The sequence below is a fragment of the Hemicordylus capensis genome, chromosome 16 (assembly GCF_027244095.1).
Source record: "Hemicordylus capensis ecotype Gifberg chromosome 16, rHemCap1.1.pri, whole genome shotgun sequence".
Classification (NCBI taxonomy): Eukaryota; Metazoa; Chordata; class Lepidosauria; order Squamata; family Cordylidae; genus Hemicordylus; species Hemicordylus capensis.
In genome coordinates, this window is record NC_069672.1 from 5,382,629 (window position 1) to 5,453,359 (window position 70,731).

Consider the following 70,731-nt stretch of genomic DNA (forward strand, 5'->3'; position numbering starts at 1 on the left):
ATCCTACCTTAAGATAGAGTTTCTATTTAGCCTACTTTCTAGTAGGCTTATGAGATCACCCGGCATTCTGTGTGTGTGTGTGTCCGTGTATCCCCACCCCCATCAACTTTGCAACACCTGGACCACTATGAACCAAATCGGGTACAGTTGTAGGGACACATAGGGACACCTCAACGGTGTAATTTGTGATGCTGTCATCCACCCCCATCCAAGATGGCGGATGCGTAAACCTTTGAGGCGCAAGTGGGTGAAACATACTTGCCAATTTACATAACCAATTAGAACCAAATTTGCTACAGCTGCAGGGACACATAGGGATGCCCAAACAGTGTAGTGAGTGATGATGTCATCCACTCCAAGTGAAGATGGCGGCCACATGAACATCTGAGGCACAAATGGGCTAATTTGTGGACTGCCTAACCAATTTTAACCAAATTACGTAAAGTGGCAGTGGGTGAAACATAGCGACACCTCAATGGCATAGTTTGTGATGATGTCATCTACGCCAATCCAAGATGGTGGGTGGTTCAGTATTATCTTCACAGACTGGCAGCAGCTTCTCCAGGGTTGCAGGCAGGAATCTCTCTCAACCCTATCTTGGAGAAGCCAGGGAAGGAACTTGGAACCTTCTGCTCTTCCCAGAGCGGCTTCATCCCCTGAGGGGAATATCTTTCAGTGCTCACACTTCTAGTCTCCCATTCATATGCAACCAGGGTGGACCCTGCTTAGCTAGGGGGACAAGTCATGCTTGCTACCACAAGACCAGCTCTCCTCTCCTGTCATTTCCTTTGTACAAGCCTCACAACTCCTAGGCATACAGTTTTAAGCACCCTGATCCTGGAGAGGGAGTTCTAAGCGCCCTGATCCTCCATCTGCCAGGGAGAGGGAATGCCTTTCCTTGCTCCTCCCATACAGGCAGCCCATACAGGCTGGTCTGCTCATGGCCCAGTTGGGTGAGTGCCCCACCCCACTGGGCATTGTGGGAGAGCCCCGAGATGCAGGACTTGCTTTTGCTTGTAAAGGGAAGGCCTCACTGGATTCCCCTTTACAAATATAGTCCTTTGAACTGGGTCAAACCATATCGAAACCGTTTGACCTGTTTGATTGAAAAGACTGCACCACCAGCCGTTTTGACTGAACCAGTTTGTGGACTGGAGTTTGGTTCGAATTAGATTCGAATTTGAACCAAGCCACCAAAAATGGTTCGGTGCACACCCCTAGCCACAGCTACTATTTTTTCCCCTCCTTCTCCATTTATGTTCTCCACTGTGCTACAGTGTCTTGGATTTCTGTGCCGGTGTAAAGAGTTTTGACTTATAGTGCTACTCTCCCTTCCTTTCTGTTGCATCTGTCCTCCTTTTTTAAAAACATCCTTTAATTGCTACATTCTGATCCGGAGAGTCATCCTATCAAGTCTCAGCTCATCAGATCATCTTTATCTTCCTGTACTAGGAATTCATACCCTTCTTTTTAAAATTTGCCATACTCTGTCTATAGATCACAAGCCATGGATATTGTGCTCGGATGACTCCCCTGATATTTTGTTAGGTAATCCCACAATTCCCCCAGTTGCTACCACCCCAGGAGTCATAGGGTAATAAAGATGCTACATATCTAATCTGGGTGAAAGGACCACAGCTTTTATTGGCCATGGGTGTGGAGAACAACCTCCCTTTAGCCCTGTGATTGGAGTCTTCGTTTTGAGTTTTACTCTCCATTTTCTGAAAGACTTCAAGTCAACTACAGCCTGTATTTTTCACACCTAACCAGTTGGGATTATGGTCATCCTGGGAAGCATTAAGAGTCATGGGTCCCTTCCTTTGGTCTGCATATTGTTGTAATGAATAAAGGATGGTCTAGGCTCTCTCCCCCACCCTCAAGAGAACTTCAGGCCATCAGTAATTCTGTTAGGAATGAATTGAATTCCAAACAAGCAGCTTCTCTGGTTCAGCTACATTTGCGTATGAAAGGGTTCCTGCCAGCTAGGGATGTGCAAACCGGTTCAAATTTGAACCGGTTCAGTTCGGAGGTTCGAACTCAGACCAAACAGGGCATTGCATTGGCAATGCTGGTCTGAGTTCAAACCAATCGAGCCAGGTTCAATTTGAACCTGTTCAAACTGGTCTGAAGGATCTGGAGGTCATTTTAGATATTGTCCTCCGTTTTCTGTGACTTGTATTGCTTGATTTCATTCGCTGAGCTCTTCCTTCCCTGATTGGCCAGACTGAGTCTGGCTCTCTGGCAGGCTCTGCACTGTGCCAGTCCTTGAGAACTGGCACCCTATTGGCCAGGGGGGAGGGCAAAGGTGGGAGGGAGTTTCAAATCCAATTTAAAGGCAAGCCTCTGGCCTAGCAAAATCACTCTGGCTGCAGTTGCTGCTTGGCTCCCTTCTGGCCTTCTGTTTCTGTTGCTGCTGGTTTAGTGAGAGTCTGCTTGGCAGTCTGTTGTGTTTTTGTTCCCAAGACCCTATTCCCTTCTGCCTGTTTCTCTCTGCCCCCCACCTTCTCTCCCGTGCTTGAAACCGCTTCCCCCCTGCTGTGTGTTTGTTCTGTTGCTTTTATTCCCCCTCCCCCCCAGTAGGTGAGTGAGTGAGTGTCTATCTGTCTCTCTCCCCCTTCTCCTCTGGGCCAGGGGGGCCCAGGCCCTCTGGCCTGGGGCTGCTGTAGTCAGACCATTGGTCTATCTAGCCCAATATTGTCTTCACAGACTGGCAGCAGCTTCTCCAAGGTTGCAGGCTGGTCTCTCTCAGCCCTATCTTGGGAGATGCTGCCAGGGAGGGAACTGGGAAACTAGATCCATCAGTGACTCCATCCCCTCCAGAGTGACTCCATCCCCTAAGGGCTCACACTTCTAGTCTCCCATTCAAATGCAGCCAGGGCAGACCCTGCTTAGCTAAGGGAACAAGTCATGCTTGCTACCACAAGACCAGCTCTCCTCTCCCATGTTGATTAACAACCTAAGGAATGTTTATACAGTAGTTGTAAAGACACTTGACTTACTTAACACTACTACTGCTACTACTGCTATTGATATGCCACTTTTCAACAGAAGTTATCAAAGCAGTTTACAGAGAAAAAAATAAAGTAAATAAATAAAGATGGCTCCCTGTCCCAAAAAGGAAACATAAGGTAGAACCAGCAAACAGCCACTGGAGGGATGGCGTGCTGGGGGTGGGGAGGGCCAATTGCTTTCCCCATGCAAAATACAAGAGAATCAACACTTAAGGCACTTCTTTGCTCAGTTAATGGGATATCACTAGATACAGTGAAGCTCTTCTCATGATCTGTGAGAAGAGCTTCTGTTGGTCTTGCAGGGAGAGCGGGCTTAGAGCGGTCTTGCAGGGAGAGCGGGCATCACGGAACCAGTGGGGGCTGAGGGGATTGGGGGCTGTGCAGCCCCCCGAAGTTCTAGGATGCCCCGCGCAAGTGCGGTGGGCATCCTAGAGAGACCCCCGAGCCCAGGAGTCTATTTGTGTGTCGCTGTGCACCATGGCGACACACAAGCAGAAGAATGAGAAGCACTCACTCCGTTAACCACATTTAAGGGAAAGGGGGATTAGGCGGGCCAGCTGCCTTGGGAGCACCGGGCCCACCTCTGAGCCCGGTGGTTCCCACGATCCCTGGCAAGCGGGCTAAGCTCCCTTAGCCTGCTTTCCAGGGATCGTGGGAATAGCCTCAATGACACAAAGATAGCATATCACTTGAACAGGAATATGTCTCTTTTCTCCGAGGACATCCAAGGCAGGCTACAACATATCTTAAAGTGCACACCTTTAAAGATATGTTGTGGCCTGCCTCGGATGTCCTCGGTAATAAATAGGAAGAAAATCTTGCTGCTTTCTGTTCTCTATCTCTTCCACTTTCACTTTGTCTTTCCCTTCTGTCCTTTGCTTCCTTTCTCTCCTTCCCTTCTCCCTTTGTCTCTTAACTGCTGCCGACCTCTCTTCTTCCAATGAGCATGCTGCACATTTATTTGTTTGGTTGAAGACCCGGCCTTCTGTTTTTCTTTTCTTTTCCCCAAGCCTAAAGAAGCCAAGCATCCTGGCTACCGAAGTATCACAGACAACATCTGTTAGAGGCAGGGTGTCAAGGCCTCCTTGCTTCACAACCCTGCTGCTGGTGAAATCTCTTTCAAAACTGACTCTTGCAAGCTTTGAAAATGTTGCACAGGAAAATGTTGCACAGCTGTCACCTCCTCTCTCCTCATCCCCCTTGCAGGTTTTTCAAGAAAGGTGAGGAAAGGAGCTCCTTGCAAAACTTTCAAAGATCAGAGCTGTAGAATCTCAAGGAAAGAGTTGTGGTAGGCAAGGACAAGACCATGGAGTTGAATCAGGAATATCAACAGTAGGGTTGTGCAAAGCCATCCGAACCTGAATGTATTCTACTCGAATCTGCGTGATTTAAATGATTAGAATTTGTATCTAATCACCCCTTAAAAGGGCAAATTGATTTGGATTTGAATCAGATTTTTAAAATTTGATTCAAATTTGTTTTGAGAGCTATTTGATACCTTTTAAAAACCATTCAGGCACCCTGGTTGGTTAAAAAGGGTACCAAAGCTGAGTTGAATCCATTCAAATTCATTCCTCTTCCACCTGAGCTGTGAGGGAGGTATAGCCTATCTACATCACTGCGGGAGTGCAGAGCATGATTGATGGTCATGATTTTCCTGGTCTTACGATCTAGTGTCTCTAGCTCTGCCTGGGTCCAGTCTATTATTCCTGCAGTGTATCTGATAACAGGTATAGCCCAGGTGTTTATGGCTTGTATGGTGTTCCCGCCATTGAGTTTGGACTTGAGGATTTTTCTAACTCTCCTGATGTATTCACTTCCAATTTTTCTTTTAACTTCAGTATGTGCAATGTTATCAGCCTGGAAAATGCCCGAGTATTTGTAATGTTCTTTCTCTTCCAGGTTCTTGATGTTGCTTCCATTGGACAGTTCTATTCCTTCTGTTATAGTTATTTTTCCTCTGTTCATTATTAATGTTGTTATTAATTGTTGTTGTTGTTGTTGTTATAAGGAGAGTGATAGGAATTGGTGGCTCCTTAGTGAGACGAACAAAGGTCATTGTGTACTGACAACAAATGGGGTCCTTGCTCAGTAGAAGAGCATCTGTTTTGCATGCAGACAGAGGTGCACCTAGGAAATTTTGGAGCCTGGACCTAAAGACCTTTGGAGCCCCCCCCCCCAGTTAAACATCATCCCCCTACACACACACACACCATGACACATACAGTATTATTAACACACGGGTTCTTGGGGGCACAAACAGAAATTGAACACGAGAACGTAAGCATATAAAGTAGGTCTATTTATGCAAACAGTCATGCTCAGCTGCCCAGCGTAGCACAGGCCGGTGGCATGTGACTATACCACCTGCACAGACTAAAGAGGATTGGGGGTGGGCCCAGGTGGTGTGTAGGCCCAGAAGTCCAGGGATAATAGTGCCTCTGCATGCAGATAGTCCCAGGTTCAATCTCTGGCAGCATCTCCTGGTAGGGATGTGTGAACAGATTTGACCCTGATCCTGTTCGACATTGAACCGGTTCGGTTCAATGGTTCGGGGTCAAACCGAACCCCCCCAGTTCAGTCCGAACTCGGACCGAATCCACCCCCAACAGTGTCATGGCGTCCTGTCTGCCAGAAATTAGCTGAGTTCTCTCAGCAATTAGCTGAGTTCTACCTCTCAAGCCTAAAATCAGCCTTGCAATGGACTGATTCAGAAGTGGAGAGCTGGTCTCTGATTTATGAGGGAAGCTTGGGACTCTTTGATCTTCCATGGGGGAGATTTTTGGACTTCTGAGCCAACTTATTCTTGGACTCTTCTCCGGCAAAAACATCTGCCTGAAGTCTAAACCTGAGGGAATAGCTGTATTGAAAACAATGGTTTTAAGGTCTGCTACATCCTTTCTTTTAGTTTAGTTTATCTTCTCCTTGGTCTCTTGAAATCTCTGGTTATTCTTTTTATTATATTTTGAACTCCTTTTATCTTAATATTAGTTTTTCAGGGCTCTTTGTTTTGTTTTGTTTTAATTTCCATTCGGATTTTTCATTTTCCTCTGGATTTAAATGGAGCCCGTGGTGATTTCCTAAGCTATTCTTAGGCTATTTTATCTCCATTCCCACCATCTGGACAGATTTATGACTTTTTAATGATTGACATTTAACTTTGTAATACTCATTGGGTTGTCACGCCCTCGATCTCAGACAGCGAGGAGGAAGGAGAAGCTGTCAACTTTTCAGCCGATGCCGGCGTTTCTGAGGGGTTTCCAAGAAACGGCTGAGGCAGATGATTCAGAGCAGGCACAACAACCTGAGACAACAGAAACCATGATGGACCAATCAGAAGAGGAGCTATGCAAGCAACCTCCACTGACTCCACAACAGAGGCGGATCACAAGGCGAAGAACTCAGCTTGAAACTATCAGGAGGAGTAAATGCCTCTTGCAGAGGGCTGATGAGCCTTGAATTCCTGCCAGCTGGGAGCTCTCGGCTTGTACTATAAATTACATCACCAGCTTTCTATTCGCTGCTGGAAAGCAACGTTTGTCAGCTTTCGTGTCAACAGCTTACAGCCAAGCCTGATAAAGTAGAACTGTGTCCAAGCCGTATCTTGTTTCTGCAGCTCCGTACTGTGAACTTCCCTTCCAGGTGGCCAGATACTGACATGGGTTTCCACCTAAGATTTATGAATCCTGGCTGGATATACTGCTTGTGTCTGCTCTATAATTGGGTGACAAGAAGCCTTTGTTGTGGATTTGGCAAGAGGATTAAGACCTGTTGGATTTAATTGCTGTTTTATAAACGAAGATACTAATACTCTTTATCCCTTTGAGATTATATTATTATTATTTCCTCTATCTTCTCATATATAACCTATTAAGAATGACTGGATGTACGTGGCAAGCCCTCGCCTCTTGGATTAAATGCTGTTCCTTCTCCCCACCCTCCTCATCCCATCTTTTTGGATTATTCCTCACCTTGGATGTTTGGAATGGGAAATTGTTTTTAAAGTGTATGTAATTTTTCATAAATATTATCTGAATTACTTGAACATTATTTCAATTTCTAGGTTTTATTGGTAAAGTAGACCTTGGATTCTCATGAACAAACATTGGCTGTTGCTGTTATCTGTGACCTTGGACAGTTTTGTTAAAGACAGTCTCTGCGGTTTCTGTTCCAACATAAATAATTCATGTTTTTGTGCTCCAGCTCCAATATCAACTCATGGTTTGCCACAAGATGGAGCTACTAAAGACTTCAAATTGAATACCATTGTTGAACAAGGGACTCTTTGGGAAAGTATTTAATTTTATTTGTAACCCTTGAGACTTATGTTTGGGGAGGTATATAAATGTATTAAATTAAATAAACCTGCAACTGTTATACTTACCTTATTTTATCTTAACATCTGAGGACTATCAGATAGATTTAAATATTTCTTTTTTTCATTTTATACATTTTATATATTTTATAAATATTGCATACATATTTCACATACTTAATTTTATATATATAGACATATATATTAATGCTATTAGTTTCTGGTTGCTCTGTTGCTGCCCTGAGGCTTTGGAATGCGCTCCCTAGTGAAATAAGAGCCTCCCCATCTCTGACAACTTTTTAAAATTCTTGAAAGACGTATCTGTTCATCCAGGCTTTAAATTAATATGGTTTTGATTGTTTTAATGTTGTATTTAGAATATTGTTTTAAAATTTTAAATTAAACACAATTTAAAATTTCTTGCTTTTAATTTTTTTGTTTTTAATTAATGTTTTACTTTTTAATCTTCTTGTAAAATGCCCAGAGACGAATGTTTTGGGCGGTATAAAAATATGTTGAATGAATGAATGAATGAATGAATAAATAAATAAATAAAATATATCTTTGATTACACACTTCTGATTATTGTTATACTTCTGCCTGGGTGACTTTATTGAATAATTATTGACTAATAGTTATTTGAAGAGGTTTATTGATATTTTTAAAGGTATTTCCATGCTAGTTGTTCATTAAGTTGGTTATACCGTTATATAGAAGGTATTGGCATATATTGATGGGGTTGTTTTTTTGAGTATTATTCTTTGATCTTTGCTTAATATTATTTATTGTTTACACAGTCAGACAGGTGTTATCGACTGGTTTATTTTGTCCAGACATTGAGTCCTTCCCAAGGACCTGGGATGGCTGAATTTTATCATCAATACTGTTGGTTATTATAGACATCGTCGCAAAATATAGGCTGTTCCCAGTAAAGCTGCTTTTTGTAATTGGCTGATGGTGATTTCTGTGGCCCCGATGGTGTTGAGGGGCTCTTCAAGTTGTTTTGGAATTGCACCCAGGGCGCCAATTACCACTGGGATTATTTTGGTCTTTTTCTGCCACAGCCTTGCAATTTCAATTTGTAGATCTTTGTATTTTGTTATTTTTTCTATTTCTTTTTCTTCTATTCTGCTATCCCCTGGTATTGCTATGTCGATTATTTTAACTTGTTGATTATTTAACTTATCGACTACAGTGATATCTGGTGTATTGTGAGGCTGATGTTTGTCTGTTTGTAGTCGGAAGTCCCATAATATTTTTACATCTTCATTTTCTACAACTTTGTCAATTGTATGGTCCCACCAATTTTGGGCTACAGGTAGCTTGTATTTTTTGCAGATGTTCCAGTGTATCATCCCTGCTACCTTGTCATGCCTTTGTTTGTAGTCAGTCTGTGCGATCTTTTTACAACAGCTGATTAGGTGGTCCACTGTTTCATCTGCTCCTTTACAAAGGCGGCACTTGCTGTTTGTTGTTGACTTTTCTACTTTTGCTCTTATTGCATTTGTTCTTAGTGCCTGTTCTTGTGCAGCCAGTATTAAACCCTCTGTTTCTTTCTTCAAGTTGCCATTCTTAAGCCATTGCCAGGTCTTGGTGATGTCTGATTTTCCACTTATATTGTGCAAATATTGACCATGCAGTGGCTTATTTTTTCCATTTTTCTGCTCAGTTCTTGAGTTGTTCTTTCTTGTAGGCCTGCTTTGTTTCATTGGTGTTTAATAGCTTCTCATTATTGACCATTTCAAGTGCATCTTCTTTACTGTCCTTGATATATTCTGCAAGGCCTCTTTTCTCCTCCTCTACTGTTTGATGGACTTGCAGCATTCCTCTTCCACCTGAGCTGCGAGGGAGGTAGAGCCTATCTACATCACTGCGGGGGTGCAGAGCATGATTGATGGTCATGATTTTCCTGGTCTTACGATCTAGCGTCTCTAGCTTTGCCTGGGTCCAATCTATTATTCCTGCAGTGTATCTGATAACAGATATAGCCCAGGTGTTTATGGCATTGTTGTTGTTGTTGTTTGTTGTTGTTGTTGTTATTTCTGTAAGGTGCTGAATCTTACATTGGATTCCTAATATTATTAATTGTGTGGTTTATTTGCATTAGTTTAGGGAGTTGTATACACCTTTTTACATAGTAATAGAGTTTTTAAAAGTTTTTAAAACTTTCCTACTTTAGATTCCCAATAATTTTAAATGCACTCATTTTCCTGTATTATACAGGGAATTCAATTACTATATACACCTTTCTAAATTTTCTCTCTTTTTTTCTGATCCCTAATTCTCTTTGCCAGGCTCACAAGGGACAGGGTGACTATGGACGGCTCAGCCCCGCAAGCTCCAAAGGAAGGAGGAATCCCAATCACAGCAACTGCACCATAAAGCATCACATACTGAGAGAGAGTCATCGAACAACATACACAAACAAGCACTTGCCTTTAACAACAGAACGGTTCGAACTGACCAAGACAATTCTATGTAGCAGGGGGAGAGAAAGTGACCTTATCCACTCCCAGCACAACATCTCTCCAGTGTCTGTTGCTGCTGCCTCCCTTGTGAGGCTTGTTAGATTGTGGATCCCTTTGGGGCAGGGGACCACTTGATTGCTTGTGCTGTGTAAAGAGCCTCCTTTGAGAAAGAGTTTTTGTTGAAAAGTATTGTCCACCCAGGACAATGGGCTCTGAGGTCAGCCTGTCGAGAGCCTGCAGCCTTCCCAGCAAGGGTTCAGAGACAAAGGAGGGGGGTAGCACTTAGCAGCACCCTTTGTGGATACCTCTCTGGGCTTCTTCAAGGAAGCACAGGCTGTACATGCAAAAGTAAATAAATCTATATACGCCACAGGAAAAGCAACAACCAGCTAAAGAAGTGGAGAACAGATGCTTTCTGAAGTTACAAGAGGAGCTCTGCACATGTAAACAATAGGAAAAATACAGGGTTTCCCATGATGCTTGCTGCTGCTGTGAACTATCTCCTGTAACTTGTAGGGCACCATGGGAAGCATAGATGGATGGGGATAATGTCTACTTCCTCCGTGACTTCTGTCTACCTTTGTGAATCCTTGTGCTGACTTCTCTCCAGAAGACCCAACCACTCCCTGGAGCTATCCTCACGACCAGGAGAAATCCGGCTAAGGGAGACTAGCCTGATTTCTCCTGATCATCTGCTTCCACAGGAGCCGCATGGCTCCTGGCAGCAAACTACCAAAATTACCCCTCCCCTTAAACGAGGTTAGCGGAGCGAGTGCTCCACTAACCCTGTTTGGTTGATTATGTGCTGGTGTGGTGTGGCTCTGCAGCACGGCAACACATGAGGAGACCCCCGCTGGGAGGCTAAAGGAAGCCTCTCGGCCCTGAGGTCTCTCCAAGAGACCTCTCTCTTCCAGGAGGTGGCTGGCCCCCGATCCCCGGCACCCTGCAATCGTGTGGGCGGCCGATCTGGCCACCCAGGGATGGCTCCCTGCCCGTGTACTCTAACCCTAATGGCGCTTTACACCCATCATGTGAACCATCTCCCTGACTCCAGCTGGTCCTCATCATCGGCCTTATCTTCTTGAAAGGCAAGTTGCTGAGCAGACATCTGAACCTCACCACCGACTACTCCAGGTGTTTTATTAACCCATCAGAGTCCTCCCATTGAAGGACTGCTGTTTTCTTTCTCAGGTCATCCTGGCCCCATAACTCCCCTCCCCACTAACAATGCACCACAATGGCTGGAGAAGGGAAACTCTCCTGAAACCACAGCTGCTTTCTGATAGGCCAAAAGGGGGAAGGAGGTGGGGCAAGCCACTTTCAAGCCATTTCAAGCAAGTGGCTCATTCATGGATCACAGCCCCTCCAACCACAGTATTCCTGCTCTTCACTAACCTGGATTAAGATTGGGGGCAAGAAGTAAGGCTACCCAGATTCAGACTGCTACCCTGGATTTAGAAGCAGAAATCCCAGGTTTAGGTACTTGTATAGAGAGGCTTAATGCTGTCTACAGCTCTCCAGTATTTCAGGCAGGCCTACCTGAAGATGCCGACAGGGATGGAACCTGAGACCTTCTGCATGAAAATCAGCTGTTTCTACCCCATCCCTAAAAGATATCATTACACAATCAAAACTGAGCATACAATTATCAGGATGTATCAGTCAGAGGCGGGATAGAAGGCCTGCACATATCAGAAGATGTCATGATTGCCTTGGCTCATACATTCATTCATGCTTTCTTTACAGTGCCCCCTCTGCCCACCATGACAGACCAATTTCAAAGCAGCCTCGGTTAGAAGAATATACTTACCAGCCTAAGGTTCATGAAGATTCCGTGCTCTACCAGTCTGGCAATGATCCACTGACAAATTTGAAATGGGAATTCAGATCTGAAGAAGTAATGAGGGTACTTCAATACTAGCAGGCTACAAAGAAGAACTGCCACAATGGCCATCCACAGCAGGACCCACAGAAAGTCCATTGTCTCCAGAGCAAGAGGCTAAGTGGAGAGACAGTCGGTGACTCTGCTTTCTCCAAGGACTGGCCATATGTAGTGTACATTTATAGAGTCAGGACCCAAGAACACACCTTTCCCTTAACAGAGCATGCTGCAACACTAGTAAAGAGTTTGTTAATTAGGCTCCTATGGGTGAAAGAATTAATTAAGTCAGAACCTCCCTTGGGATTTGATTGGGATATCTTCCTTCGGAAGTGGCAGAATTCTTCACACCTTGGACTAGAAGATTTCCAAATGCCTTTCTCCAACTCTGAGATTCTCTGATTCTAAGGAAAGATGTATTTATTGTAACAAAAAGCAGTACTGTGAATACTGCACTGAATGGTAGGGATGTGCACAAGATTGGCCAGTCCGGTTCAGTTTTGGCACCGGCCAAACCGACTGAACAAGCCTGAACCAGTGAGGATTCCCCTTTACCTAAAACTAGAGGGGGCAAGAAGAGAGTAATTTAGTACTTAGTGTGCGTCGCAGCTGTGCTAAAGGAGGGCAGCAGGGGGCCCTCCACCCTGCTGGCCTCCCCCAGAGTAACCCTGGCTGTCAGAAGCCCAGCTCAGGCCTTATTCAGCCTGGTTAGGCTTCTCTGCACATGTGCGGGAGCATTTTAGTGAGCTAATGCGTAGAGGCCATTTGTGTGACCACATGGCCATGCTTCTCTCTGCCTTTTGAAAAGACTGGGGGCGGGGAATGAAGGGGCAGGAAGTGTGGTCTCCTCTTTGTGCTGCTCCGTTCCGCATCCCCTGTCTTTTGAAAGGCAGGGAAATCAGGACAAGATTCCCAGCGGGAAGGAGGAGGAAGTGTCAAAACAGCAGCAGACCCAAGACCTCTAGCGGACCACTAATACACTGTGTTAAAGAGTCACTCAACATGTACACAGGCAGAGAACTGTACACACAGGTACAGTCATTCACACAAACACATGTACATCTGTACACTCGTTCAGCATAACACCAGAGTTGGACTTAGATAAGGAGACAAGGCCAGGAGAAGGGGGAACATGGAGAGAATGGTGGAGTGAAGAGCAGGAAATTGGTACACATTACACAGCTAGAGGTGGAGGGAAAGGGAAACACTGGAATGCAAGTCCTATGGCAGTTGAAGGAGCTGGATATGTTTAGCTTGGAGAAGACGAAGGGGAGATGTGACTGCCCCCTGAAGAGCTACACAAAAGGAGAAGCAGGCTTGTTCTAATTGAACTGCCGGTTCGTGTACACCATTGAACCAAACTTATTTCTGTTCCCACAGTTCTGCTCAGTACATTTCACTGCAGTCCTTCATTGCTCCTGAAATGTCAAGGAAGCAGACTGAGGCACAAGGAGGCATTTCCCAAGTGTAAGAAGTGTCCAACAGTGGGACACTCTGCCTCGTGTAATGGTGGGTTCTCCTTCACTGGAGGTCTTCAAACAGAGGCTGGACGGTCACCTCTCAGGGATACTGCCGCAGATTCCTTCACTGAGCTGGGAGTTGGGACTGGAAGATCTACAAGGTCCCTTCCATTATGAACCCCAGCCCCCTTAGTACTTGCTCCCCAAACATCCCCATGATATTCTGTGCTATCCCTACTGTCGTAACGCTCTGTGTGCTCCTTCACCTTCAATATCTCTCTCTCTCTCTCTCTCTCTCTCTCTCTCTCTCTCTCTCTCTCTCTCTGCTGTACCAACATTGTTTATGACAAAGACTATGAAAATAAGAAGATTTGCAAGAAAACAGTATTCAGGATTAATGGAAAGAGCCTGGAGTGCCCTTGTGAAATTCCAGCCTTGGGGTTCAAAGGGATTAGAATAGAATTTTCCCTCCCTTTTAATTCCTTCCTTGTATTAGGGCCAGCTTAGACCATAGTATGCATTGTTATGTTGCAAGCCAGTAAGGCCACAGCAGGCACCTTAAGGGAGGGGAGCTGGTTATTTAGTAGCAAGCATGACTTGTCCTCTTTGTTAAGCAGGGACTGCCCTGGTTACATATTAATGAGAGACACGTGAGCACTGCAAGATGTTCCTCTTAGGGGATGAGGCCAGTCTGGGAAGGCTGTGGGGAGGCCCACACAAGCGCCCCCTTTATGGCAAGGGGGAAGAGGTCTACCATTGCCTCCTCCCACGCAGTATGAGATAATGCCTTTCAGCATCTTCCTTTATCACTGCTGCCCAATATAGGTGCTTCCCATAGTCTGGGAAACATACCAGCAGGGATTTGACCCAACAACCTTCTGCTTATTAGTCAAGCATTTCCCTGCTGCGCCACTGAAGGTGGTAGCAAGCATGAATTGTCCCCTTTGCTAAGCAGGGTCTGCCCTGGTTGCATTTGAATGGGAGACCACATGTGAGCACTCAGATGAGGCTCCTCTGGGAAGAGCATTGCATGCTTGCATGCAGAAGTTCCAGGTTCCCTCCCTGGCATCTCCAAGATAGGGCTGATGTAACCTTGGAGAAGCTGCTGCAAGTCTGTGTAGACAATTCTGAGCTAGATGGACCAAGGGTCTGACTCGGTATGTGGCAGCTGACTATGTTCCTATGTCTCTGCTGGGGCACGCACATCCTATTCTTTCTCTCAAAGGATCTGGGTGAGTCCTGACACAAAATTCCAGTTTTGCCCTCTTTCTCTGGAAAGTATGACAGAGAGTAGGGCTCCTCTGTGGATGGGTGTGTAGAGAAATCTTAAAGTCCTCAAACAGCAGAGCATGCTCTGGCTGTAAAGAAGTTTAGCCCAAGAGATATTCTGCAGACAGTAAGTTGAGTTCAAATAAAGATGTATTAAGAAACTAAAGCATCGCCTACTGACAGACATAGAACAAAATACCCCAACAGGCACTAGCCTTCAACAACTGAACAGTTCTATCTGAGCAAGACGCACCTATTAACATCTCATCATCATGTTTCTAGTGGCCAGAAGAGGTTCCTGTGGTGCTAAAAGGAATGCTTTAGAATTCTCACTTCTAACACTCCTTCTCATTACTCAAACACTGGTCAACAACTCCCATCATCTCTCGCAGTGCAAGAAAATGATCTCCTGGCAATGGTTTTGTGGGTGCATCTGCTAACATCTTCTCCATTAGCAGTATTTCAAATCCATGAGACCCTTTTCTTGTATATCACAAACATAATGATATTTTGTGTCAATATGCTTTTTTCTGGATTTTGTCTTCTCCATTTGTGAAAGCAAAATACAACTTTGATTGTCCTCAAACAATTCAGTTCGTTTTGGTTCATCAGTTCCAAAGTCTTGCAACAATTTGTGTATCCATGACATCTCCTGGCAAACTTGAGTGGCTAACACATATTCCGTTTCCGTAGAGGAAAGAACAATAGTGTTCTGCTCTTGACTGCACCAACTAATCTCTCCACCTCCATAAAAGAGTTATCCACTTGTAGATTTACAATCTGTTCTGTCTTCTGCCCAATATGCATCCACAGAGCCAACACTAAATCCTTCCAAGAATTCTTGGAATCCTATTGGATCCAATAACCTTCTCAGGAAGACCATCCTAATTGGCCCCTCACCTCTGTGAAGGTAGGAAGTGATTGTGGGTCCAACCTTAACCAGATGGTGGTCCGTCCATGACAATGGGGAAAACACAGGAGTCCCCACCCACAGAACACCACCCTGATCAGTGTGAAAGACCAAATCACGCATGTGACCAACAACTCCTTGGGAAAGGCCTATTGTTTTCATGGCCACTATGAACTCCTGAGCTGCCATGGACAGATTGGTCCCAAACTGAACATTGAAGTCCCCCAGCACCACAAGCCTGGGAGACTCCAACACCAAGCCCGAGACCAAGTCCGTCAGCTCAGTTAGGGACTAGGGATGTGCATAAAACCAGTTCTCCCGGTTCGGTTCGGGTCTGAATCGGGTCCGGACCGGACCGGGGAGGTTCGGTTTTGGTTTTGCCGGACCACCCCCCCGGTCCGGTTCGGTTTCGAACCGGTTCGGATCTGAACCGAACTGGTTCAGATCACAAAAAGTGGCTGGTTTTGAAGGGGACATTGTGTTCTACCTGCCACCCAAATTTCAAGTCGATTGGACCTTCCTCTGACTTTTTACAAATTTTTTTTTAAAAATTAATTCTTGCCCATAACTCACAATGTGGAGCCCTTAGGGGCAAAAAAGCTGGGGTGGGTGGTAGCCACCCATGGGTGTCCTCCACCCCAAAAATCCCAAGGCAATTGGTTGCTCCTAGTATTATTGGTGAATTTCTGAAGAAAATTTTTTCCATTGGCTAGAATGGGGGTTTGGGGCTGCCCCAGACCCACCTCTGTGGGGTGGCAGCACCCCCAAAGTGGGTCCGGTGCCATGGCAAAAATGCCCTCAGTCCCTCCCAGCAATCCCCGTAGAGATAGGAGTGATGGTTCTGTTGTTTTTATGAGGTGTTCTGAGTGTAGATTCTATGATAGCTAATGAGATTTCCAATGAGACACCATGAATCCACTCTCATTTGCTATCACAGAATCCACACTCACTCAGAACACCTCAGAAAAACAACAGAACCATCACTCCTATCTCTACGGGGATTGCTGGGAGGGACTGAGGGCATTTTTGCCATGGCCCTGGACCCACTTTGGCGGTGCTGCCACCCCACAGAGGCGGGTCTGGGGCAGCCCCAAACCCCCATTCTAGCCAATGGAAAAAAATTTTTCTTCAAAAATTCACCAATAATACTAGGAGCAACCCAACAATTGCCACCCCATCTTTTTGGCCCCTCTCTCTGGGCGCCCTAACACGTAACACCTAGTCAGTCCATCTTAATGCCTACCTACTACCACCACTCCTATCCAAGCAAGTAAGAGGAGGACACTCAGAGAGACAACACCCACTCTCTGATCTAACAAAAAGGCCACTGCTGTGCTGCCTGCCAGCACAGCAGCAGCAGCGGAGCAGCACACTAAGCACAAGAGCAGCACACACAGAGAAGAAGCAGGAGGCGGAGCAGCAGAGCAGCAGACCTGCCGCTCTGCATGATGGGTGATGTGACGCCCAAAGAAACCACCGCCTCACTCAGTGCCTGCCACTGACTAGGCCCGACAGACAGAAGCCAGCCAACCTGCTCTGCTCTGCTCTGCTGCTCCCCATGGATGATGCACACACACCCTACATCTGCATCCAAATTACCAGACCAGACCAAGTGCGCAGAGTCAGCACAGGCCAGCAGCCACCAGCCCAGCAACAACAACAGCTACTACTGCTACCACCACAACCAGTGTTGCCGCTACAATAACATTCCCAGTCCAGTCACGCGTGCCACAGCCTGAGCCTAGCACACAGCCAACAGCTGCTGCCAGCCAGTGCCTGGCAAGCCCAGCCAACATGAGGAGGAGAGAGCTAACAAGTAGACGGCGCACGCACATCACCAACCCATCACGATGGCGCAACTGCAAGGGGAGAGGGCACAATTACAGGCAGGAGGAGGAGGAGGAGGAGGAGGCGGGCGAGGCAATCCTAGCACAGATTTGAAAGTTTAAAATCCACCAGGACATCTTCTAGAATCTAGACTTCTGTTTTTTCTACCACCAGCTGTAGTGTCTAGTTAGTCAGTGTGCTGTGCAGCTGAGCTGAGCTGAGCTGCATGTGAGGAAGGGTGATTGTAGCTAGTTCTTTAGTTTCAGCAGACTGAGCATTGAGCATGGGCAGTGGCCTTGGGAAGCAACACAATTACACGACACTCACCTGCTGCTGCTGGTTCTAGAAGTTGCCTCTTCTCGTCTTTTCACCTCTTCGTGTGTGTGTGTGTGTGTGTGTGTGTGTGTGTGTGTGTGTGTGCAGTGAGTGCATGCCTTTTGCCTTGCTGGAAAGAAATGCTTCTCTGGTCCACCACCACATATCTGCTCAAGGACACAGAGGCCCAAGGCAGAGGTGGTGGCACCAGTGTGAGTGCATGTGTGCTGGTGGTGTTTGCCACCACAGGTGTTTTGTGTGTGTATGTGTGCGCTGCTAGCTAGGAGGGGGGAGGGAGGCAGGGAGGGAGGCAGGGAGGCAGGGAGGCAGGGGGGAGGAAAGGGGAGGGGGAGAGGGATGTAGAGGGGATTGAAGGGGGGAGGGTCCGGCTCAGAGTTGGTCAGCCACATATTTGTGCACACACGTGCTCACGTGTGTGCTTCGGTGGGAGAGACCAGACTCTCATCATCTGCCAGACCGGGGTTGGGGGCAGGTGAGGCGGTGGTGGGCTGGAAGGGAGGGAGGATGGAAGGTGGTGAAGAGGAAGGGGAGAGGATGAGAGGGGAAGGATGGAGGGAGGCATGGGGGGGAGGGAAAAAAACATGTAGACAGACACACACCACACTACACACAGAAAGCATCCACACACAGAGACAGTGCTAGGCATCCATTCACACCGACAGACAGACAGACAGACACACAACAGGAAGAGACAGACTGCGCCTGCACCACACACACACACACACAGACCCAATTCCCCCCCTGCACAGTTATCAATCAATATGTTGTGTTGGCAGCCAGTTCATTGCTATTCTGATGGTTTTGGGTTTTTTGCCATCAGCCAACATCAACAGTGACCACAATCAAGATGAACATAAGATGATAATAATTCATTCGTTTCATTTGAAAAAATCACCCAGTCATTTTCTCCATGTAAACCAAGCCCCCCACACATGATTTCTGGTAACATTTTCAATCAAATCAATTCATTTGGCATTCATCATTTTGTTCTCCCTCTGTCACCTTTTTTTCTTTCTTTTGCATAATTTTGAGGCTTGATTTTGACATGGGGTTTTTAAAGAAAAAATTATTTACATGTTTATTTACATACAGTATTTACATATCTACACTGCATTTTAGAACGTATACCCGCCGCTGCCGCTAAGTCTAGTACTCCGTGGGCTGTGCTACTTTGGGGGTGTGTGCCGTGCCCACGCCAGGTCCCCAAATGCTGACAGGTGGATAGATAAAGGGCCTGTGCTGGTCAGCATTGGGTTTCTTTTTAGGTGGGCGTGGGCATTGTAAACATCTGGCCAGTCGCAGCACTACAACTACTACTACAACTGCATCTCTGTGTGGGCACACTACACGCTGTGACTGGCTGGCACGGCTCAGCATCTGTCACGTCAGCTCAGCTAGAGGTGGAAGGGGGGAGGGTAGGGATAAGCACAGAGGTCGAGCCAGGCAGGTGACCAACCATGGGGCAACCCACGGTAATCACTCGCCCGGCTCAAACTCCAGCTTGGGGTAGCCCAACAGGGGGAGGTTCACCTTAAGGAAGACCAGCTGCTCCACCAGACCAGGGTCCAAGCGGGAGCGAGAGGGTGTCACCACGTCCCCGGCACGTGAAAACACCCGCTCGCTCTGGACATTGGTTGGGGGGCAGGAGAGGAGGCGCACAGCCACCACCGCCAGGTCCGGCCAGACTTGGCGGCGGCTCGCCCAGAACTGTGCGCAGTCCACGCCGTCTCCCTCCACAGGCTCCTCCAAGTACTGCGCAACGCATTGCTCAGCACTGGAGGGGGGCCTGGCAGGTCGAGCCTCCCGCATACCAGGCATGGCGCCATAGCAGAACCGCTGAAACCACTGGGCGGATCTCGAGTCGGTAGCAAATGGCTGCTGCGATGGCGCCGCCTGGGATGCCGCGCTGCTGGACTGGGAAGAGGGAGGGGAAGGGGAAGCTGACGCCGGCTGGCCGCCCATGCTGCTGCTGGGTGCGGGTTGGGCCGCGAGGGCTGCCCCCGCACCACTACCAACACCCTGGTCTCTGCGGGCCCTAGCGGCCTCCTCCTCCCTAACCTTCTCGACCAGGATGCCCTTCCACCTGGGCAAGTCGTCGGCACTCACGGCATTGCCCTTGAGGGCTGGGTGACAGAGACAAGCGAGGACATACTCCTCCCTGTCTCCCAGCACATCAACGAGCCGCTTGTCAACCCCAGACCTCAGCCTCCCAGCCAGAGCACGACCCTCTGGCGTGGTCAGAGAGATATGGAGTCCACCCATCAGCTTCTCGAGACCAACAGCTGTGGGCAGCGCCTGGCTCAAGGGAGTGGTGTCGCCACACAAGCCCTTCGTGGCAAGCTGGAAGGGCTCGAGTGCCGACACCGCCTCGGACATCTGCTTCCACTCTGCGTTCGAGAAGTCGCAGACATCCAAGGACTCGTCCCTCGCCAGGGCGACAAGGGCTCTCTCCTGCTCCAACAGGCGCTGGAACAGGAGGAAGGTGGAGTTCCACCGCGTCTCCACATCCGTAGGGATGAGATGGCGAGGAAGGCCAAGGTCATCCTGCTTCTGGCAAAGCAGTCTCCTGGACTTCTCGCTGCGGTGGAAGTGGGCGGCCAGCTTGCGGGACTTATCCACAAGCGTGGCCGTGGCAGCAACAGCAGCTGGGATGGGGCGGGCCCCCTTCTCCTGGGACGCCTTCAGCTCCTTAAGGCCAAGGGCGTCCCTGACGGTCAGATGGAGCGTGTGTGCCATACACCATATGTTCACACAGTCCATGACTGTCTCGACAGCGGCGGTAACGTTGGCTCCATTGTCGGTGACAATGAAGCCGCGGGAGAGGTGTGGACACCCGCCAATCCACTCCTCTATCTGGCGGTCGAGTACGGCCGCCACCTCCTCCGCGGTGTGCCTCGTGTCCATCGTCTCCACGTGCAGGACGGCCCACCTGTGCCGTAGTGCAGCGGGAGCCGCGCCGGACCCGGAAGCATCGCCCGCGGAGGTCCCCTCACTCTCCGGTCCCCACCAGTGGGCAGTGAGGGCCAGGAAAGAAGCGTGCATCCCTCTGACACTGGTCCAGAGGTCAGTCGTGAAATGCACGCTTGTCCCGGCCGGAGCTGCACGCAGCTCGGCCGACACGAGCTCCCTGCACCGGCGGTACAGGGAGGGGACCACGTTCCGGCTGAACGTGGTCCTTGAGGGGATGACATATTCGGGAGCCAGGTATTGGAGAATCCGGCGGAAGCCGTTGTTCTCGACCACCTGAAACGGCTGGTCATCGGTGGAAATCATCTCCCCTATGAGGCGGGTGAGGTGATGATGGTCCACACGAACAATACGCTGGCTGCCCGAGGACTGCGTCCACTGCTGGACGGGCAGTGTAGCCTGCCTGCTGGCTGGCACACTGCCGCTGCCCGCCCTAGTGGCAGATGCACAAGGCGCACTAGCGCTGCCAGCCTGTCCCCTGAGACCTGGGTGGTGACGCTCTAGGTGTCTCCACATAGGCGTCGTACCCAGGTGCGCAGGGTCCCTTCCACGGCTGACAAGCATCCTGCAGTGGACACAGCGGGCGTGGAATGGGTCATCTTGAGGGACCTCAAAATGCACCCATGCACCACTGCCGCCGCCGCTGCCTGCCCACTGCTGCCACCCAACCCGCCCCTTCCGCCCTCCACAGCGGAGGAAGGGCCCAGCTGAACTGGCATCGGAGAGGCAGGCCTCTCCTCCACCACCTCGCCAGACCGCTCCCCACCAGAGTGTCGGGCTTCACGAGGGGGGGCCCCACTGAGCGGCGAAAGGATAGGGGGAAGGGGTCCCAGAGGGAGGGAGAACCTGGCTGCATCGCTGCCAGCCGCACGGTCCTCACCGCCCTCTACCTGCTCTTCCAACTCCACAGTCTCCTCCACCTCAACAACTGGGGGTAGCTCAGCAGCACCTGGTGCCGCCGGCGAGGAGGGACCCGCCACAGCCCTAACGGTGCCTCTGCCTCTGCCGCGATTGGCGGCAGCAGGCATGGGGAACTGAATCCTGCGCACCAAAGATGGGGCCAGAGCAAAGAATTCTCCAATGGGGAGAACTGGGGTGTCCTCAGGCTCCCCGCGTCCTCTCCCTCCCCGTGCCGCAGGCGCACCCCGCACCTGGCCTCTCCCACCTCTGCCTGCCAGCCTTGAGCGAGCCCTGCCCGCCACACGGCGCTCAGACATGCTGCTAGGTCAGAAGGAGGGAGACTTTAGGAGGAAGGCCAGACAGGGTCAAAAAAATAATTTGGAGGGGCTTAGGGGCCAAAAAAAAGGCAGCTGATTTGGAGGCGGCGGGGGGGGAGTTTGTTTTCAAAAAAGGAAGCCAATTGGGGGGAAAGGAAGACTTTTTGATATGGGGGGGGAAGCCAATCGAAGTGAGGGGGAGGGTGTCCTTTTTGAATTTGGGAGTCAACCACCAAGCCAATTGGGGAGATGGGTCTGGGAGGGGTTTTTTTTTCAAAAATAGGGGGTTAAAGGGTGGAACCCCGGTGTGGGAGGGTGGCACGGGCAGTTGGGTGGAGTAGTTGTGGTGTGGGTGGCAAGTTTTTAACTTTTTTGGGGGGGGAGAGTGGATGGGGGGAGGGCACAGCACCTACCGGGGGTGGGGGAGGGATGCAGTCAACGCTTGGGAACCTGCAGATCAAAGGAGGAAACCCTTATTTAGTGAACTTGAACACAAAGTGTGGGTTCTGGGGGGTGGTTCTCAAGTAATGCTCCTGTGGGGGGAGCATCAAACTCAATGCAGCCTATTTAGTGACTCTAAATTGCACACAACCAAAACCAGAACCCAGTCACACCAACACAGAGGTTGAACCCACCCACTCTGTGACTATGCCTGCCCAATGCCATGGCAAGCAAGCAGCAGCAAACACTTGATGGCAGCCTCATGGATTGAACATCATGATCATCATCATACGTGTGTATTGGCCCAGCATGTAGTGGCAGCATCAGAGCCCAGCCAGGACCCCACTCAGACTGCCCCAGAGGCAAGGAAGCACTCTGGCATGGCATGGGCCCAGCATGTAGTGGCAGCATCAGAGCCCAGCCAGGACCCCACTCAGACTGCCCCAGAGGCAAGGAAGCACTCTGGCATGGCATGGGCCCAGCATGTAGTGGCAGCATCAGAGCCCAGCCAGGACCCCACTCAGACTGCCCCAGAGGCAAGGAAGCACTCTGGCATGGCATGGGCCCAGCATGTAGTGGCAGCATCAGAGCCCAGCCAGGACCCCACTCAGACTGCCCCAGAGGCAAGGAAGCACTCTGGCATGGCATGGGCCCAGCATGTAGTGGCAGCATCAGAGCCCAGCCAAGACCCCACTCAGACTGCCCCAGAGGCAAGGAAGCACTCTGGCATGGCATGGGCCCAGCATGTAGTGGCAGCATCAGAGCCCAGCCAGGACCCCACTCAGACTGCCCCAGAGGCAAGGAAGCACTCTGGCATGGCATGGGCCCAGCATGTAGTGGCAGCATCAGAGCCCAGCCAGGACCCCACTCAGACTGCCCCAGAGGCAAGGAAGCACTCTGGCATGGCATGGGCCCAGCATGTAGTGGCAGCATCGCATCAGAACCCTGGACCCCACTCAGACTGCCCCAGAGGCAAGGAAGCACTCTGGAAGGCACCTGTTCAAAAACCACCTGCAAGACGCATGCAATGCAATGCAACACACAGCAGCAATTTCTTTATTGGGCATGGGCATGAAGACACAAGTTTTACAACAGTACATCTCCTCTCCAAGGTTCCCTCCCTCCTCCCCACACCCAAATGCATTTCAGAATAGGGGTGTCCCTATTTAAAACCGCCAGCTAGGGAGAGAAAGGGGCAACAAAAGGTGCACAATCGCACACGCACTAACCCCTCTTCTTCCGGTCCTTCTCCTGCCGCTCACTGCTGGTCACGGATTCGCCGCCGCCAGCCAGCCACCCTGGGCTGAGACACAGCAGGGCGGCCGCACGAGGCACACAGGCAACCGGGGTAGTTCAACAACGATGGAGGGGCAGAAGTGAGGAGACAACACTATTTGTGTCGCTCAACTCACCCCCAAGCAGAGACAAAATCAACCAAAAACTATTTAAAAAAAAAAAAACGATGGCAGCCGCCAGGTGGGTAGGCTACTGTGTGCGGCTGCAGCTGTGGGAGAGGAGGTGGAAAGTCAAGGGGAGCAGAGAGAGAAAAGACTAAGAGAGAGAGAAAAGAGAGGGGGGGCAGGGACAAAGAGAAAGAGAGGAGAGAGAGAGAAAAGAAAGAGAGAGAGAGGAGAAATAGAGAGGATAGAGAGAAAGAGGAGAGAGGAGAAGCGCAGCGCAGCAGGGAGGGGGGATTCAGGTGTGGGGGGAGGACACAGCAGTAGCAGCGGTCCAAAGAGGTGGGGGGAGCAGAGAGGGTGTGTGTGGTTGGGGGCTAGTGTGTGGCAGGGGGCCTGGGGTAAGTGGAGAGAGTCAGGGGCAAGGAGAAAAAGAGGTGGGGTGGGGGGAGCAGAGAGGGTGTGTGTGGTTGGGGGCTAGTGTGTGGCAGGGGGCCTGGGGTAAGTGGAGAGAGTCAGGGGCAAGGAGAAAAAGAGGTGGGGTGGGGGGAGCAGAGAGGGTGTGTGTGGTTGGGGGCTAGTGTGTGGCAGGGGGCCTGGGGTAAGTGGAGAGAGTCAGGGGCAAGGAGAAAAAGAGGTGGGGTGGGGGGAGCAGAGAGGGTGTGTGTGGTTGGGGGCTAGTGTGTGGCAGGGGCCTGGGGTAAGTGGAGAGAGTCAGGGGCAAGGAGAAAAAGAGGTGGGGTGGGGGGAGCAGAGAGGGTGTGTGTGGTTGGGGGCTAGTGTGTGGCAGGGGGCCTGTGGTAAGTGGAGAGAGTCAGGGGCAAGGAGAAAAAGAGGTGGGGTGGGGGGAGCAGAGAGGGTGTGTGTGGTTGGGGGCTAGTGTGTGGCAGGGGGCCTGGGGTAAGTGGAGAGAGTCAGGGCAAGGAGAAAAAGAGGTGGGGTGGGGGGAGCAGAGAGGGTGTGTGTGGTTGGGGGCTAGTGTGTGGCAGGGGGCCTGGGGTAAGTGGAGAGAGTCAGGGGCAAGGAGAAAAAGAGGTGGGGTGGGGGAACAGAGAGGGTGTGTGTGGTTGGGGGCTAGTGTGTGGCAGAGGGGTGTTGGGGGGAAGGGGAGGGGGCAACAACAAACAGCAAAGGAGAAACTGGAACAACTCGGGCAGCAGCAGCGATTAGGCTGGATGGGGTGGTTGGGGGAGGAGCTGGGCCTGGGCTAGGGTCTGGGAGGAGGGAGGGTGGGGGGGGCAGGCAGGGGGGGGAGGAGGAGGAGGGTAGCAAAATATATAAAGCAATATATATCAAGAGAACACAAGCCAGAAGTTTAAAAAAAAAATGAAAAGAAAGACTATAACCAGCAGAAAAAACTTGGGGGTGGGGGGGGTGGGGAGGGGGAACCAAACACAGACTCTGAGGGGGGCCACTAAGTGAACAGAGACAATGAAACCACAATTGCTGCAAATTAATAATAGCAAATGAATAAGTGGAACCAAGCAAAGAAAACTGGACTCTGTTTGGCAGCAGCAAACTTGGGAGAAGGCTGGATGGGGTGGGGTTGGGGTGGGGTGTGGTTGGACTTGGAGGGGCAAGTTGGGAGCAGGGAACCAAAACTGATTATATGGGACAACAAGAAACAACAACAGAATCCTCTGGGGGTGGGGGGGGAGGGATTCAGGGAACCAACTCGCAGGGCAGCAGCAGTCAGCAGAAACAAACAAAATGGTACAATTTAAGCAAAACCAGCAAGCAATATATAACTGAAACCAATGGAATGCAATGTGAAAATCAAAAAGTTGGACAACAACAAGGCAGGACAAAGAGCAATAATTAATGGAAGAAGATTTAAAGCAGTGAGGATGCAGTGGGTGGGAGTGGGGGAGGGGGAGGGTAGGCCCAAAGGATGAGAAGGTAAAGGGGGGGGAGGGGGGGAGAAAAGCAGACAGACAAGGAACAGGGAAAATTGGGGGAAATTAAGAAGAAAGTAAAGTGAAGTAACACACAGTATACAGACAAGAGACAGACAGAGAGAGGAGACACACAGAGAGTCACAAAGGGCAGGTGGACAAAGGATTAGACAGAGCACACACAGAGAGACACAGGACACAGTCAGGACTCACAGAGACACCAGAGCAGCCAGCAAAGGGCAAGCAGGTCTCAGAGATGATCCCACAACTGCAGCCAAGAGAAGTTTCCAGAGAAGAGGCTTGGGTTTATATAGGTTTGAAATTCCCTCCTTTGGGAGCCCCCACCTTTGCACTCCCCCCACGGCCAACAGGGTGCCAGCTCTCAACAGTGCAACAGCCAAGCAGCCTACCAGACCAAAGGACTCATTCTGGCCAATCAAGGATCAATAGCGCAGCCAATACAATGCCTGGAAATAGCATCACAAAATGGATGCAAGGAGGAGCAAAAGTTTCGGGAAGGAGACACAAAATGGAGGACACACTTGGAACTTTAAAGAGACACTCCAGAGACTCAATTTCATTCCCGAACCGGTTCGGGAAACCCAAGCCGGTTCGGTACCGAACCGGCTCGAATTCGGTCCGGCTCGGTCCCGGAAGGGCCCGATTCGGTCCGGGATCAAGCCGCCGGATCCGGACCGGTTCGGGACAAACCGGTCCGGATCCGGACCGAACTGCACATCCCTATTAGGGACTCTGTTGAACAGCAGGGCGATCAGTACACCAACAAAAGTCCCAGTCTATCCCTGGTCCACAAACTTAGGCACACACATTTGATATGGCCTGACACTTCAACAGGGATCCTGGTAAGGGTGATATTATTCTTATAGACCACAGCCACTCCACATCCCCACCCACAGTCCCTCATCCACTCCTCTACAGAGTACCCTGGAAGAAAAAGCTGGGACCCGGCCGAGGTCTCTGTAATACATACCAGGTCAGCTCCTTCATACAAAATCAGATCATGGATGATTTCTGATGTGTTCTGGACCGACCTGGCATTGCAGAGGAGAAAGGTGAAGTTCCAAGGGTGTGTGGCACTGCTCCCCAAGGTCAAAGAGTTGGTAGGACAGCAGGAAGGGGAAACAGCTATTAGAGTAATGATTGCCCTTCCTCTGTAATGGCCTGTTGACCTGCCAACATTACTTCTTCTGTTCCCTACCACCACCAGATTTGCAACCCCATAATTAGTGGATATGCCCCATTTCCCAGTCTCCAGACAACCCTAGACACATTAAATGTCTCAACTAAGGGATGCCTAAAGCAGAAGCCACCCATTCAACCACCACTACCACACGCAAGGTTCCTGGACCAAGAGGCCTGGCCCGCACCCTCATTAACCCCTGAAGTGGCTCCCCCAAAGGGGTGGCCTCCTTTGGTGGTGACCCCGACTGTGGCAGGCCTTCCGCCACAAGCACGGTCCCTTTATAAGCCACTCTGGGCAGACGGTATGACTGCTGAGTCACTCCTGGGCCCCAATCCTGTACAGACTCCCCACAGAGCAGCCACAGCCAGAGGCCACAGTCCCCTAGTCAAGCAGGGGCTGGCAGATGCTCTCACCCTCCTTCTCTCCTGCAGCCAGCCACTCAATAGCAGCCGACAGCACCAGCCTCTCAGCCTGGGGGCTGTCTGGAAAACAAGTGGCCTCTCCCTTTCCTGCAGAGCTTCTGGCAGCTGGAGGCATTACACTTAGGAAATGCCTCCTAGTGTCTATCCTCAATCTGCTTCCTTGACATTTCGGGAGCAAGAAAGGACTGCAGTGAAATGCATTGAACAGAACTGTGAGGATGGAAGTAGGTTTGCTTCAATGGTGAAGGGTACAGGAACAGGAAGTTCAATTAGAACAAGGACAAGCCTGCTTCTCCTTCAGTGTGGCCTTTCAGGGGACAGTCGGATCTCCCCGTAGTCTTCCCTTCTCCAGGCTAACCATATCCAGCCACTTCAACTGTCATAGGACTTGCTTTCCAGTGTTTTCCTTTCCCTCCAACTCAAGCTGTGTATTGTGAACGGTGCACCGATTTCCTGCTCCTCTCCTCACTCCACCATTCTCTCTCCATGTTTCCCCTTCTCCTGGCATTATCTCCTTATCTAAGTCCCACTCTGACATTATGCTTCCCACTGGGAATCTGGTCCTGCTTCCCCTGCCTTTTGAAGGACAAGGGATAGGGAATGTAGTAGCAAAAAGAGGAGACCACAATTCCTGCCCCTCCATTCCCCGCCCCCAGTCTTTTCAAAAGGCAGAGAGAAGCATGGCCATGTGGTCACACAAATGGTCTCTATGTGTGCACAGAGTTCACTAAAATCCCCCCACACGTGCGCAGCGGCCAGAACAGGGCTGAAGAAGGCCTGAAGCGGACTGCCACTTGCCAGAGCTACTCTGGGGGAGGGCGGCAGTGTGGGAGCCCCACGGCACCCACCTTAAGCCACTGACATAGTTGTGACTTGCACTAAAGCATTACGTTTAGGGAAGTTCCTGCCCCTGCCCCTTTACTGGTAATGGGAAATCCTCACTGGTTCAACCTTGTTCAGTGGTTGAACCGGACTGAGTCTGGTTTGAGTAGTGCCCAAACTGAACCAGACTGGCCAATTTTTTGCACATCCCTACCAGTCAGTGCAGTATGCACCATACTACTTCTTGTTGCAAATAAATACATCTTTCCATAGAATCCGATAATTATAGAGTTGGTGAGGAAATTTGGAAATCTTCTAGTAAAAGCTGTGCAGAAATCAGTCACTTCCCAAAGGATATCCTGATCAAGGGAGGTTCTGACCTAATTAATTCCCCACTCCTAAATTAGTCATTCAAGGAGCCTAATTAACAAAACACCTGACTTAGTGTTACATGATGTTCTGATATAGGAGGGACGTGTTCTTGGATTCTGACTCTATAAAAGTACACTGGAGGCAGCCACTCCTTGGAGAAAGCAGAGTCACCGACTCTCTCCCCACTTAGCCTCTTGCCAAGGAGACAATGGACTTTCTGTGGGTCCTGCTGTGGATGGCCATTGTGGCAGTTCTTCTTTGCAACCTGCTAGCATGGACCTACCCTCACTACCTCCTCAGATATGAATTCCCATTTGCCATTTGTCAGCGGATCATTGCCAGACTGACAGAGAACACATTCTTCATGGCCCTTAGGCTAGTAAGTATATTCTTCTGACTGAGGCTGCTTTGAAATTGGTCTGTCATGGTGGGCAGAGGGGGCACTGTAAAGAAAGCATGAATGAATGTCTGAGCCAAGGCAATCATGGCATCTTCTGATACGTGCAGGTCTTCTATCCCGCCTCTGACTGATACATCCTGATAATTGTATGCTCAGTTTTGATTGTGTAATGAAATCTTTTAGGGATGGGGTAGAAACAGCTGATTTTCATACAGAAGGTCTCCGGTTCCATCCCTCTTGGTGTCTCTGGGTAGGGCTGGGTAAGAAACACTGGAGAGCCGAAGACAGTACTAAGCCTCTTTGCACAAGTGCCTAAACCTGGGATTTCTGCCTCTAATCCAGGGCTGCATGCTCATGTGAAGCAGGGCAAAAAGCCCATGCCCTGACAGACTGAATCTGGGTAACCCTGCTTCTTGCCCTCAATCTTAACCCAGGTTAGTGAAGAGCAGGGGACCCAGGGGCTGGGGCTGTGGTCGTGTGTGCACTTTCCCCTGTGTCTGCTGGTACCAGCTGTTAGGAGAGTTTCCACTGTGTTTGCCGGTTCAGGCTGGAGATGGGTTGTGTTGAGATTAATGTGGTTGGAGGGGCTGTGAGCAGTGAATGTGCCACTCTGCACAGCCCACTCTAAGATTTTTCTTCATTCCGTCAAAACATATAACAAAGTTCCCCGTGATATTTTGGTAAGTGAACTGGTCAAATGTGGGTGAGATGGAGGACAATTTCTAATGGGTTGACTCATGGACATATTTAACTTAATTAAAGAGATGGAGGGCATCCTATTCAGATTTGCAGATTACAGACAGCTGGGAAGGACAGCTAACACTTCAGAAAGAATGACATTCCAAATGTCCCTGCTAAAATGAAAAATGGAGCGGAAAGTAAGAAAACCAAATTCAACCATGGGAAATGCAAAGTTGTGCATTGAGGCAACAATAATGAAATGCACACCTCCCGGATGGGGCATATCTCACTTGACACCAGCATCTTTGAAAAAGATCCCACTTCCGCCCTCTGACTGAGGACCTTCCGGATTAGCAGGGCTTCCCCAGCACCACCGGAGCCAGCACGTACAAAATTGGACACAGCCCCTTTTAAGAAATGAAGCCATCAAACCTGGCAGTCTGCTCCAACATCCCTCCCATGGGGGTGCAACATCACTCCCGTGTTGCTGGATTTGTCGATACCTCTTTGGAGCTAACCAAGGTGCTGATTCCCCTTCCCCTCTTAGCTGTCCAAGGTCTGTGATCCCTTCAGATCCCTGCCCCAGCAGAGACCCCAACTTGACTAGAACAATATAACAGAAGAAAAGGGAAAGAAACTCTCTCTTACAGCAGGGTGGCAAAAAGGGGAAACACTCTGCTCTGTGTTAGGCTTCAAGGATTTCTGAGCACTGACATTTCTCTCTCTCAATGCAAACAGGATTATATAGCATGGAAACTGGGCTTCAGCAATCGCCACACAGTTACGAGGTTTTTCATGAATGGGCTCCCCATCTTCAAACAAGACCCGAGGCTTCATATCAAGAAACTCCAGTTTGACGGTGTGCCTGTGAAGCAGTACCAACCACGAGAAGACCACACCAAACATCAAAGAGGCATTCTCTTCTTTCACGGAGGAATTGGCATCTGGTGCAGCACTGGTAAAGACAGAAGTTAGAGTCTACCATATTGCATTTATTATGTTGCTGCATGTGCATTGTAATAAATGTCAGGATATGCTGAATGTGATATTGCAGCCTACCCCTGGAAGAGGAGAAGCCACCTCAGCAGGGATGTGTGAACCAGCTCAACATCAAATTGGCCCAGTTAGAGAGCTCAAGATTGAGCCAAAGACCCCAGGCTGGTTCGGAACGGGTTCATAGGTGCAGGGATTTGTCTGTGTGCAGGTAATGCAGACTTATTGCCGCCGAGGGATTCTGCGGCCTCGAGGGTAGGAGGCTCCAGTGGTTCCTCTACTCCCGCCAGCCTCCCAATGGTCTCCCCAGGTCAGATCTGGCCCATTTTAGGCCATTTTCCAGGCCTCAGGTATGCATGACCCTTGGCATGCAAACAGCCCATGTACTTGTGTGGTGGCCTCCAAAATGGCCACCGCATGCTCAGAGAGGCCTGAAACTGGCTGGGCCATCCCGAGCAGACAGAAGGCTGTGCTAGCTGGCAAAAGAGATCAAATGTCCAAAAGAAAGACAGCACACATAATAGAGATTCAGCATATAGGTGCTTATATGACAATGCCAGAAGCCTCTGAGCCAAGATGGACTATCTGGAGTGATTGGTTGCTAATGAAAAGATAGCTATAGTGGGCATAAAAGAGACATGGTGGAACAGTGAGCAACAGCAGGACACAGTTATCTCTGCATATAAAGTCGATTGAAAGGACAGGGAATGGTATATTGCCGTGGAGTAGCACTGTTTGTAAAAGAAGCGATAGAATCTAGCCAGCTAGAAAACCTAGGAAGACTGGAGTGGGGACTCCCTTGGTCAGCCTGATCAATGATCTCCAATTATTTATTTGATTTGATTTGATTTGATTTGATTCGATTTCTAGACCGCCCTTCCAAAAATGGCTGAGGGCAGTTTACACAGAGAAATAATAAATAAATAAGATGGCTCCCTGTCCCCAAAGGGCTTACAACCTAAAAAGAAAGATAAGATAGACACCAGCAACAGTCACTGGAGGGGTGCTGTGCTGGGAGCGGATAGGGCCAGTTACTCTCCCCTTGCTAAATAATGAGAATCACCACGGTGCCTCTTTGCCAAGTTAGCAGGGGAAATTAGGAAAAGACAGAGGAAGGGTGACTCTGTTTTTCCATTTGGATCTCTCATTAGCTTTCAATACTATTGACCATAATATTTTCCTGGAGCATCGGAAGGGGTTGGGGTTGGGAGGCACTGCTTTGAAGTAGTTCTTCTCCTACCTCTCAGGAAGCTTCCAGATGGTGTCCCTTGGAGACTGTTGCTCTCTAAAACCTGAACATTTATGTGGTGTACCCCAGGGCTCCATATTGTCTCCAATGTTCTTTAACTTCTATGTGAAACTACTGGGAGATATCATCAGGAGATTGGGCACAGGGTGTTATCAGTATGCTGATTATACCCAAACCTATTTCTCCATTTCAACATCTTCAAGTGCAAGCATAACCTCCCTGATCCCTGCCTAGAGGAAGTTATGGGCTTGAGGAGGGATAACTAACTGAGACTGGATCCAGATAAGACCGAGGTACTTATTGTGCAGGGTTATAGCTCAGGAGACTATTTCGCTCTTCAGTTCCGGATCATGTCATCATTCTCCAGGAGACACAGTACACAGTCTGGAGGTGGTTCTGGATCCAAACCTCTTCCTGGTGTCCCAGGTTGAGAAGATGGCCTCAGATACTTATGCCAGCTGTGTCCATTTCTTGAGATAAATGACCTCAGAACAGTGGTACATATGCCGGATCCTCCAGACTTGACTACTGCAACACGCTTTGTGTGGGGCTGCCTTTGTACATAGACTGGAATCTGCAGCTGATACAGAATACGGTAACCATTTGGGGCAATGGGAGAGACCATATCATTCCTATACTAAAAGAAGCATAATGGCTGCCAATACATTTCTGGTAAAATAGAAGGTCAAAGAATGTTGACTTAGGGTCAAATAAAATGTTTGTCCCACTTGCTCTTCAAAAGTTTGTGTCCTCCATCTTGAATTGGTGTGGATGACATAATCACAAGCTATGCCACTGAGGTGTCCCTACATGTCACTCACTGCAGCTGTACCCAATTTGGTTTAAATCAGTTAAGACAGTCCACAAATTAGCTTGCTTGCACCTCAGATGTTCACACGGCCACCATCTTGAATTGGAATGGATGACATCATCACACACCATGCCATTTGGGCATACCCATGTGTCCCTACAGCTGTAGCAAATTAGGTTCAAATTGGTTAGGCGGTTCACAAGTTAGCCCTCTTGCTCCTAAAAGGTTTACACATCCACCATCTTGGATCAGGGTGGATGACATCTTCACAAACTACTACACCGTTGAGATGGCTGTCAAGGATTTGGAAATCTCTAGGGAAGGAGAGTCCAACATTGCCTGAGGAGATGGTTGCAGTGTCAAACAGCTCCACATTAAGGATATTCTCCGGTCTAGCCTAAATCCCAATGATTCTATCCTGCCCTCAGGAGCAACAGGGAACAAGTCCACTCCTTCTTCTCCGTGAAAGTCCTCCAGCTATTTGAAGATGGCTCTCATCCCTCCCCTTCATCATCTTCTCTCCAGGCTAAACATTTAACAGTTCCTCCTAGGACTTGGTTTTCAGATCCCTCACCATCTTGGTTGCCTTCCTCTGAACTCAAACCAGTGAATGAGTGTTCTTAAAATGCAGTCTCTGGCCCTGGAAGCAGTATGACTCATCTGCATCCCTTTAGACTTATAGGTGGAAGGGAGTTGCAGGGCCTCCTAGTCTGTCCTCCTCCTCAGTGCAGGAAATTGGAAACAGGGAGGATGAGCACACCACCATGAGAGGCAGGCTGTTCCACTTTCTGAATGTAGCATTCCTGTTGAGTGATATGGAGAGGAATCCTCTGATGATGGCCAGCATAATGACTCCGGTCTGTTTTCACTCCCCAGATACCTACGAAAGGGTCTGCCGCTATCTTGCCAGAGAAAGTGCCTCATTTGTTGTGTCTGTTGCGTAAGTGAGCACGGTTTGCTTCATTACTTATTTCAGGCTTAATTAGGATATGATGAAAGCTCATAAATGTCCCCAGTGGCTTGCTGACCCCTCAGAGTTCTCCTGTCTCCTCCTTTCCTATCTTGTCCGCCAGGCAGGAGTGTGGGGACAACGGAGCAAGAGGGGATGAACATCCCTTGACCAGCAGGGTGGGGCGTCTTCCAAAGCACCCCCTCACCTTCGGATGGTGCGCCCCCTTGCCCTCTCTTGCACCCAGCCAGGGAAGTGCTTACTGCAAGAGAGCATGAAGTCCATCCCTCTCCTCCCTAGTAGGAGTGTGTACTAAACGTTTCAGTTCGGGCTTGTCCACTGATATGGGAGAGGGTCCATTCAGACCCTCTCATCAACCTGAGCGGGTGTTCCATTGAATCGCTGGCTGGGATGGGGGGGGTACCCAGCCATTTGGGGTGTTTCTGAATGGAGAAGATGGGGAGAGGGTCAACTGCAGGGGGCTTGAGTGGCCAATCCCCCTGCATCTGACATCAGAAGCAGGGGAGTGTGCGGAGTGTGAGGAGGCAGCGAAAGAAACTCCCAGTCAGTGATTCAATGAGGCGCTGCTTTGGGAAACTCTGCAGGGGCTGATTGGCCCCATCCCTGGTACTCTCCATTCCCCCTGCGTCTGACATCAGGCGAAGGGGGCACGGCTTGGTTGCATGCAATCTGGGATAACAGAGGAGGGGATCCGCCAGCAGGACTTTATCCTCCAGCCACCAATGAGCTCCCTACTCAAGATGTGCATGAATCATAGCCAGCTGGTTGAACGAACCAAATCGAATATTCACAGAAATAATGTGTGATTCACCCATAGGAAACAATGGGGAACTCAGATCACTCCATTGTTCCCCATGGGTAGGTCTGAGACACACCAACATGGGTTGGGTAGTACAGCATGAAGATGCTCCTTACCTACCACCTAAACCAAAAAAGAAATGGGCAAGTGGGTGACCTTCAATTTTTATAAAAACCTAAACCGCCATAGGATCCCAGGGGGCTTGGAGAAAAGTTCAAAAACGTTTCTTTTAAACAAATTAATAGTACCTGCTTACCCATTTCTTTTGTGGATTGGGTACCTGTCACACCGTACCACCCAACCCATCTTGTTGTCCACTCGGACAATAGGGTAATTTGAGTTCCTCATTGTTTCCTAGGGGTGTAACAAGCAGACTGCACACATTTTGCAACCCTGCCTTAGGAACATAGGAAGCTGCCATATATCGAGTCAGACCATTGGTCTAGCTAGCTCAATATTGTCCACACAGACTGTCAGCGTCTTCTCCAAGGTTACAGCCACTCTCTCAGCCCAGGGAGGTAACTTGAAACCTTCAGCTCTTTTCAGTGCGGCTCCATTCCCCCAAGGCGAATATCTTACAATGCTCACATGTGCTCTTCCATTCAAATGCAACCAGGGTGGATCCTGTTTAGCTAATGGGACAAGTCATGCTTGCTACCACAAGACCAGCTCTCCTCTCCTTTAAAAACACCACTGCAGAACAGAAGCACACACAACCTCTCCCGAAGCAGAACACCACATTTTGCCGAACACACAGTTTAAAGATGGCCAAAAAAGATGTACTGACCCAGAATCTACTGCCAGCCACAGAGCCTGTGCTGCAATAGCATCATTGGCACAAGTTGCTCTTTCACACACACAATTAGAATGCTGTCCTCACTTGCAACGGCTGCCACAGCAGCACCCTTAGCAGCCAAAAAGCAGAGCCATAAGCTCAGCTACAGTAACTTCTTCAGCCACATTTTTACTGAGTGAAGAGTAAACTTCTGGCCATTCGGGGAGTTTGCAAGCATTTTTTAAGTTTTTTTTAAAAAAATAGTACTGTCATGGGCATGCTGTCAGACTCCGAGGATGAGGAGGAGGCAGGCAGTGTGACAGCGGAGGAGGGAGTGCAGCAACCTCAAAGGCAAGAAGTTGCAGAGGTAAGCGGGACAGACTCACGGGACATTGAAAAAGAAACAGAGCCTAGTACGACAGGTCCTGTGGAGGAGGTGCAGCTGATCTCAGCTGTAGAGAGGCATCAGTCGAAGAGACAGGAGGAGATAAGTAGACAAACGCTTAGAACGGCTCGACTAACAAGGAGAGCAGCTGAGTCAGGGACCCATGATTGAGAGCACATGGCTTCAGCCTATTTAAGATGGCTTTGCCTTAGCCGCATTGCTGGTTGCAACGTTGTGCTTTGGTGATCTACCCAGCTCGGACATTCTCCGTTTGACCCTATTCCTACTTCACGCTCCGTCTGCTGATATATAGCTCTTGATTAGGCTGACAGGTTTACAAGTACTTACCCACTCCTGGAGGCTACTCCAAGGCCTCTCCAAGGCCACCGGGGGCAGGGTGGTCCATGGAGGTTTCCCCTCCCCCTGCCCCTCCCCCTCTCATCGGCCATTTTGGAGGCCACAGCACATGCACAATTTGCCCCTGCATGGCCAGGTCATGACCCAGGCCACACAGAGGCCCATTGCACATGCATGGGGACCTCCAAAATGTCCAGTACTAGTGGGGTAGGCCCAGAACCTGCCAAAGAAAACCCAAACTGGGTGATTTTGACATAAGGAAGGCCAGCAGGGGGAGGGGGAATCTCCATGTAGGAAGCACAGGGGCATCTGGGGATGGTGCCTGGCCGAGAGGGCTGAACAGAAGCAGCTACAAAAGGACAGAGGTTGTTTCCTGAGTCAGGGCTGGGAGGATGTCTGTACCCTCTTGTCACACTGTGAGCAGGAAGTTCTACTGAGTTTGCACGCAATGCAACACGAACAAGACAAAACTCAAACATGAAATGTAATTAGGCAGAAAGGAAAATGTGGATTTTTTATTTCTTTTTTTCCCAAGTTCATTTTTTTAATTAATTTTAACAATAGCAATATTGTCATTCATTACAAATACACACATAAAAGATGGACTTCCCGCTCACATTTCTTCGTGAATCATCAACTATAAAATTTACCCTTGCTATAATAATAATTCAAAACATAAGTTCAAGCCCTTACAAACACAATTAAACTAACCAACCTGCGATTTATACTAAATTTCAAACCCTGCTGTCAAGTCCATAGTAGGGAAGTAATTTTTCAAATACAACAAAAATGGTTTCCAATCTTCTTTAAAACATTCCAAGTTTTGATCTCTTAATAGTGCTGTAAGTTTTGCCATCTCCGCATATTCCAAAATTTTTATCAGCCAGTCTTCTTTTGAAGGCAGTTCACTAGACTTCCATTTCTGTGCATATATAATTCTAGCTGCCGTAGAGGCGTACATAAAAAATGTTAAATTGGTTGTAGAAATAGCTCCTTGTGTTATTCCCAGCAGGAAGGATTCTGGTTTCTTAGGAAATGTCATTTTAAATATTTTCTTTAGTTCATTATATATCATATCCCAATAGGCTTTAGCCGTCCCACAGGTCCACCACATGTGAAAAAATGTGCCTTCAGAATGTCCACACTTCCAACATTTGTTTGAAACATTTTTATACATTAAAGCCAGTTTTTTTGGTGTCAGATACCATCTATACATCATTTTATATGGATTTTTTATTTCAATAGAAAACCGCCTTCCTGCTGCTGCTACTGCTGCTGCTGTTTGCTGACAGCGTGTGCAACATTACACACATGGTAGGATGTAAAATTAGTGCAAGCGCCATTGTACGAGAGGAAATATTTGCAAGGAGTGGCATGACAGGTGCTGATCCTTGCTGCACTGTTGCACATTTCCATTTGTGCATGTGCCCCCAAATGGGCCTGACCTTGCTCAACATGGGCTATGATCAGGCAAAAGCAACCATCAAACAGCGCGTTGTAGACACTGAGTGCCAGAATGATCTCAGCAGTTCCAAAATTTTACATCACTGACAGGGTTAGGCTTAGGGTTAGGGTTAGGGTTAGCCCTCTCCAGCAACATACCTCACCCAACTTGAGGTCCATAACCACAGAAGGGCATTCACTTTGGCTCGCTGCCATAGCTTCCCCTCGGCAGTGCTGGAAGGGTCTATAGAGGGACCCCATTTGCAGAGCGACTATACCCCTGTGGCTCAGGGCAGATTGAAACTACTGAGTATGTCCTCCTATACTGCTTGTTTTATAGAGACAATTATGCCTCCCACATCCTTCCATGGCTAAGCAAGTATCCAGGTCATCCAGGTCATGTATTATTTTATATGCAGGCATTTCTTTTATCATTTCTTTTATCTAATCTTACTCTTACCAATAATCACCCCTATACTTTATGCTGTTCTCAGAGAGTAATAAAGATTGATTGATTGATTGATTGATTGTCTGATTGTCCCACCATAGATACATAGCATTGCACCTTATGTCACCCGTTGTTGTTGTTGTTGTTGTTGTGTGTATACACACAAGTAGTATAGGGGCATACCTGCTGTCAAAAACCATGTGCTTTTGTTTACAAACAAAAGCACGTGGCTGGAGGATGACGTCACAGTGACGTCACAGGGGCGGGGGCTTGCAGCTGTCAAAATGCGCTTACGTCACCGGAAATACGTCATCGGAAGGGCTTGAGGAGACCCCACGTGACCGGAAAGGGTCAGAAGTAGGGGTACGCCCTCACCCCGGAAGTCTGGCACCCACCCTGCCACCCCTACCCCAGAATATGTCCAGACATGTCCGAAGGCGGACATGTGACCCCTCTACGAACACGCCTAGCCACCCTGGACCAATAGGAACAGGTTTCAGGGTCCGGAAAGGCCCGAGTGAGCGGGTGTGATAATGGTCGGGTGGCCATTTTGTGCAACTTTATTGGTCGAAAAGGCCCAGAGGAGACCCCATGTGGTCGGGAAGGGCCAGAAGTAGGGGAACGCCCTCACCCCGGAAGTCTGGCACCCACCCTACCACCCCTACCCCAGAATATGTCCAGACATGTCCGAAGGTGGACATGTGACCCCTCTACGAACACGCCTAGTCAGCCTGGACCAATAGGAATAGGTTTCAGGCTCCGAAAAGGTCCGAGTGCGCAGGCGTGATAATGGTCGGGCGGCCATTTTGTGCAACTTTATTGACCGTATCGGGGTCAAGTGAGCTCTCTACGAACACGCCTGGCCATTCTGATTCAGTAGGAATACCCCGTTTCTCTCTGAGCCACTTTGTTTTTGCAGACCCACGGTTTGAGCGATCATGGGTTCCCCAGAGAGATCCTTGGAGGATATTGTACAAGAAACAATTGTAAACCCTAGCCCGAGAAAGCGGTATATTAGTACAAGTTCTGATGATGAGAAATTCCCACCAGCTAAGCGTCCCGAAGAAGAAGACCAAGAACTTTATGAAATCTGGCAGGGAATCTTGGAAGATGCAGCGGCAGAATCTTTTGGAGCTCAGGTAAATAAACACTGTTGGTGTTACAGACTTGGGGAGTATGTGAGAGTTCCCAGGGCTGCAACATAAAAAACTGTGTTCTTTAATGTTTTCCCAGGAGGGTGAGGACCGCGGCCTTGACACACTGCCTCTAGCAATATGGAACTATACAGAGCCCGGGAACATGCATATCAGGGTGCGTATGGAGAATTTAGGGGTGGGAATATCTCTTTTAAAAGAAAGATAGAAAGAAATAGTAATAACAGCATACCTTCCCCATCCTACAGAATCCTCCCGCTGTGAGAACGCATCAACCCAGCCATGTTACTATGCAGAATTTCCTAGGACTACAAGTGGATGATTCAGATTACATACCAGCAAGGAAAAGATGTTCTGCTATGAAAGGCCTTGTCAGAGCGGGGGTATATGGAATTTTAAAATACTGCCTGAAGAATTACATGTATGATTCATGCTACGGGTGTATGGTTCAAGCAGGGGGGCAAGACTCACATGAATGTGTTACTTGGACCGATAGAAATGTTTCCAGATTTATTAGAACATTGTCATCAAGGATGTGTGTGAAAGCAGTGCTCCACATAATTATTATAATTGCTTACAGCTTGAAAATGTTATTGCTATCTAGTGATACCGTGAATCAGACTCTAAACCTCATCAGCAGGGTTAAGGGTTCTGATGACCCGCAGGCTGTGTTAGAAGCTATCCCACAACAGAACGATTCCAGAATGCTCTCTTTTGTGAACTGTGTCCTCGAAAAAAGGGGATACAGACAGTTTCTTGTTCCAGAGATACCTGAATAAATTCCCTCGCAAAAGTCTAATGGAACTGTTGTACACGACTGCCCTCTAGTGGTATGTGGTTTTTGTTTTTTTTTGCTTTTTTTTTTTTTGTTAATACATTCTTCCTAGAATACTGACTGTTTTTGTATGTCTATTAAAATACTATATTATTATGTATCAATTCATAAATAAATAAAATAACCCTGGCTCTAAACAAATGACTGCTTTATTTTTGCTGGGGATACCCTATTACAGATATGTTTACAAGGAACTTCACCAGCCCTGAGGGTTCTGTAGTAGGTTGGGGTCCAACAAGAGGATGCGTTCATCAGACAATGGGTCCTTTAGCAGTGGGGAGATAATCCCATCAGCCATCATGAATCTTTTACCACTCCCCTAACCAGCATGCTGGTGGACATCCAATCAGAAAGGTCTTGCAAGACCATGTGGGCATAGAACTCACGTTGATAAAACTAGTTTGAAGCAGGAAGTCTTTCTCTTTCGCCCAGAAGCACTCCCCAGAAGCAGGACCCTGCAGAGAAAGAAGTCTGAGGTATGGCTACCCACCATTTTATAACTTGCTTTTTCTAAAATATGCTACTGGGCCTGGTTTTGAATCTGTTTGATATCTTTGGAATCTTTTGATATTTTAGTATGCTATTATTTTATATATGGAGAGCCTGTTTTCAGGGCCTTGTATGGTTTAAAAGTGCATGTAACTTTAGTAATTTACCCCCTTTTCTCTCATTTTTTCTCTAAGCCATGCGGCCTGATTTTGAATCTGCCTGAATCCTTAGCAAATGCTTATTTTATATATGGAGAGCCTGTTTTAGGGGCCAGGATTGGTTTAAAAGTGCATGTAACTTTAGTAATTTACCCCCTTTTCTCTCATTTTTTCCTCTTACGCCTTGCAGTCTGATTTTGAATCTGCCTGAATCCTTAGTAAATGCTTATTTTATATACGGAGAGTCTGTTTTAGGGGCCAGGATTGGTTTGAATGTTACCCACAGGGTCTTTTTTTAAAAAAATGAGAACCCTGACCCTTGTTATTTTTAAATTTTTATTCTTAAAACCTATATTTACACAGGCAGTATTATATACAGCATTTTTGATGTACGCCTCAACATCTGTAGAAATCTAGTATTCCAAGGGCAGTTTCTGTTCTCTGCAAAACAGCTCTCCTGCAACAAACAAATAAAACAGGGTCATGCATGCACAACTCACAATCCTGTAAATGGTTTAAATTAAATAAACTCACCCAGCACACGTGTTCATGCCAGCCACTCCTCACAATGTAATCTGTAATAAAAAGGGCCATCTTGTCCATGATTTGCTGGCTCACCGCAGGACATAGACGTTTTGTGAGACTTTTTGTAAGCAAACCACCGAACAGAAAAATAGTTAAAAATCTGCCCTTATTGATTTTCCCATCTGCAAATTCTGCAGCCATCACGGATGTGAAATAGTTCTCAATATCTAGCAAGCTGTTAGGGTGAAGAGAGTCCATGTGGGGTCTTAGTTCGGCCTCCATTTTAAGCAGCAAGGGGCCTATCCCCACCGCTTCTGGTTTTCCACAGGCCTGCCGGATACAGCCCACAGCAAGAGAGTAAACATGCCGATATTCCATCTTGTTGCCCGTTTAGGTTCTGTTTGGGGAGGATATGTCTGAGCATGTCCCTGGTTGGGTATTTTTGTATATATTCAACAGCACTCACCAAAACAAAGAAAGAAAAACACCACCAAAGAAGATGAGCATAAGGGATGATGAAATGAGCAATCTTCTCGATATCCCTCAAGATATGGGTATGGCTATATTCTACTCTCCCCACCCCCACCCCTTTTTTTTAGATTGTTTTAAAATGTTATGAAGATATATACATGACTGATTTATATTTGATGTTCTACAGAAAATGTTGTTCAAGCCCCTCGGTCTGGGAGAGCCACTTTTTCGCTCTCAAAGGGTTCGGACCCATATCTCATCCCAAAGGATGAGGTTCTCACATCACAGGCTGTTAGAAACACAGTATCTGGTAAATTACATTTTAAAAATTTAAAATAAATTCTAGATGAGTACTGTTTTGAAGGGTTTTCTGAGTAAGACCAACTCTCTCTCTCTCTCTTTATTGTAGATGGCATAGGGCAGAGAAGTGATGATAACATAGGTAAGAACAGCCCCCCCCCCAAATCTCTCTGTAATATCTCATTCTAAAATTCAACAAATTGTGTATTATTTCTCTGTGTAAACAGCCCTGAGCCATTTTTATTATTTATTTATTTTGGAAGGCCGGGGGGGGGGATACAAATAGAATTATTAATAATTATGGTTAACACATGCCTATGTTGTTCACAGTGGACCTGACAAATACCCAGGACGGGTTGCGGAATCTGACTGAGAGTGCTCTAGAGGGTAAAATAGCTTTATTTTAAAAGCATCCCTGCAAATGTATACGCCGTGTGGAAACCTCAGACTAATTCTATCTAACATGCCCCCCCCCCTTTTTTCTCCCTACAGAAGAACCTGAACCAGCCCCCGCACGTCTAAGCAGATTGAAGAGAAAAGCAAAGAGTAAGGGTAGGAGAAAGAAAGAATGAAATGTTTTAACTATTTTATTTATGTATAGCTTTTATTGATAAAACCGTATGATTCCCTTATCTGCAGATGTAGTATCCCATGAACAGCATCAACCCGGACACATGGCGCCCAGGGACTCCGACGTGGAGGTGCAGCCAGCCTACAAAAAACCCAGAAAGGCTATCCTGGAACCTGGTAAGACATTTCCACACTGCATGACACAAACAGCTACATACTTCAGTAACACACATGTTTGTACCATGCGGGTAAGACATTTCTGCACCGCATGACACAAACACGCTCACACATCATGCACACACCTATGTGTCATGTTGGGGAGGACCCCCCCCTTGTCTGCGTGGATTCCTGAAGACGTTCCCTCTACTACCTGACGATAGTTGACCCGGAAACCCTAGGAGCGGGCAAAACCACAAGACACCCAGAGACCCTTTCAGAAGCATGGTAAGTCTACCCCCCCCCCATGGCACAACACACACAAACACACACACACGTTCAAACCTACTAGCTGTGGGTGATTTACTCCAGACATACATGGTGACCCCCTGCCCCCCTCTGATCTATCTGTTTCAGAACATGAACCGGGGGTCCGTGATGTCCAAGAGTTGAACGCCCAAGATAACGAGTTCTTGGCCAGCATGGCACGTGTTACAGAACACATAGAGACATTGATAAGGACTAGGGCTGTGGCTTTTGAACGCAAGGCCGAAGCTGAGCAACACCTTGAACAAGCAAAACGCATCATACGTAAACAAATGGCGGTGATTAGTGATACTTCACAACAGCTAGAATGTCTAAAGACACGTGAAAACCCTGTGTGTGATTTCGTAGACAGAAATAAAAAAGATCAACCATACCCTGTCTGCATACAGGTGGGGGGAGGGTCCACATCTAGCCACCAGCCAGGAGGGTATAGGAATGCTTCTGATTCTTCAGACGAATTTGAACCATCCGAGGAGTCACCTAGTGGCCCCGGTCCTCAGAATGCTTTTACTGAACAGTGTGAAACCCAGAATGGGTCCTCTCTAGGTGAGGCTTCTGATGTTGGCCCGAATGCCACCCCCAAAGAGCGGGCTACCCACAGCGGAGCTTCTCGAGGAGGCTTGGCGTTCGATGTTGGACCTGCAGCGGGTTCCCAACAGTTCTCTTCTGAAGAAGCAGCAGGCATTTCTGAAGAAACCCCACCTGTGGATCTTCAGTTTATACAGCGTTATAATAGGAGCTATGCACGCTTTAATGGAACTGAAATGTATTACGAATTCAAGTTTGTGAATTTGGACAGAGTACACTCCTTTTGTGATGCGCTATCTGGGATGCATTCTGCTATTCAAAGGGTTTTGGATAATATAAACAACCATATAGAACCAGGGGACTTTGTACAGCTCAGATTGCGAGCGCCAGGGATTTCAAACCCCCTTTACTCAGCAAGGAGACAGGCAGGCCATCTGAACGCTGAGGCATTCCTAAGCGCTATATCTAATCTGCTTCAAAGTTATGCACAAATTTTAGCTGATGGTGTATTAACACTGGCTGTGATTGTCATCACACCCCCACGAGGAGCCGGTCGCAGGCATATAAAATCAATACCCTATAGCAGCATTATACAGAAAAAGAGGCTGCATCTGATAGATGTCCCCATGCCTAACACAGCCCTCTGTTTTGCAGCGAGTCTCATGGCTGTTCTAGATTTGAGAGCCACCGCTACACAGATAAAAAAGGGAGCAAAAAAGTTGTACCAGGATCTTGGGTGGAGTGAGCAAAAACAAGTGTCTTATGCAGACGTGGAAACCGTAGAGACACACATGAAGGTCAATATTGTTGTTGTGCAATGGGGAACTTCTGGATGGAGTATTTTAAAAACTCCTGAACAGAAGTACCTCAAAACCTGTTTTCTGTTACTTCATAAGGATCATTATTATGGGGTTAAGAACATCAAGGGGTTTTTTGGGACCAGAAATTTTTGTTATGTCTGCTACACGCCCTACAGACACACACACGACTGTTTGATGAGGTGCCACCGCTGTTTAGAGGCTGGATGTGTAAAACACGTGGGGTGTGTAATCAGATGCCCCAAATGCAAGATGCAGTGTAGATCACATGAGTGTCTAGGAAAGCATATGAAGCTCGCCGCCATGGGGCGGGTAGAATGCATCCCGCGTGATCTATGTGAAAAGTGCTTCCGCTATGTCGAGCTGGGTCATGAAACTGAACGCATCTGTAGGGGAAAGCAGTGCCGTGTCTGTTATGAGTACCTTTCCCCCGGGGAAGAACACGCGTGTTACATTCCACGTCTACAGTACCCCGAGATATCAGTAAAATATGTGTTTTATGACTGCGAATGCAGGCAGGAGGATGGGGTCCACGTCCCAAACTATATTTATGCCAAGGCCTTTGAAGGGGAGACTGTGGAACCTGTTAAAGCATATCAAGAGAAACAGAAAGATTGGGAGAAGTGGGGGCCCCAAGGGGATTATTGGGAATTTAAGGGAGATAAATGTCTGAATGAGTTTGTATTACGTTTTACATCAGATAATAAGTTTATGGGGTGCACTTTTCTGGCTCACAACTCGCGGAGCTACGATGGCATTTTGATACTGAGAGAGCTAATCAATGAAGGCCTCGATGTAGAGCTGCTCACACAGGGGGGAAAACTGCTGTGTATAACAGTTACAAAAAATGACATAAAATTTATAGATTCCCTATGCCACCTACCCATGGCTCTAGCAAAACTCCCCAAAGCTATGGGTTTTCAGGGCTGCAAGGGCTATTTCCCACATTTCTTTAATAAAAAAGAAAATGAGAGTTATGTTGGGAATATGCCAGACCCCCAGGACTACGGTGTGGATGCTATGAAGCCTGCAGATAGGGAAGAATTCATGAAGTGGTATGAGGAAAACAAATCAAAAACGTTTGATATGCAGAAGGAATTGGCCTATTACTGTCAGAAAGATGTAGACATCCTGATGCAGGCCTGTACAAAATATAGACATGAATTGGTTGAGATGACATGGGATGTCGTTGATAAACCTATGGGGAGGAAAAATGCCAGGGTGCTGGTGGGTATTGACCCCTTCCAATACCCTACGCTTGCTAGTGTGTGCTTAAGAATGTACCGCTACAAGTATCTGAAAGATGAAGAGATCGCCATACCGGCCCCAGATAACTACCATCATCAGTGCAAAAGATTCTCAACTATGTCCATACAATGGTTGGAATACATAGCCCACAGGGAAAACATACATATTCAACACGCTTTGAAAGGGGGTGAGTTTAAGGTTGATATTCCTCAGGAGCTTCAGGAGGCGTCGGGGGGTGTTAAGGCATATTATTTAGATGGTTATTCTGTGAATGGGGGAAAGAAATGTGCTTTTGAATTTAATGGCTGCTTTTATCACGGGTGTGTAACCTGTTATTCAGCACACAAACAGCACCCCATGTTGTCGGAAACCTATGGTTTTCTCTACAATGCTAGTGAGAGGAAAGCAGATGTCTTAAAACGCATGGGGTTTGAAGTCCGTTGTATATGGGAGCATGAGTGGCGTGACATGGTCAAGGGGGATCAGAAGGTGGTAGATTTTCTGAAGCAGCAGGGATTTCCAGAACCTCTGGAACTTAGAGATGCGTTGTTTGGGGGCAGGACAGGATGTGTGAGTCTGTATTATGAGGCGAAGGAGGGAGAACAGATTCACTACTCAGATTTTACCTCTCTCTATCCATTTATCATGCGAAATCGCCAGTTTCCCATAGGACACCCTAAAGTAATTTATGACGATTTTAGACCACTCTCTGAATATTTTGGAATTGCCAAGGTGAAGGTATACCCACCACGCCGTCTCTTTTTCCCTGTCCTCCCTGTCAAAGTGAACGGGAAGCTCATGTTTCCGCTGTGCAGTCTCTGTGCAGACTCACAGCAGCTGGAGCAATGCAGGCACAATGATGAGGAAAGGGCTTTAGTGGGTACATGGTGCACTGTAGAATTGAATGTTGCTGTGGCTAAAGGTTACAGGGTGGCACAGATCTATGAGGTTTGGCATTTTGAAAGGAGTTCTGGCAGCCTCTTTTCAGAGTACGTCAAAACATTTCTCAGACAGAAGCAAGAGGCATCGGGCTACCCAGCAGAGTATGTCAGCAGGGAGGATAGGGAGAAATACATTGCTGAGTATTATAAGAAAGAAGGTGTGTGTTTACGCCCCGAGATGATTGAATCAAATCCTGCTAAACGCCAGATAGCCAAGCTTTTCTTAAATTCCTTGTGGGGGAAATTTGCTCAGAGGTCAAACCTTCCTAGGACATCCATAGTAAAAAGCCCTAATGAGCTTTTCCAATACCTCTTTTCAGATAGCTATGAGGTCTCTATGTGTGAATTCCTTGATGATGATACATGTTGTGTGTCTTGGAAAGATGCAAAAGAACGTATAGTTCCACCAGGTCACACAAATGTTTTTCTGGCGTGCTTTACAACCGCCTATGCACGCCTGCATTTGTACTCTATCATGGAGAAGCTGGGGGAACGGTGCCTGTACCATGACACAGATTCTGTGATCTATGTGTCTCGTGAGGGGGAGTACAACCCACCCCTTGGAAACTTTTTAGGGGAGCTGACAAACGAACTACCGGCAGACCAGTACATAACAGAGTTTGTGAGCACAGGTCCTAAATCTTACGGCTACAAGCTGTCAGGGGGGGAATCGTGTATTAAGGTCAAGGAAATTACTCTGAACTTTTCTAATTGTCAAAAAATTAATTTTGACAGTCTGAAAAATCTGGTTTTTGCCTACGTTTCGGACCGGAACCCGCCACGTGAGATTGTGGTAGAGCAGAATGGCATCGTTAGAAATAAGAGGAGATGGGAGATAGAAACACGTCTTTTGAGGAAGACGCAGAGAGTGGTGTTTGATAAGCGCGTCATCGTTGAGGGTTTTAAGACTATCCCCTACGGGTATTAAAATGGATGTTCGATGGCAACACCCCTTCTCCGCTATCCTTGCGGGACCAAGCAATAGCGGGAAAACATTTTTCCTTAAAAAAATGCTGGACAATGCACACAGTGTGCTATCTGTGATGCCTGAAAAAATCGTATGGTGTTACTCTTGTTGGCAACCTTTGTACAAACAAATGCTCTGTAAATACCCTATGATAAAATTTGTAGAAGGTATGCCTGAGAAAATTGATGATGATGGCTTGTTACCCCCAAATAAAATCTGTTTTCTTGTTCTGGATGACCTGATGAGTGCTTCATCTGACAGCCACCAAATTGAACGCGCGTTCACTGAGTTTGTTCACCACAGGAATCTGAGCGTTTTTCTCATCACACAGAATGTTTTCTACAAAGGGAAAGCGGCCCGCACCATAAGCCTTAATGCCAAGTATATGGTGCTCTTTAAAAACCCAAGGGATAAATTACAGATCATTAATTTGGCGCGTCAGATTTTCCCCGGGGATGTCAAGTATTTCACTGAGGCCTACCACGATGCCACACGGGAGCCTTATGGTTATCTAGTTGTGGATTTAAACCCTAGAACTCCTGAGGATTATAGGGTCAGAACGGGTCTTTTCCCTCCCGAATGGCCTGTTGTATACATCAAGAAAAAATCAAAGGGGGGATACAAAAGGGGGTCACACTGATGCTTTCACAGGTATTCCTGTTACCCCACTGCTCTGAGAGCCATGTCTACCCGTGTGAAGAGAAACCTAGCCCTCTTAAAACTCCTTATTCGTGCCTCAGCACGGCAGAGGAAAGCCATACTATGTGCAGCTTCTGATGATTTAATATCAGCCATATCCGAGATTGCCCTAAACACCTTAAAAGGAAATATTCCATTGTCTCCGCACCAGTTGCGTGTGCTAAGAAAAAAGCATGGATTAATTAAAAAACTGAGTAACAAGCGTGTATCTCTGAGAAAGAAGAAGCTTTTGCTCAAGCAGTCTGGAGGGTTTCTAGCGCCGCTGTTAGGTATTGCAATTCCTCTGATAACAAGCCTTTTAACCAAACAATAATGGAGTATGCGGAAAAGATGTACATGGTCCCCAAACATCAGTTAGATCTGCTAAAAGGGAACCCTCCTAAGGAGGAAAACATCAGAGCTGCTACAATCTACGCTTTAGACACTGAAATGCAAGGTGTTCTTCAGAGGTCTGACTTAACAGAATATGAAAAGGCTAAACTTTACGAGGGCCTACTTCAAAAATATTTAACACATGTGAGAATGGGTGATACCGAAAAGGGAAGACTAAACCTGTTTCTACCACAGCCTGAGATGCCAGCTGTTGAAGCTACACACAGCTCTGATCCCTCCTTTCAGGAAATCTTGGACACTCTCCCTGTGCGTTCTAGGAACTCGGCAAAGATTTTGTTAAACAAGCTGAGGCAGAATGCTGCAGTTACAGCGTGGGATGAGCGGGGGCGTTTTGTCTATAAGGGGACGGCTGTTGACGGTTCCAACATGATGGATCTGATCAAGGCATTCACTCAAGTTCATACCCTGTGTTCCAAACGCTTCCCTAAAGGCTGGGATCTGTTCATGAACGGTTTGGCAGAGTTAAATGTGCCTACCTCTGTGGCAGGAAACCAGACCAGTAGGGAGTTTTTGGAGCATATGAAGAATCCTACCCCTGCAGCTAGCCCTCTAACCTTAACACCTACACCCAGGACTTCTAAAATACCCGTGAGAACTCACTGGCTCCAATTGTAACCTGCTACATATATATTAAAACATGTAAAAGTGTCAAATAAATTTTTTCTCTGAAATATATTTTACAGGGTGGTAGTTGCTGCTTTGCGGGTAAGAATGATACTAGCACACACACGTATACTTTTTAAAGACTCAAGGCTTACTTTATTGTTCTGTGAAAATCAGTACAAGATCCACAACCTTGCGTGCTTTGAAAACAATTTGCGACATGCCTAGGCATGCATTTCTTTTTCTTAACATACAGTTCGACCATCTGGTCATTTCTTTCTAAATCCCCAGAATACAATTCTTGAATCTGCTTAAATGTTAATCCCCTACCCCTCTGCAGTAGAAAGAACAAACAGTGGTAGCCACAGGTCACAGAGTCGTGAGCTTGGAGCTGTCGGGGTTGAAAGACTGTCTTAGAGGCATTTTTTCTTAAAAAATTCATTATCGCTTTGGGAAAACGTGGGTGATTTGGGGGGTGTCCATAAGAATCAAAAAACTCTGCCTGGTTGTCCTCTGGCAGGTAGATGGCTAACCAATGTTCACCCGGTAGGGTATGGTCATGTGTGTTCACTACTAATCCCACAGGTCTTTGTAGCAGTCTCTTTCTAGGCAACCAGTCACTAGGGAAAACTCCAAAGAACGTCTTTCGGGTGCAGGGGCTGGCAGACAGTACGCGTGTTAATTGTATGCTATCCATATTACATATAGTCGAACAGTACATCCCGTCTGTGGTTTATCTCGATGAGATTGTCAAATACCGCATACACAATCATGTTAATGGTCAGTTGAAGCGGTCTGGCAAAACGTATCTCGGCCCTCAGATTCCCTGTCTTAATCAGGGAATAGTGGCTCCCGCATTCTTGGTCAGGCGTTAGATCAAAAGCAAACAGTGTGTAGCCTTTCCCATATTCTTCCCTATTAATGAGCAGGGGTCTGTCTTCTAGATGCTTGCCTATGGCCTGTAGCAACCCCACATACTCACGGATATAGTTACGCGCTGCAAAATCTGGCTGGTAAGGCTTCATAGGGACAGGAATACTATCCATATAGAGGCAGGCAAAGTTAATGTCATAATGCTTGAAATTAAAGGGATTTTTGGTATATGAACCACTAAATGCATCGTTATCCACAAAACCAATGATGACAGTTTTTGGCAACTGCCCTAAATACAAATTTTCCTGATTGCAGACACGGCTTCCAGCGGGGATACTGAACACTTTCATACTCACACGGTCCACAGGGTATTTTGCATTGGCTGTGAGCAACGCCTCTGCATGTGCTAACCGCACAGAAGGGTTCAGGGAACATTTCTTGATAAAGAGGGATGCCGATAGTATTTGCAGCTTGTAGCGGGGGTTAGCTCCACCTGCCATCAGACAGAACGTGTCCTTGTTGCGCGTTAGTTTAATTTTCACATCTACACCATTTAAAAGCAGTTTTTCTTGAAACATAATATCTGTGTGTAGATGCCCCATTAGGTCCACCTTCCGACTTTCAGATGTGAACGCTGCTCTGTCTAAAAATCCTAAATTCTGCCCATCTAAAGCTGTTATCTCGTGAAAGCCCGGGGCATCCTTATAAAATAACCCTGCTGAAAACTGTGTAGATAGAGTGGCCTCACTGTAATTCATCATCGCTTCAATGAAAGCCCTGTAGGGGTAGGTGCTACTGCTCTGACTGACAAGACGGTCTCCCAGGGTCACATCCACCTGGCTAAACATGGCTGCTAGCAGGTAGTTCACAAACCCCACAGCAGAGTCCTGTGCCAAGTTGGTCCCATCCTCCTTGACAATTTTACAACACACATATAAAAGCGTGTTATTCAAATCCAGGTAAAAATCTCCAGACCCCGCAATGAAAAAGTCCAGAGGGGCTGTGTCTGTCAGGGCTGTAAGCGGTGGAACCTCGACATATACGCTTCTCTCGATACTTGTTTGTGTTGGTGTGATTTGGAAAAGGTCCAGTTCCGATTTCATGCATTCTTCGGAGCTGCAATGTATAAAAGCCATTATGACTTAAAAGATGTCACCGGGAGCACGTTTCCTCTTCCCCTTGGGATGCCTTCGATGCTTCTGAGGCTTTTTCAGGTTCACCCCTTTTCTTTTAAGAGGTTGGGGAGGTCCTAATAGCTGCACACGTGCTGCTTTTCGTTTTCTTTTGATATACATCAGCCCTGACCCCCCTTGTGAGGAAGAAGCTTGATCCATCCTGTTCAGAACTGCTTGGGAGGCATGGCCCACTACATCTTTGGCAATACCTCGCGCTGCTGTTTTGATGTGTGGCCTAATGATTTCCAGCCCCCGCCTCAAAAGAGGTACAGCTTTCCTGAAAAGGATCCTAAATATACCCCCAATTCCAGCCCCATACATGACAGGCGCCCCCATGAAGCCAGGAAGAGCGCTTCCGGCTTGGGCCCTGTAATAGTTCTTGTAAAGGGTGGGGTCGCCATAGGTTTTCAGAATCGGTATTTTTATTTCCCCTTAAAGTTGTAGGCCTCTTCTGGGGCGAAAGTGTAGCTTCACAATAACCTTGCCAAAACGGAATGGCACACATTTGTCCTGATCCGTCTTTATCTGGACCGTGATCGTATCAATATGGTGCTTGCTGACAGAGATGTAGTGTGGCTTATCATAAACAATGTTAACACATTCACCGTTCAGGCCCTTCACGGGGATACTTCGCAAAAGGGGTACATGGTGGTCTCCCACGATCTGATACTCTACAATGTCTGTATAAACAAACAGAGTGTTGAACCCCCCTGTTATATCTGCAGGAAAAGGGAAACCTTTGCCTGCTGTATCATGAACAAACAGAGTTTTGACCCCACTGGCTATGCTTGATGGGTAAGACAGCTCTTTTGGGTGTTTGTCAGGGAGGAGTCCTAATATGTGTGCTAATTCTGCCCCGGCAGAAAAGGTGTATGCGTTGTTAGGACTCATAATCTGTATATATCTAGTAACAGAATCATAAAGCAGGGTAGTCCCCTCTAGAGCCTTCTGGGTGCTGGTGATTTCATTCATATCGTGCAGCAAATCGTTTATGGTGGAGTAATATCCCTTTCGTAAGTAGAAGGTCCATTTCTTTAACCCCTTGCTATATTGAAAGGGGGTGTCTGTCGTGATGGTGTCCCATGTGCACGGGTACTGTATCTCTGAGAGCCCCACCTCCCACTCCCCGGGAAGATCCAGTGGCCTGGCTAGTTGGATGGTGAAATCTGAGCTAGCGTTCTGTGGAAAGGCCTTCTTGCTGGCGTTACTAGGGAGTGTGATGTAAAAACCCCTATCACCCATTGCAGAGGTCTGAAGCAGGTACCCAGCTATTGAACTTGTCAGGCCACCCCACCCACTTCACTAAATGGCGTTTTACTTTGCCATGGCCTTTTGTAGCTAGAATTTTTTCAATCCTGTACAATTTGCCCTCTCCTGCTTTAACTTTCTGTAATTCTTCACGATAGAAGCTCCCAATAACTGGCTCATCCATGTAGTCTTTTACCAGATAGACCGGGCGTTCAGCTTTTCTGATGACTCGGTCCACTATAAACAATTCTGTGGTGTAGTTCTGTTCATAACCTTTCTCAAAAACCCCTTTAATTTTTGAAATCCTGACGTGATCTCCTTTTCTTAACACTGGAGACTTTGCTTTTTTATGGCTACAGCTTCCATAGACTCTTCTCCAAACAGACAGGTCGTTGCTGGTTGTGACATCTACAGGCCTGCATTGTATGGTTCTGTGAAAGCTGTGGTTATAGCTCTTTAGGAGTTGAGGCAGGACATCAATATACCTGAATGTGTTATGAGCAGTAAAATACCTCCACATACGTGTTTTCAAGGTTCGGTTCAGTCTCTCCACAAGAGCAGCTTTGACATCGTTGTTGGTGACAAAGTGGTGAATACCTTGCTCCTTTAACAGGGTCCCTACAGGTTTATTTAAAAATTCCCTCCCTCTATCTGTCTGGAGCTTGCCAGGCTCTCGGCCTTCTTTGAAAATAGCTTTAAAAGCACCGGCCACTTCCCTCCCTGTTTTATCTTTTAGAGGTACAGCCCAAGCATATCTAGATAGAATGTCCACAACCGTCAAAATGTACTTGTACCCATTGTTGTATTTACAATATTGCTGCATGTCCACTAAATCGGCCTGCCATTGTGCATCCACCCCTGAAACAACAGTCTTGTTTCTTTTAAAATGAATCCTTGCAGGCCTGTGCAGAGTGTAAGCATCCTGCTCTGAAAGCCATGCCTCAACATGTCTTTTACGCAGATCTCTACTCTGCTGTATGGCCTCTTGAAATAGTGGGTTTACACCTCCAAAACTCCCCACTCTCCCAGGGTTGTAATATATTTTCTTTAAAACTTCTTCGGCCCCTGCCATGGTTCTGTTTAACACAAGTATGGACACACATATTTAAAACAAATTTCTTTTATTGGTCCCCATCAGTACACGCACAGGAAATGCAGGACACATTGACATCCCTGAGTTGCATGTTCTCAACACCCCGCACCTGCACAAAAGAGGGAAATATTTTAATACTAACAGGTTAAAAAAACACATGTAAACAAAACAAGACTGCTTAAATCGCCTCCAACTCACCAGCTTGCCAGTTTCCGCACTGGGGTCTGGTTCTTCAGGCTTTGTAACCACAAAGCCATCCAAGGTTTCCTCCTCCTCACCGCTTTCAGATGATGAAGTAAAGCACACAGCCCTACAGTAATCGGCCCATGGGTCGGTGGGGTCTGGGGTCAGGCAGTCACAAGATGACCAGTCTTTGCTCGATCTGCAGCACTTACGCTCGCAATAGACAACCCTTGACCGGGATGACAAGTAAGATTCGCACCCGCACTCATCTGAATAAGTATACTCTCCACATGAGCTATCACAACACCTCTCGTCGCACCAATCAAATTGGGGTCTGCTCTTCACCCATTTTCTCTTCTTCCTAAGCCGCTTTTGTTTCACAGGCTCTTCTGTTTCAGAATCTGAGGAACACACGTTTCCCACATTGGAGATGGTAGTTGGAGGCTCTTCATCTTCAGTTTCCATGGTGGTTAGAAGGCTGGTGTCACAGCGCCCGCAATCACATTCTAGTCTACCACCCTCATCCGAGGGCCCTGCTGCAAAGTTAGTCTCTGGAACCTCCCCAGCAATAAGATCAGCCCTCTGAGGGGTTTTCATACCCATAGGAGGGAAGGACAGACTCCGCACTTGCATAGGCTTAATCTTTGTGGGTGCCTGTGGCGATGATAGGTCTGTGGCACGCGGTGGAGTCCTAGCGTCAGCCATCGTCTCTGTACAGCTGTAAAATGGCTTCCCTCTAAACGCACCATCCCTAACCCTGTTCGTAGAGGGGTCACTTGACCCGGTTTCACCCAATAAAGTTACACAAAATGGCCGTCCAACCATTATCACGCCTGCGCACTCGGTCCTTTCCAGACACTGAAACCTGTTCCTATTGGTCCAGGCTGACTAGGCGTGTTCGTAGAGGGGTCACATGTCCACCTTCGGACATGTCTGGACATATTCTGGGGTAGGGGTGGTAGGGTGGGTGCCAGACTTCCGGGGTGAGGGCGTTCCCCTACTTCTGGCCCTTCCCGACCACATGGGGTCTCCTCTGGGCCTTTTCGACCAATAAAGTTGCACAAAATGGCCACCCAGCCATTATCACACCCGCACACTCGGGCCTCTCCGGAGCCTGAAACCTGTTCCTATTGGTCCAGGGTGGCTAGGCGTGTTCGTAGAGGGGTCACATGCACCCCTTCGGACATGTCTGGACATATTCTGGGGTAGGCGTAGTAGGGTGGGTGCCAGACTTCCGGGGGTAAGAGCGTCCCCCACTTCTGGCCCTTCCCGGTCACGTGGGGGTCTCCTCAAGCCCTTCCGATGATGTATTTCCGGTGACGTAAGCGCATTTTGACAGCTGCAAGCCCCCGCCCCCCCGTGACGTCACTGTGACGTCATCCTCCAGCCACGTGCTTTTGTTTGTAAACAAAAGCACATGGTTTTTGACAGCAGGTATGCCCCTATACTACTCACACACACACACCACTTTTCAGCAAAAACGAACAAACCCAAAAACCCCATAGATAAAGATGTAAGATTGCTCTCTGTCCCCAAAGAGCTCACAATTTGGCTGCTCTGGGTCTGTGGGATCAAGGTGACTCTCATTGGGGCTGGGATTCTTGGCTAGCACCACAGCCTTGCACTAATGTGATGGGTTTGTTTATACAAGTGCTGCAGTGTGAAGTGTCTAGCCGGTGATTCTAGGAGCAAATGAGGCATGATGCGTGTTTGTGTTGTTCCAGGTACCGTCTAGCTCCTGAGCACCCTTATCCTGCACAGTTTGAAGACTGCCTGAAGGCTACCATTCACCTTTTGAAAAATGCAAAGGAATACGGGGTGGATCCTGACTGTATCCTGGTTGGCGGAGATAGTTCAGGGGCTACACTTGCCGCTGCCGTCTGCCAAGAGCTGGTCAAGAGAACTGACCTCCCCAAAGTGCGGGCCCAAATCTTGCTGCACCCTTTTCTGCAGGCGGTAGATTTTAATTTACCATCATATCAGCAAAACGCTTTTAATCTCCTAATATCCAAACATATGTTACTGGAAATTGGGTTGAAGTATCGAAGAAAATACTCAGTACAGGCAGCTATGAAAGGCTCTCATGTTCCCGATGACATAAGAATCAAGTGGAAGACCTGGATAAATCCAGACCATATCCCAAAAAGATTCAAAAGCAGAGGATATAAGCCTGCACCACCAACTCCTTTCCCCCCCAAAGTCTTAGAACAATCCAATGAGTTTTTTGAGACCACCGTTTCCCCACTTTTAGCTGAAGATGACATCATTAGCCAACTCCCTGAAACATACATTCTAACCTGTGAATACGATGTACTAAGAGATGATGGACTGCTGTACAAAAAGAGGCTAGAAGATGCGGGTGTTGGTGTGACTTGGGAGCACCTTGAAGACGCATTCCATGGAGTAGTCATAGTCCTTGAAATTCCAGTGTTTCCTTTTTCCTGTGCGACAAGAAAACTTGACTTTGTAGTAAAGTTCATAAAAGGTCTTCATGTTTCAGGGGAAAGCTCTTTGGCAGGAGGAGTCAAAGCTTTCACCAAGGGAGGAGGAGGAATCTAGCAAGCCCCCTCCCGGGAGGACTGACTACTCTTCAGTCCTTAGGAGGCTCTCTCAGCCCTGTCTGAGAGATGCCACCAGGGAGGGAACTTGGAACTGTCCAATGGGAAGTGGTTGAATGATCTGGGTATTTTTATCCTGGGGAAGAGAAGACCAGAGTCCTATTAAGACATGGGCAGAAAAAAGCCCTGTTAATGGTTACAGCACCAAAGCCAGCCAGAAGTGCCCCCACTGTAATAACATTACTCACCCCCTCGATCTTGGTTCTCATGGTTACAGCCGCCTTTGTGTGAAGAGGGAAGAGCTGTAACTGTGAGAACAGATGCTTCCGTGACTGGCAGCAGGGCTTGCCCATGTAATGCTCAGGATGCCTCTGAGTACCAGTTGCAGGGGAGTAACAGCAGGAGAGAGGGCATGCCCTCAACTCCTGCTTGTGGCTTCCAGCAGCATCTGGTGGGCTACTGTGCAAAACAGGATGCTGGACTAGATGGGCTGCCTTGGGCCTGATCCAGCAGGGCTGTTCTTATGTTCTTAATGCTGAGCTGTGAGATCGAGGGAGGGAGAGACATTCTGGGGCAGAATAGTGATTCTGGAGGACATACTGACTGTCTTGCAGTGTGGGGCCAGCAGGGATGACCCTTTCGCGAGGCAAGGTCAAGCAGCTGTCTCAGAGTATTGGGGCACCAGCTCTAAGAATAAGATGATTAGGGATGTGTGAACCGACTCGACCTTGAGCCGGTTCAACATCGAACTGGTCCAGTTCAAAGGCTTGCCCTTCAGCCAGACTGGGGCCGGTTTGGCTCGAGGTCAAGCCTAACCTTCCCCCGGTCCGGCTTAGGGCTGGTTCAGGGATTCTAGAGTAAATAGTACGGACAAATGTGTGTTGGCATCCAAACTGGCCACTGCCATTTCAGCAAAGGCCGGAATGGCCAGAAATGGGCCAAAATGGCCCAGGATTAACCTGATGGAGGCCACCAGGAGAAGGGGGAACCACCAGAGATCACACATACCCCGTAGCTGCACCCCTCATAGGCAGTATTAAACTATTTTTAAAAAAAAATAAATTCTAGAACCCCTTAACCGGCTCAAATTCTAGCTGAGCCAGGGAGGTTCTTTGCGGTGCCAAAACTGAAAATGACCAGTTCAGATAAAGTCCAGTTTGGACTCAGACTGAACTGGGCAATCCAGTTTTGTGCACACCCCTAAAGATGACTGTGAATAAAAACAGATGATGTACTGCACCATGGCCATCAGAGCAAGGGATGTGCACAAAACTGGAAAATCTTGGTTTATTCTAATCGAACCAGATTTAAACTGAACCATGACCTCCAGTCTGGTTTCATAAACACCCAAACCAGGCCCTGTTCATCTTGAATTCCAGCCCAGTCTGAGGCCATACAGGTAAAGGGGAATCTGGTAAGGATTCCCCTTTACCAATACAGGGGAAGGGGGAACCAGGGGACTTGAATAAAAAGACTTGGGATGGGAGGAAAGAATTTTTTTAACTCCAATTTGCCACCACCTTGATGTAAACTGCCTCCACTTGCATGCCTTTCTAGATGGAGTAGTATAAAATATATTAAATAACCCCAGAATTATGGGAAACTCATTTTCGGGCACTTTATAATGATATCTCCCCCCAAGGTCCCCTTCAAATAGGTTCATTACCACACTGGTCTCCGGTCTCCACTAAAGAGATAGAGCAATTAATCATGCAACTGAAATGCGGGAAAGCACCTGGAAACGATTGTATCCCGCCGGAACTTCTGAAGCTCTACAAAGATTGGTGGGCTCCTGTGCTGGCTGCTCTCTTTACACATATTGATCAAATAGCACAATTCCCCCAGGATTGGGGAACGGCGATTGTGGTTCCCATCCATAAGAAAGGCAGAAGGGATGATCCCTTTAATTATAGACCAATAAGCCTTTTAAATATCATAAGTAAACTTTTTGCCAAGCACTTATGTGTCAAACTATGTGCTTGGATGGAGCAGGAGTGCATTATTGAGGATGAGCAGGCAGGATTTAGAGCTAACAGATCTGGATTAGACCACTGTCTAATATTACAACATCTTGTGGACAAACAGGTAAAAAGGAATAAGCGACCCCTGTTTGCCGCTTTTATAGACCTTAAGATGGCTTTTGATACAGTTTCTAGAGGCTGTCTTTGGTCTAAATTGGCGGCTACTTCTATGGACCGAAGGCTTCTACTCTTGCTCATCAAAATGCACGAAAATTCCTTTTTAAGAGTGCGTTTAGACCATGCTGGTAACCTTACAAACTTAGTACCCATTAGGAAAGGGGTGCGACAAGGGTGTGTACTAGCCCCTTACCTATTCAACCTTTGCATTAACGATTTGATAAAGTGTTTGCAGACATCTGACACACACACACCAAAACTAGCCAACAAGAAAATCCCAATCCTGATGTATGCCGACGACGCAGTAATTCTATCTCAAACCAGGGTTGGGCTCAAAAGAGCGTTAGATGCCTTAGCACTTTACTGCAGAGATGAGCATCTACAGATTAATTACGACAAGTCTAAAATCATGTGTTTCACCAATAAAGTTAAAAAATTTGTATGGATGCTAGATGGACACCGACTAGAACAGGTAAATCAAATAAAATACCTGGGGGTAATTTTTCAACATAATGCTGGGAAATCAGCACATATTAGTATGGTCACAGACTCGGCAAAACGCAGCACAGCAGCAATCTTAAGATTTTTCAGAACTCAGGGTGCAGGCTACATACCAGCTGCCTTAAAGCTTTATACTGCAAAGGTCATTCCGCAATTATTGTATGGCATACAACTAGGTCCATACTCAAGGTTTGACACTTTGGAAAGAATCCAATCAGGGTTCTTGAGGAATTTATTTGGTACACCAAAATGTACAGCAAACGTGACTTTAAGGACAGAGGCTGGCTTCATACAAATTGAATCTCGGGCCTGGCTTTTGATTATTTATTTCTGGTTGAAAATACATCTGCGACCAGTTGGTTTAATTCCTGAGTTTCTTTCAGTTAGTCCCCAGCCATTATGGTGTACTACAGTAAGTACGAAGCTCACCTCTCTAGGCTTAGACCCAGCCCAACTGCTGGAATTGGGTCTAGTGAACGTGAAAAGAGTGGTGAAACAACGCTTTGTTGATACTGAGATCCAAGAAAACTGGGCTGCGCTTCCAGAGTTTGATAGAGCTATAAGAACTAATATGGATCTTTTCCCAGCAAAATATCTGTCGACAATTACTTTCTCTAAGTTTCGATGGATATTCACAAGAGTAAGGGTTAATTCCTTTCCATTCGCACTTCTAGCTGGGAGGTTTCAAGGTGTGCCTTTAGAAAAACGACACTGCCGTTGTGGGTCAGGAGATACAGAAACTGTCGCACATATCCTTCTGCACTGTAATCTTCATTTGTATCCCAGGGAACGCCTTATTGCTCCTCTAATATGTAAACTGGCAGATCAATCCGATGCTAACCTTGTAAAACATCTGCTTTCAGACAAAGATGCTTTAATTTCTATTCCTGTAGCTAAGTTTAGTTATATTGCTTTTAAAAGGTATAATGGGATATCATCCCAATCTTAAACTGTATATATGTATATACATATTTTAATGTTTACTGGTTTTTACTCTCTGTTTGGTCAATGACTGTAAATAAAATTACATTACATTACATATATTAAATAAACATTTTATTTATTTATTTATTTATTATTTATTTTTACATTTATATCCCTCTCTTCCTCCACAGAGCCCAGAGATTATGTTTATCCCCACGACGTGGTAATGTTATGTTTGGTTTGTCCCCACACGACATGGTTATGTTTATCCTCACAACCCTGTGGGATAGGCCTGCTCAACTTCAGCCCTCCTGCAGATGTTGGCCTACAACTCCCACAATCCCTGGCTATTGGCCACAGTTGCTAGGGATTAAGGGAGTTGTTGTCCAAAAACAGCTGGGGGGTGGTGGAAGTTGAGCAGGCCTGGGTAAGACTGAGGGAGAAGTGACTGGCCCAGAGTCAACCAGTGGTTTTCATGGCTGAATGGAGATTTGAACTCAGGTCCCCCTGGTCCTAGTCCAATGCTCTAAGCACTACACTACACTACACTGGCAATAAACAATAAATGCCTGGAGAGGCGGAGCCTTAAAGGAGCAGCCCTCTGTCCCGGAGACAGGTACTTCTCCTCTCTACCTGACCTTGCCTAGCTGTTGCTGGCACTGGCATGTTAGATATCCAGAACAGCAATATCCAGAAGACCCAGTGGTGAGGAAGAGGCCCTTCCTGCTCTCTTCACTTGCTTGCTCCTCGCCCTCTGCTGGGATAAGGAGCATGTGCTGACTTCAGCCTCCAACACATCCTCCAGTGCCTGAGTGCTCTTGACAGGATTATCCACTTTCATGTCTACCATATTAACCCAAATCCAAGATGAGGTTCCCTTCCCCCAATTCTTTACTGTTTAATATTGGGTGGGGGGGGGTCTGGTTCAGAGTCCTCTTTCTTTTGGGCAAAAACAGGTGTTACCTGTATTTAACCTCTGTCTTTTAAGGGATCGTCCAGGGGTGTAGCTATGATTGAAGAAATGGGTCCAAAGAACCCAGGCCCCCAGCTCCTGAGGAGCCTCCAGTTCCACCTCTCCCTATTTTCTTCATTATCTCCCTCACTCTAAGGGTCCGTCAGGGAGTTGGGATGTACACAAAACTGGCTTGGCCTGTTTGGTTCAAATGTGAACCAGCTTTGAACTATGGTGGGTAGGTTTAGTTTGGGTTTTGCTAGTTTTGGGGACTTGAACTGGCCCATTACTCCCTATGTAGAGCACCTAGGGGCACAAAAGTGGGGTGGGTGGTAGACACCCAGGGTAGGCACCCAGAACTGATGTGAAGTCTGACTAAACACTTTTTTCCTATGCTAAATTCCCGAAGCCAAAGCCCTGGCTTCCTGTCCTTGAACCCATCAAAACCTGATGAGAGTCAAGCCTCCTGCAATCCTGTCTTACAAGGATCTACAGTCATCCTGCGGCAGCAAACTCCATTGCAGCATGTCCTCCATGCTCCCAGCACAGACTTCCTTTCTTCTTCCCAGAATTCCCCCTGCAGCTTCCCTGTCCCACCCACCTGGTTGACTAATTGGTTGAGTTCTGGAGTTCACCAGCCTGTCAGTCAAGACAAGGGTTCACTTCCTGTTAACTATTTAGAGGGTGGGAAGACTGGTCACTACAGCTGTCCTTGTAGGTAGTTCGTAAACTTAGGTCAAAATGCGGCAGCCAGACTGGTCTCTTGGGAAACCCGGAGATACCATATTGTGCCTATTTAAAAACAGTTGTACGGCTGCTGCTATGTTTCCAGGCAAAACCCAAAGTGCTAGTTATTACCTTTAAAGCACTGCAAGCCTTAAGTCTGGGCTACCTTAGAAAGCATCTTCTTCTGTATGATCCTCATCGCACCTTGAGGTCATCTGGATAGGTCTGTCTCCAGTTACCACTAGTACATCTGGTGGCAACTCAAGAGTCAGGCCTTCTCTGTAGCTGCTCCTGGCCTGTGGAATGCACGCCCGGCAGATATCCGTAATTTAGGCTTGTGGTTGGCCTTTGAGAGAGCTCTAAAAACCTATGGGTTTGGCCTGACCTTCCAAGGATTTTAAATTGTTTTTAACTATTGTTAAATTGATTTTTAATGGTTCAGAACTGTTTTAAAGTTGTTTTTATATTGGTTTAAGTAGTGTGTGTTCAATGGTGTTTGTTCAATGGTGTTCAATGGTGTTTTTCTGTTGTTGTTGTTGTTGTTGTTGTTGTTGTTGTTTGTTGTTTTTAAACTTGTGCACTGCCCAGAGCCTTTGGATGGGGCAGTCTAGAAGTTAAGTTAACAAAGAAACAAACAGGTTTAAACACAAGAATAGTACAAACACAGCTGCACAACTGATGGCCACTAGAAATAACTGTTCTGAGTTTATTATAGTAAAAGAAAGGAACAGGGTTCGCAGGCAAATAAGGGTCAGGATAAAAAAAGCAGTTGTACAAAAAGCACAAAGCATTCACTCTAACAGGATTACCGATGGCCTGAAATCCTCGGCTGCTCTTTAATCCTTACAGCCACACAGGCAAAGGGAAGAGAAGAACACTGTTCCTCCATTTGCATCCATGACTCTGAATGCCTGTGATGATGGCAACCATTAACCCCAAATGGTCAAGTGTGGAAACATACAGTCTGCAGGTGCCTTGCAATCTTTCCGAAAATGGAGTCTAAAACTTAAAATGAGGACGCCGATCACAGGGCTTTCTCCACATCCATGTCCAATAAAAGCTACTTTACCGGTATGGCCTCGAATCCCCCCTGAACCAGGCTTGAATTTGATCTGAACAGAGGCCAGTTTGGGTGTTCACAAAACTGGACCGGACCTGGATCAGCTTAAATCTGGTTTGATTTGAACGAACCAGGTTTTCTGGTTTTGTGCACATCCCTACTGCTCTGATGGTGAAAGTGCAGTACAACATCTGTTTTTACTCACGGTCATCTTTAGTGGTGTGCACAAAATTGGATTGCTCAGTTCAGTAGGAGTCCAAACTCGTCTCGAACCCAACCAGTCATGTTCGGTTTAGGCACAGCTAACAAACCCACCAGCTAAACTCCAATTGAGCTGGTTCATTGGGTTTAGAGTTTTAAAAAATTGTTTTAACACTAACTGCCTACAGAGGGTGCTTCTGCAGCCATGGGGGGTGGGTCTCCAGTGGTTCCTCTTCTCCGATGCGGCCTTCCCCTGGTCAATCCTGGTCCCTTCTGGGCCTTGCAGAGATGATGGTTGCCATTTTGGAGGCCACCATACAATCACCCTGACCATTTATTTTAGAACCCTTGAACCAGCCCTGAACTGGTCTGGGGGAAGGTTAGGCTCAACTTCGAGCTGAACCAGGCCCAGTCTGACTCAAGGGCAAGCCTTTGAGCTGGACCAGTTGGATGTTGAACTGACTCAAGGTCAAGCTGGTTGGCACATCTTTTTTTTTCTTCTTAGTGCTGGTGCCTTGATACTCTGAGACAACTGCCTGACCTTGCCTCACGAAAAGGCCATCCCTGCTACACTACAAGACAGTCAGTATGTCCTCCAGAATCACTGCCCTGCCCCAGCATGTCACTCCCTCCCTTGATCTCACAGCTCAGCATTACATGGGCACAGGGGCGTAACGATAGGGGGGGCAGGCAGGGCACGTGCCCTTGGCGCCACCCCAGCGGGCCACATGGGGGGCTCCAAAAAGTGGCTTCCCCCCCACCCCCCAGATCACCCGCCACCATGGCAGGCAGCGGTGGCAGGTCGCCCGCAGCCAGCCGAGTACGGCGGTGGCTGGTGTGGCGGCGATGGGTTGTAGCGCGGCCCGAGCGGTGGCAGCGGATCGCCCGCCGCACCGAGGAGTGCAGACAGAGTGATGCCGAGCCTGCCTCCTGGCCCGGCGTCGCTTCCCAACTGTGTAGGCGCGCCTGCGCAGTTCACAGAATGAACCGCCACTGCTGCCTGCCATATCGCCGCCGCATGCCCGCCGCACTCGGCAGGTGACCCACCGCCGAATCTGCCAACTGGGGGGTGCCTCTGTGCCCTCACAGGTATATGGGGGCCGGGGGGCAAGGGGGCACCATTTCAGGGCCAGAGCTTGCCCTGGGCGCCGTTTCCCCCCGATACGCCACTGCATGGGCAAGCCTGGCTACCAGTCACGGAGGCTTCTGTTTTCACAGTTACAGCTCTTCCCTCTTCACACAAAGGCAGCTATAACCATGAGCACCAAGATCAAGGGGGTGAGTTATGTTATTACAGTGGGGGGCACTTCTGGCTGGCTTTGGTGCTGTAACCATTAACAGGGCTTTTTTCTGCCCATGTCTTAATAGGACTCTGGTCTTCTCTTCCCCAGGATAAAAATACCCAGATCATTCAACCACTTCCCATTGGACAGTTCCAAGTTCCCTCCCTGGTGGCATCTCTCAGACAGGGCTGAGAGAGCCTCCTAAGGACTGAAGAGTAGTCAGTCCTCCCGGGAGGGAGCTTGCTAGAGTCCTCCACCTCCCTTGGTGAAAGCTTTGACTCCTCCTGCCAAAGAGCTTTCCTCTGAAACATGAAGACCTTTTATGAACTTTACTACGAAGTCAAGTTTTCTTGTTGCACAGGAAAAAGGAAACACCGGAATATCAAGGACAAAGACTATTCCATGGAATGCGTCTTCAAGGTGCTCCCAAGTCACACCAATGCCCGCATCTTCTAGCCTCTTTTTGTACAGCAGTCCATCATCTCTTAGTACATCGTATTCACAGGTTAGAATGTAAGTTTCTGGGAGCTGGCTAATGATGTTGTCTTCAGCTAGAAGTGGGGAAAAGGTGGTGTCCAAAAACTCATTGGATTGTTCTAAGACTTTGGGGGAGAAAGGAGTTGGTGGTGCAGGCTTATATCCTCTGCTTTTGAATCTTTTTGGGATATGGTCTGGATTTATCCAGGTCTTCCACTTGATTCTCATGTCCTCAGGAACATGGGAGCCCTTCATAGCTACCTGCAGAAGTGACCAGTCTTTTCCTAGATACTTCAACCCAACTTTCAGTATTATATTTTTGGATATCATGGGCGCAAAAGCATTTTGCTGATATGATGGTAAATTAAAATCTACCGCCTGCAGAAAAGGGTGCAGCAAGATTTGGGCCCGCACTTTGGGGAGGTCAGTTCTGTTGACCAACTCTTGGCAGACAGCAGCGGCAAGTGTAGCCCCTGAACTATCTCCGCTAATTACGATACAGTCAAGATCCACCCCGTATTCCTTTGCATTTTTCAAAAGGTGAATGGTAGCCTTCAGGCAGTCTTCAAACTGTGCAGGATAAGGGTGCTCAGGAGCTAGACGGTACCTGGAACAACACAAACACGCATCATGCCTCATTTGCTCCTAGAATCACCGGCTTGACACTTGACACTGCAGCACTTGTACAAACAAACCCATCACATTAGTGCAAGGCTGTGGTGCTAGCCAAGAATCCCAGCCCCAATGAGAGTCACCTTGATCCCACAGACCCAGAGCAGCCAGAGCAAATTGTGAGCCCTTTGGGGACAGGGAGCAAACTTATTTCTTTGTCTATGATCTCCAACTGGCAATGGACAGAGGAAATGTGATCCTCTTGGGTCTCTCGGCGGCTTTCAATACTATCAACCATAGTATCCTTCTGGAGCGTCTGAGGGTGTTGGGGATGGGAGGCACTGTTTTACAGTGGTTCCGCTCCTACTTCTCGGACAGATTCCAGATTGTGTCAATTGGAGACCGTAGTTCTTCAAAATCTGAGCTTAGGTATGGTGTCCCTCAAGGCTCCATACTTTCTCCAATGCTTTTTAACATCTACATGAAACCGTTGGGAGAGATCATCAGGGGATTTGGAGCTGGGTGTTACCAGTATGCTGATGACACCCAGATCTATTTCTCCGTGTCAACTTCTTCAGGAGTTGGCATATCCTCCCTAAATGCCTGCCTGGAAGCAGTGATGGGCTGGATGAGGGAGAATAAACTGAAGCTGAATCCAGATAAGATGGAGGTACTTATTGTGCGGGGTCAGAACTCTAGAGATGATTTTGATCTGCCTGTTCTAGACGGGGTCACACTTCCCCAAAGGAACAGGTTCGCAATCTGGGAGTACTTCTGGATCAACGTCTCTCCTTGGTTTCTCAGGTTGAGGCGGTGGCCAGGGGTGCTTTTTACCAGCTCCAGCTGATACGCCAGCAGTGCCCATTTCTCAAGATCAATGACCTTAAAACAGTGGTACATTTGTTGGTAACCTCCAGACTGGACTTCTGTAATGTGCTCTACGTGGGGCTGCCTTTGTATGTAGTCCGGAAACTTCAGTTTGTTCAGAATGCGGCAGCCATGTTGGTCTCTGAGTCATCTCGGAGAGACCACATTACTCCTTTGCTGATGGAGTTACACTGGCTGCCAATAGTTTTCCGAACAAAATACAAAGTGCTAGTTATAACTTATAAAGCCCTAAATGGCTTAGGCCCTGGGTATTTAAGAGAGCGTCTTCTCCGCTATGAGCCCCACCGCCCATTCAAGTCACTTGAGGAGGACCATCTCCTCTTGCCCCCAACTCGTTTGGTGGCTACACAGAGACGGGCCTTCTCGGCTGCTGCCCCGAGATTGTGGAATGTGCTCCTTGCCGAGAAATGATCCTCTCCATCTCTGGCATTTTTCAAAAAACACCTGAAAACACATCTCTTCAACCAGGCTTTCTCCGCTTTTTAAAACTTGTTTTTAAATTCTTCTGATTATTTAATTGTTGTTTTACGATGTTTTTAATTGTTAATTATTTTTATGCTTTATAATTTTTGTTTTAATTATTAATTGATTTTAATGGTGTTTTAATGTAAACCGCCCTGAGCCTTTTGGAAGGGCGGTATAAAAGTTTTAATAATAAATAATAAATAAATAAATATGTAAAGCATTTGGGACTTCTGTGGCGGCGGGGGGGGGCTGCAAAGTGGTATATAAATAGTTATAATAATAACAGCTGACATAGTGTGCAATGCTATGCATCTATGGTGGGTCATAACATCTGTGGAGTTGCACAAGAGGCCCATTTTGGGGCACGTGCACAAATGGAAATGTGCAACAGTGCAGCAAGGATATATAAAGGCTGCACGGTCACACAACTCCATTTGTGAATATTTAATCCAGTACAATGGTGCTTTCACTAATTTTACATCCCACTGTATGTGTGATCTTGCACACACTGTCAGCAAACAGCAGCAACAGCACCAGGGCTGTTTTCTATTGAAATTAAAAATCCACATGTTCCTTCATGTCTGGACCCGAAATGTCCATGCCTGGACCCAAAATATCCACAATTGTGAATTATCGGAATGTGTTCAAACACAACAGATGGGATCCCCAACAGTCAAAATTTCTGGCTGAACTCCCTACTGTCATATCTGAATGAGGTTAAATAACAAGCAAGCTGACTCTAACCTAAAATATTCCTGCTGGTGTGGGACACAATCCCCAGAAAGATATGAGAAATGCAGTTGCCTCTGAAGAAGAGCATTCGATGCTCAAAGCATACAAGGCAATAAACCATTCGTTGACATCCATTTAACACCCCTGGGAATTTGTCCCCCCTCTTTTGTTCTGACTGTTTGGTGCTGCATCATCTCCGTCCCCCTTCTGTCTTTTCTCAGGTTGCTTTGCCCGCACTTCACAATTCTGGGAGTAGAATCCTCAAACAGCAGACCAGGAGGCAGCTGAAAGAGAAAGTCTCCCTAAGCCAGCTTTTTTTTTCCTTTTCCTTTTTTTAAAAAAATGCTTTTATTAGTATTACAAGTAGAAACAGAAAGGTTACGTCTCTGAGAGTCCAACAAAACCATACAAGTTTACATACAAGATCTTCAGGAAAGGAGGAAGGAAGGAAGGTCTGATTTTGTGGTCTTTTATCAGCACTGAGTTCATGCTATGCTACCTATTGCTGCTCTGACTATTTTGCTCTCAGATTGACAAAGGGGGAACAAAAAGGAGGGCATTTCAAAATGTATTCAAAGGGACGGAGGCAGAGTGAAGCCTTACTTCAGGAGAGGAGGAAGGAATTAAGGGATTTAATTGTGTGGTTTTCTTTTCTCAGCACTGAGTATATTGCTATTCCACCTTCCTATTGCTGCTATCTGGTTTTGCTGGATCTCAGATTGACAAAGGCAGAACTTAGGTGCCTTCTTACCTTCCTTGAGTTATGGTTTTGTCTGTTTTTGAGATGGTGTTGGTGAGAAATAGACAGTTTCTGTGAGCTCTCTCTCTCTCTCATTTTCTTGGTGACTGCTGTGAGATGAGCTCCATATCTCACTTTGAGAGTAACTTGTGCTTCACTCACTGCTCTGGTCTGCTGTGCAATCTGTGAATATTCTGCATTGCAAGGTGAACTTCTCAAAATATGGCTGGAAAAGCTGCTTTAGTTGAGCTCATTGCTATGCTTTCTGGCTGCTACGGGTGCTGCTGTGGCAGCTGTTGCAAATGAGGACAGAGTCCTAATTGTGTGTAAAAGAGCAACTTGTGCCACTGATGCTACTGCAGCATAGGGACTGTGGCTGACAGTAGATTCTGGGTCAGTGATTCTTTTTTGGCCATCTTTAGACTGTGTGTTTGGCAAAATGTGGTGTTCTGTATTGGGAGGAGAGATTGTGTGTGCTTCTGTTCTGCAGTCTTCCAAACCTTTTCAAATTTCCCCTCAAACTCCCTAGGATCCTTTAAGAAAATTAAAAACCACCCACTTGCCCATTTCTTTTGTGGTTTGGGTGGTAGGTAGCACTCATCACACTGTACCACCCAACCCACTTTGGTATGCCTCGGACCAAGCCATGATTAACAATGGGATGATTTGAATTCCGCATCATTCCCTATGGGTGAATTACACAATATTTTTGCCAATATTTGATTTGATTCATTCAACCAGCCAGCTATGATTCATAAACATCTTGAGTAGGGAGCTCGCTGGTGGCTGGAGGATGAAGTCCTGCTGGGGACTCCCCTTCTTCTGCTCCCCCAAATCACATGAAACCAAGCCATGCCCCCTGTGTCTGATGTCAGACACAAGGGGAGTGGAGAGTACCAGGGATGGGGCCAATCAGCCCCTGCAGAGTTTCCCAAGTCAGCAGCTTGTTGAATTTCTGGGACTGGGAATTTCTTTCTCTGTCTCCTCAAACTCCACACACTCCCCCTGCTTCTGATGTCAGATGCAGGGGGATTAGCCACCCAGACCCTCTCTCCATCCTCTCCAGTCAGGTTTTCATTGAAACACCCCAAATGTCTAAGTTTCCTCCCCCACCAGCCCAGCCAGCAATTCAATGGACCACCAGCTGCAGAGGATGGCGAGATTGTCTAAATGGATCCTTTCCCATAGCAGTGGACAAGCCCTAACAGAACCGTTTAGTACACACCCCTACTGGGGAGGAGAGAGATGGACTCCAGTGAGCACTTCCCTGGCTGGGTGCAGGAGAGGGCAAGGGGCTGCACCATCTGAGGGTCAGGGGGTGCCTTGGAAGCCATCCAACCTTGCCGGCCGAGAGATGTTCATCCCCTCTTGCTCCATTGTCCCCACTCTCCTGTCTGGCGGACAAGATAGGAAAGGTGGAGACAGGAGAACTCTGAGGGGACAGCAAGCCACTAGGAACACTTATGAGCTTTCATCATATCCTAATTAAGCCTGAAATAAGTAATGAAGCAAACCGAGCTCACTTACTCAACAGACACAACAAATGAGGCACTTTCTCTGGCAAGATAGCGGCAGACCCTTTCGTAGATATCTGGGGAGTGCAAACAGACCAGAGTCAGTATGTTGGCCATCATCAGAGGATTCCTCTCCATATCGCTCAATATGAATGCAACATTCAGAAATTGGAATAGCCCTAAAGGGTCAGGGCCAAGGCCCATCTAGTCCAGCATCCTGTTTCACACAGTGGCCCACCAGATGCCACAGGCAAGAGCTGAGGGCATGCCCTCTCTCCTACTGTTATTCCCCTGAAACTGGTATCTTGATGCATCCTGCCTCTGAAGCTGTAGGTGGCCTATAACCCTCAGACTAGTAGCCATTGAGAGACCTTTTTCACGGAGACCTTTGAGAGCCATTGAGAGTCTTTTTCAACTCAGTGCTGCACATTGAGTTGACATTTTCAATGGGTTGTCCACCATGACTCCAAGATCCCTCTCCTGGTCAGTCAGCGACAGCTCAGATCCCATCAGTGTATATGTGAAGTTGGTGATTGTTTGAGGTTTTTTGCCCCAATATGCATCACTTTACACTTGTTAACAATGTTCTGCATTTGCCATTTTGTTGCCCACTCCCCAGCTTGGAAAGATCCTTTTGGAGCTCCTTGCAATCTCTTTTACCCACAATAGTTTTGTGTCATCTGCAAATCTGGCCACCTAACAGCTCCGCTGGCCAACCCCAGCCTATTTCAGGACCAGGGGCATAACCACGGTAGGGCAGACAGGGCACATGCCCTGGGCGCGGTAGAACAGGGGCTCCAAAGTGCCTGCCAGCCCCACCCCCCTCACCTCCGCACAAAATAAACCTGTCACAATTTTTTAAAAATAATAATAATAATTCCCCCCCGCCCCAAATTCGCCCCAGCCTGCCAGGGCGGGCGCTTCGCTCACCGCACTGCCGCCACGGGCCCGCACCCTGGTGGGCGTGCCTGCGCCCCGCCCGGTCAGTGCTGTGCTGCTGAATGCTCCTCCTGTCAGCACGCTGCTTCCGCTGTGTGCCAACACACACACCCCTTGCTCAGGCTGAGGCACGTCATACTCGTCCATGAGTCCAACTCCTCGCGAGATCTCTGGGCGGGTGCTACATGGGCGGGTGCTCTTCATTGGCTGAGGAACGAGCATGCGCAGGACAGAGCACGTGGATGGTGGTTGTGACTGCTGAAAGAGCATGTTGTTCTCGTGCTGTTGCTTGGCCTGGCAATCGCATTGCATTATTATGGGGAGGAGAACTACTAAGTAAGTGACCGCTATTCAAACTACCAAAAGAACAATGCTAGTCGGGCGGCGGGGGAGGTATGCAGCATGCCAGAAGGAGCAAGCTCAGCCAACATTAAGCTTCTAACTGGGGGCGGCTGCCGGGTGCCCAGAAGGAGGCGTGTACGCACACAGGCGGGCAGCACCATGGGAAGCAGCGTCTAAGGGAAGTTTTCTTGTGGAGGTGTGGTGGTGGTGTCAGCAGCCGCCGGGGGGGGGGGGGGGGCTGGATGCTTCTCTCGCTAAATGTTAACAGCCAGCACAGGCAGTGTCTAAGGAGCAAGTTTTCTTTTTTCTGTGTGTGGGGCACCGCCGCCGCATGGAGAAGCTGGGGTCCATGGGGGTTGGGTCAGGAGCAGGGCAGGCTGTCTGTATTTTATCTCAAAAGTCT

The 70,731-nt window shown here is 47.7% G+C and overlaps 3 protein-coding genes across 5 annotated transcripts in view; 2 read left to right on the top strand and 1 right to left on the bottom strand.

The window, feature by feature from the left end:
- Nucleotides 1–28,420: 28,420 nt before the first annotated feature.
- On the top strand, nucleotides 28,421–55,836 carry LOC128338618 (arylacetamide deacetylase-like 4). Its single transcript, XM_053281340.1, has 4 exons — nucleotides 28,421–28,591; nucleotides 30,032–30,251; nucleotides 33,223–33,286; nucleotides 55,002–55,836. Exons 1-4 carry the CDS (start codon nucleotides 28,421–28,423, stop codon nucleotides 55,834–55,836), a joined length of 1,290 nt encoding a protein of 429 aa, XP_053137315.1.
- Nucleotides 39,848–47,244, top strand: LOC128338326 (uncharacterized). Of its 3 annotated transcripts, XM_053280571.1 has the most exons (8): nucleotides 39,848–39,988; nucleotides 41,144–41,238; nucleotides 41,343–41,465; nucleotides 41,565–41,597; nucleotides 41,786–41,842; nucleotides 41,948–42,007; nucleotides 42,095–42,202; nucleotides 42,599–47,244. In XM_053280571.1, the coding sequence occupies exons 2-8, from the start codon at nucleotides 41,184–41,186 to the stop codon at nucleotides 46,969–46,971; spliced, it is 4,809 nt and encodes a 1,602-aa protein (XP_053136546.1). In that variant the 5' UTR covers nucleotides 39,848–39,988; nucleotides 41,144–41,183; the 3' UTR covers nucleotides 46,972–47,244. The 3 variants fall into 3 exon arrangements, with proteins under 3 accessions (XP_053136546.1, XP_053136544.1, XP_053136545.1); XM_053280569.1 differs by lacking the exon at nucleotides 39,848–39,988 and having other exon boundaries at nucleotides 39,999–41,238; XM_053280570.1 differs by lacking the exon at nucleotides 39,848–39,988 and having other exon boundaries at nucleotides 39,999–41,238; nucleotides 41,948–42,001.
- Nucleotides 55,837–63,863: 8,027 nt separating the features above from the next.
- Nucleotides 63,864–70,731, bottom strand: part of LOC128338619 (arylacetamide deacetylase-like 4) — an 8,026-nt gene continuing 1,158 nt past the window's right edge. The window contains exons 2-3 of the mRNA XM_053281341.1: nucleotides 69,061–69,124; nucleotides 63,864–64,704 (exon numbers count right to left, since the gene is read on the bottom strand). Of these exons, the coding sequence (XP_053137316.1) occupies nucleotides 63,864–64,704; nucleotides 69,061–69,124 (905 nt within the window). The remainder of the gene's footprint in view (nucleotides 64,705–69,060; nucleotides 69,125–70,731) is intronic.

Excerpts from the sequence above, each read along its gene's own strand:
- LOC128338618 (XM_053281340.1), top strand. The coding sequence starts at position 28,421 with ATGGACTTTCTGTGGGTCCTGCTGTGGATGGCCATTGTGGCAGTTCTT. Across the intron at positions 30,252-33,222 it reads TGGCATCTGGTGCAGCACTG|ATACCTACGAAAGGGTCTGC; the intron begins GTAAAGACAGAA and ends TTCACTCCCCAG. Across the intron at positions 33,287-55,001 it reads TCATTTGTTGTGTCTGTTGC|GTACCGTCTAGCTCCTGAGC; the intron begins GTAAGTGAGCAC and ends GTGTTGTTCCAG.
- LOC128338326 (XM_053280569.1), top strand. The coding sequence starts at position 41,097 with ATGTCTGAGCATGTCCCTGGTTGGGTATTTTTGTATATATTCAACAGC. Across the intron at positions 41,598-41,785 it reads GAGAAGTGATGATAACATAG|TGGACCTGACAAATACCCAG; the intron begins GTAAGAACAGCC and ends TGTTGTTCACAG. Across the intron at positions 42,008-42,094 it reads GAGAAAAGCAAAGAGTAAGG|ATGTAGTATCCCATGAACAG; the intron begins GTAGGAGAAAGA and ends CCTTATCTGCAG.